This window comes from Rutilus rutilus, assembly GCF_951802725.1.
Source record: "Rutilus rutilus genome assembly, chromosome: 2".
Lineage (NCBI taxonomy): Eukaryota > Metazoa > Chordata > Actinopteri > Cypriniformes > Leuciscidae > Rutilus > Rutilus rutilus.
The window spans coordinates 59,878,828-59,939,775 of record NC_140210.1 but is presented as its reverse complement, the minus strand read 5'-3'; the positions used below and the strand labels follow the sequence as shown (position 1 = coordinate 59,939,775).

The following is a 60,948-nucleotide window of genomic DNA, read 5'->3' as shown; positions in this document are numbered from 1 at the left end:
TCCTCTTCTCTGATAAGAGTCATTTGAAGATCATTCTCCAGACGAGTCTTGACCCTGAAGAAGTTTGGGGGAGTTTCTCTTGTGAGTGTGATCCCTTCTTTGGGATGGATAGTGGAGGCACCAGGAACATCAAGAATGTGTGGCGTGTTCATCCGAATTGGCCTGCCAGGTCTGGGATAATCTATTGGGTCATATGACTTTTCTTTCTTCTCAACCTTTTCTTTTGCATGATCATCAACTGGAAACAAGTAGAGATGTAGAATGAGAGGATCTTTAGAACGCATGTAGAGAAGAAGATCGCAGTGTTCATACAATCCCATTATCCAACTTATTATTAATGTTTTCAGAGAGAAGGATGGTTGGACAATCTTAGCATGGAATCGGGTCAACTGCACAGGTTCTGTGGTTATTCCCTCGTCTTTTACGGTGAGGACTTTCACAGCATCTTTGAGAGAGGGGTCAGACTCTCCTAAACAGGCGTAATGGGGCAGATGAACTTCCTCCAGTTTCCCTGAGATCACCGTCACGTCAATCACTGGACCGATCCGGTTGCACTGCAGCCTCTCCAGCTCTGCGTTGAGGAAGAGTCCGTCTACGGTACGGTACTGAAGGGTGACGACACAGTCACAGACCCATCGCATTCTGGTCCTGACACACTCGTAACGGCCTGGGTCAGTGCTGACCCTGAACTTTGACCCTCCTTCATCTGTACAGGCCGACGGCTCAATCTGAAGCCACTGATCAGAATCAGCTATATGGACACAAGACTGACAGTTCAGCAGCGGGTGAATATCGAGCCCAGAAGGTTTGGGCTGAGAGAACCTGTGAAGAACCAGAAGAAGGCAGAAGCAAAGAGTCAGCTGCTTTTATTCATCTCAGTTAATGTTATTTTCAATGTTTATTAATACATTATTAAAATCAAAAGTTGTATCTGTCAATATTACTAAATGGACCTGAACTAACATGAACTAACAATGAACAGTTGACTAACTAACGTTAACAAATACAGTTAATGCAATAACGAATGTTATCTAATGGGACCTTATTGTAAAGTATTACCAACAATTCAAAACCAACAACATACAAACAGTTTACTATAAAAACTATTTGACAGGCAGTTTGACAGAGAGAAAATATAAAGCTAGTATATAATGCTGCGACTGACACCTGTGATGTCACTCACTAATAACAAACAATCTAATATGGCAAACACATATATACTATAATGAGAGTTTAATTCACACATAATTGTCCAGTTATGTTTATGTTTAACTAGCCAACATGAACTCTATATTCTCCATCAATAAGCTCAAGCTGAATAATGTGTCCAGTCTTCTATAAATCAGTGTTTTTAACTGTGGATATTTTCACAGAGGTGGACAGATAAAGACCATCAGCAGTCTGGGGTGGACAGAAATGTGCATTATCAAACATAATAAATGAGTTTGACTATAAAGAACTGGACTGTTTTACTGCTTACAACACAACTGTCTACAGTTAATTGTGCTTGATTGTAATTGAGGGAGTGCTGGAATAGATCAAATAATACTGAGTGAATTTGACTATTTCTGTCTTATTCCTCGTCTGCAGGAATATTAACTATATTAACTAAACCCGTATGTATTAATTCTAGGAAAATTCCCTTTACCTCCCTTTTTTAATCGCTACAGAGAAAGCATTGTCGGGATGATTCCAGTTCGAGTGGCTACGTGGAAGCGATACAAAATTCTGTATTATAAATTTTAAGGCCAGACAAGTAGTATGTTGAGGGTTGATTTGTAGGGAAGAACTACACGCACATACTTGTTCTCCCCACTGTATATTCAAACGTGCATACCTATCGATGGAACTCATAATATGTATGTGCACGCCATCAGCATTCTCACAGGTTTGCAATTTTGAAGTGTGCGCAGAAAGAACTCAAGAGTTTTCTGTTAGAACGGTGTTGTGTTAGCGGCCCCTAAGTTAACCCCCTGAGGTCGGCGGTATTGCCGGCGATAACAGCCCGCTTTTTTTTATCAGTGTAAAAGAAACTCATAAAAACTGTTGACTTTGATTTTTGCTAAATAAAGAAAAATAAACATGAGTTCTGCCTTCTCTCTGTCAGTGTAGTGCATTCTGAAACGCGCCCGAAAATGAACAATAACTCAGCGAATACTCAGTCAAACAGACATACAGACACACAGGCATGAAGCTTGAATTCTCTTCTTTTAAATGAAGTAATTTATATAAAAAACAAATATTCTCATCTTGTAAAATCTATATTAAAAGAGAGCGATTCCAGTCGAGCTCATTACAGCTGATTCAAATGTAATGTGACACGCCCCGGAGAGCGCGCGCTATTCAAACGCAAATGATTGAGGCTATCCACAGTGCAATCCTGTGAACGCCCCCATATCAGCTCGAGAAAACATAAGTTTATTCAGATCATTACTTGTTTACACCGTCTCGCAGCGCTGTGAGGAATAATAATAATGGAAAATGTCCCTCAGAAGTGCGGGTATATCGAGGAGTGAGCTGAGGAATACAGTAGTAAGTTTTTTTCCCTTCTCACGTGAATCGGGTTTCTGTTTATGAATGAATGAACGGCAAAGAAGCGCGCTGTTTACCACAGCTTGCAAAAGACAGTTTCAATTTAAATCGCGTGTGTGAATGAATGATGATGTTTTAGCAAACTGTATTGCTATACTGAGATGAGTAAAAATCGACTGAAATATGTTGAAATAAAATGTAGGCTATTTGTATAAGCAACGTATTAAACTGCAAATTAACATTTATATGCCCTAATATTACATAAAAACAACGTTACAGTCAGGCGAAATATGAAAGACAACATTTTGTTGACTAGATTTGGGTACAGTTTTTACTGTAGAATATACTGTAAGATTACACTTGAATTGTTGTTGTAATTGTAATCTTTTTAATAAAAAAATATATTTACAAGGTAGATGTAAACAAACTATTAAAATGTAAATATAATTTTTTTCTTTAAATAATTTGTATTGTGTTTTATTAGTAACAAATTTGGGGAGAGGATAAATATTCCAAAACTGAAAATACAGTATGAGAATTAACTGCACAATTACTAGACATGTTTACCTTGGATATTATACAATCTGCTAGCACAATTTGTGGAAAAAAAAGAAAAAAAAATGTATATAAAAATATTTGTGTATAAATATATACACACACACACACACACACACACATATATATATATGTGTGTGTGTGTGTGTGTGTGTGCATATATATGTGTGTATGTGTATATATATATATATATATATATATATATATATATGTGTGTGTGTGTGTGTGTGTGTGTGTGTGTGTGTATGAAGAGTTCAGATGCAAAAGCCTCTAAATGCCATCTGAAGTTTTCTTCTAGAATGATCATTTTTATGAAGCATTGTATATTTAAGTTAGCTATAGGTGGCACACCTGAATGAATGGCTCATTAAGTATGCAGGGGCATTGTCTCATGATCGTTTACGCCCCATCCACATATTGCTTTTCCAAACTAAAAGTGTTTCGCAAAACTTAAATCAATGTATCGTTTTATGTGAATGATTAGGCAGGATGATTTTCACATCATTTTGAAGAAAAAACTCTAGGCGACGACATCAATTAGTCAAAAGTCTTATTGACATATATTTAGTATGTGTTTTGTGGCCTTATTTCAGAAACTTTCATTTTTAGTTTTTTTCAATAACCATGCATAAACATTATTCTCTCAAAAATGAAAACATGTACATACATGTGGCTCACATATCATGTTAGTCCTGTTTGTGCTAAATATGTCATGATCCTGCCATCTAGTCTTTAATTTTCCATGGTCTTGAGGCAGGATCATGGCAGACCCATGTTTTATGTGTAAGCACATGGCCATTTGTTTGGGCTGTGTGCTTGCGTTGTCTCGTTCTCTGCCCCGCCCCCCTTGTTATCCTTGTTTAGTCATTATTGCTTCCCCTGTGTCACCTGTTTCCCTCATTAGTTTCTCCCTATTTAATCCCCTTGTGATTGCTGTCCTGTGCCGGTTCATTGCCAATCTTTATGTGAAGATTCATTCGTGAGTAACCTGTTGAGAAGTCTTGTGAAGTGTTTGATCCTGTCTTAGGTGTTAGTTTATTGTTCAGTTTTCTGTCAGTCTTAGTCTAGTCTTGTTAGTCAATCTTGTCTTGTTTTGCCCCCTCGTGGGTTTTGTTTTCCCTGTTTTTCTGTAATAAACCCTTGAGATGTCTGCAAATGGTCTGCGATTGGGTTCTCTCCTTCTAAACCATAACAGAATGAACCGGCCAATATTGAACCCAGCAGACAGTATGTCCTTTCCTGCCAAGCGACAATCTTTTGAAGGGAGCCGGTTGGTCGTGTTTCGCGGGATCCGTGGAGGCCGCAGTAGAGGAGGTGATCGAGAGGGTTCTACAAGGTCTTCTCCCGCTTCACTTCCTGTGATCCCTGAGGGTCATCTGCTAGCCGTCGCTACACATGGGGACCAACCCAGTCCCTCCGCGACTCCTGAGACACCGTCCATCAGTCTTCATGGTAAGCGTGGAAGGCACCCGTCATGGGAGTCAGCATCGGAGTCTTCCTGCCCGGAGTCCTCCTCGCCTGCGCTGAGCTCCACAGTTCCTGTAATGGTTCCTGCTTCACCTCCCTCTCCTGTCACCAGTCCGTCCATGGCATCTGCTCCGCGGCCAAGGAGAAAGAAGAAGAGGAGGAAGGGAGCCTCTCGTCCTTCATCTCTGGCTGTCCCAAGCGCTGTCCCAGAGCCCGCTACTGCAGACGCTGTCCCAGAGCCCGCTACTGCAGACGCTGTCCCAGAGCCCGCTACTGCAAGCGCTGTCCCAGGCGCTGTTCCAGAGCCCACTACTGCAAGCGCTGTCCCAGAGCCCGCTACTGCAAGCGCCATCCCAGGTGCTGTCCCAGACCCCGCTACTGCAAGCGCCGTCCCAGGCGCTGTTCCGGAGTCTGCTACTTCAAGCGCTGTCCCAGAGCCCACTACTGCAAGCGCTGTCCCAGTGCCCGCTACTGCAAGCGCTGTCCCAGGCGCTGTCCCAGAGTCCCCTACTGCATGCGCTGTTTCCCAGTCGGCGTTGGGAGGATCCATTCCAGAGACTTGTACTGTGAATGTCGTCTCTGAGTCTTCAGTCGTGTCTGCTGAAGAGAAAGCAGCGGCCGATTCCGCTGCAAAGGCCGTGATAGAGTCTGTATCAGCTCGCCAGGAGATGCCAGTCATCATCGCTGCCAGAACCCTGTCTGAATATTTATCCCGTCTTGTCAGAATTCTTGATGTCCCAGTCAGTCCTGTCTTGTCCCCAGTCCCTGTTCCTAATGCTCCGGAGAGCACAGATCTCAAGTCTACTGCAGAGAGTCATGATCGCAGTTCAGCTGCCGTGAGCGCCGTACCCCAGTCTGCTGCTGTGAGCGCCGTACCCCAGTCTGCTGCTGTGAGCGCCGTACCCCAGTCTGCTGCTGTGAGCGCCGTACCCCAGTCTGCTGCTGTGAGCGCCGTACCCCAGTCAGCTGCTGTGAGCGCCGTACCCCAGTCTGCTGCCTTCGACGCCTCAACTGAATTTGAAGTGAGAAGCGTCGATTCCGGATCGTCTTCCGAGATCCTTGTTCCAGCTCCTTTATCGTCTGTTTCACCCCCTGTCTTGTGTCCTGCGCCTTCGCCTGCCTTGTCCCCCGTCAAGAGTCCTGTTTCGTCTTCCTCTGTTTCCTCTGTGCCTGAGTCTGTTGCTGCTGCTACTTATGCAGTATTCCAGTCTGTTTTCCCGGTCTCCCTTGTCACCACTAGTCCCCAGACTGTTTCCCCGGTCACCCCTGTCTCCACTAAACCCCGGACTGTTTCCCCTAAGACTTTTCCTCATGTGTCCCCATCCAAGTCTGCCCGGACCCCTCGCCATCAGCCATCGTCCCGTCAACCCAAGACCCCTAGTCCACCTGTTCACCCTGGACTGCCCCCTAAGAACTTTGTGTTTCCTCCTCCTCCCTTGCCTTGTTTATTGTATTTGATATGTCACCCCAACCCTGTTATTGTTTTTTCATGTCTGCCTTTATTGTTATTTGTCATGTTTTGTTGGTTTGTGTCCTTGTCTCAGTCCGTCATGTCCCGTGTTTAGTGTCCCCTTGGGGAGCGTCTGGAAGCCGCTCCTTAAGGTGGGGGTTCTGTCATGATCCTGCCATCTAGTCTTTAATTTTCCATGGTCTTGAGGCAGGATCATGGCAGACCCATGTTTTATGTGTAAGCACATGGCCATTTGTTTGGGCTGTGTGCTTGCGTTGTCTCGTTCTCTGCCCCGCCCCCCTTCTTATCCTTGTTTAGTCATTATTGCTTCCCCTGTGTCACCTGTTTCCCTCATTAGTTTCTCCCTATTTAATCCCCTTGTGATTGCTGTCCTGTGCCGATTCATTGCCAATCTTTATGTGAAGATTCATTCGTGAGTAACCTGTTGAGAAGTCTTGTGAAGTGTTTGATCCTGTCTTAGCTGTTAGTTTATTGTTCAGTTTTCTGTCAGTCTTAGTCTAGTCTTGTTAGTCAATCTTGTCTTGTTTTGCCCCCTCGTGGGTTTTGTTTTCCCTGTTTTTCTGTAATAAACCCTTGAGATGTCTGCAAATGGTCTGCGATTGGGTTCTCTCCTTCTAAACCATAACAAAATAGGGTGTAATTTTTTTTTGCCATTGATATGTTTATAAGCAACTGAAAAAAGCACAAATGTCAGGGCATGTCAGAACATCTCAAGGACCCCAAAAACACCTTAGACTCCAGAGGTTTAATAACTAATGATTGTTGCGATGGAAGTGAATCAAACTAACTTTAGCTGGACAATAACTTATTCTAGAGCTGCTATAAAGCCAAAACACTTTACTTTAGTTTCCTATTATCACTGTAAAGCTGCTAAAATCTACATTGTTAAAAGCGCTATATAAATGAAGATGACGACTATTATTTAGTCTGGAAAAATCCTTCACTAAGACACAGTATATTTCACTCACCCGGTTGTGTGTGTATCACTTTTGTTTCTCTCAGGACGCTGTTTAATGTCACACAGAGACACTGAGGAGTAATCATAAACCCTAAATCCAACATAGAGGGGTTCAGTGAATGTGGTGTTGAGTGTGTGTAAGTGTGTGAGTGTGTGTGTGTCAGAGACGCTGTAGAAGGACAGAGTGCCGGCTGACACGTCCACATACACTCCTGCTCTCTTAGAGGATGAAGAGACGTCAGGAATAACAGTGAAGTTATTATTGTGATGGACAGAGAATCTGTTATCAGAGCAGAACAGACTCCAGGATTTGTCATTCCATCCAAACTCACAGTCGTCCCTCTCTCCTTTCCTGCTGATTCCTTTATATGACACTGATATACCAGCATAATCTCCGCTCCATTCAGCCTCCCAGTAACAGCGTCCAGTCAGACTCTCTACACACAGAACCTGAAGAACATCATCAAATCTCTCTGGATGATCAGGATACGGCTGATCCTCAGACACAAAGGTCACTGTCCTGTTCTCATCAGACAGAATGAGTCGAGTGTCTGCTGTGTTTGGATCCAGTGTGAGATCACAGGCATCTGAACACAAGAAGAGAAACATTTCACTAAATGACACAAATCAACAATAAATCACTAAATGATTGTGTGTGTGTAGACCTACATTTGTGTAATCCTGCTGTCATTCTGAACTCTCCACAATGATCCACACTATAAAACACAAACATCACATTCATTTCTAAAGGAAACACAAGAAAGTGTGTGTGTGTGAGTGTGTGTGTGTGCATCATCCTCCTTTTGAACGCAAGAGTATGTGTGTGTGTGTGTGTGTGTGTGTGTGTGTGTGTGAGTATCATCCTCCCTTTGAACACAAGAGTGTGTGAGTGTGTGTGTGTATCATCCTCCCTATGAACGCAAGAGTGTGTGAGTGTGTGTGTGTGTGTGTGCATCATCCTCCCTTTGAATGCAAGAGTATGTGTGTGTGCGCATCATCCTCCCTTTTAACGCATGTGTGTGTGTGTGTGTGTGTGCGCGCATCATCCTCCCTTTGAACGCAAAAGTGTGTGCGTGTGTGTGTGTGCATCATCCTCCCTTTGAACGCAAGTGTGTGTGTGTGTGTGTGCGCATCATCCTCCCTTTGAACGCAAGTGTGTGTGTGCATCATCCTCCCTTTGAACGCAAGTGTGTGTGTGTGTATGTGTGCGCATCATCCTCCCTTTGAACGCAAGTGTGTGTGTGTGTGTGTGCATCATCCTCCCTTTGAACGCAAGTGTGTGAGTGTGTGTGTGCATCATTCTCCCTTTGAACGCAAGATTGTGTGTGTGTGTGAGTGTGTGAGTGTGTGTGTGTGTGTGCGTGTGTGTGCATCATCCTCCCTATGAACGCAAGAGTGTGAGTGTGTGCATCATCCTCCTTATGAACGCAAGAGTGTGTGTGTGTGTGAGTGTGTGTGAGTGTGTGTGCGCATCATTCTCCCTATGAACGCAAGAGTGTGTGTGTGTGCGCGCGCATCATCCTCCCTATGAACGCAAGAGTGTGTGTGTGTGTGTATCATCCTCCCTATGAACGCAAGAGTGTGTGTGCGCATCATCCTCCCTATGAACGCAAGAGTGTGTGTGTGTGTGTGTGTGCGCATCATCCTCCCTTTGAACACAAGACTGTGTGTGTGTGTATCATCCTCCCTATGAACGCAAGAGTGTGTGTGTGTGTGTGCATCATCCTCCCTTTGAACGCGAGTGTTTGTGTGTGTATGTGCGCATCATCCTCCCTTTGAACGCAAGTGTGTGTGAGTGTGTGTGTGTGCATCATCCTCCCTTTGAACGCAAGAGTGTGTGTGTGTGCGCATCATCCTCCCTTTGAACCCAAGATTGTGTGTGTGTGTGTGTGTGTGTGTGCGCATCATCCTCCCTTTGAACCCAAGATTGTGTGTGTGTGTGTGTGTGTGTGACCCAAATCCGGCCCTGGTAGACAATAGATAATCCTGACACGGAGGCGCCGGCGCGTGAACTGGAGCTCATCTCATAAATGAACCGAAACTCAGCATATACGGTGGCCTACTTGCCTCACAGACCTGAGACATATATAGAAAGCCTGAAATGTCTACTTTTAAACAGAACAATTCAAAACGAAAGAAAAAAGACTGCTCTGCTCTCTGCTTATGTAATCTGTATGAAATGTGCATTTCTCTCTGGCGCGTTCACTACGACGAATATCAGGAGTCAGTATCGTCAACTTCATCTTTGCAGCTGACACTGACACAGAAAACACTTGTTTATTAATAAACAATTAAAATGTCTCCTTGCTATATTTGACATATTCATAATCATTACTTTTGCTGGTTCTTTGTGACAGCTTTTAGGAGCTTCATTGGCAGCGCCACCCTGACATGTTACATGAATGCGTCACCACCGCATCAGCACTGAAAACATGGAGATTTTATTATTTTTGGGGGCATTTTGTTTGTGTTCAGTCTTTCTCAGTTGTCTTTAGGTTAATGTTTCAGTTAACAGTTTTTCAGTTGTTTTCAGTAATTTTTTCAGGGCTAGGCTACAGGAGCAGCATCTGTACTCTCGCGGCTGTAGACGGTAATGTTTTCTCTAGGTTCATGTCAGTCAGTATGAATTAATTTTGATATACAAGTCACACCTGACTATAAGTCAGAAGACCAGCCAAACTATTAAAAAAAGTGTGACTTATAGTCCGGAAAATACGGTATATCGCAAAGCTAGCATCAAGCATATTTCATGTTTGTCCATCTGTGCAAGAACCCCCTTCAAGCATGCGCAACGTTTCAGATAGTATGTCAAATGTAAACACATGAATCGGATATGGGGCAAGAACGTGTAAATAGACGGTCAAAAAAAAAATCGGATATAGGCAACAAATCAGAATTGGGCATCAAGACCTGCAGTGTAAACTAGGCTTGCTTGTCCCACATACTTGAGTATCTGCAGTGAGCAGTTTGGATCCTTCAGTTTGCCAGAGAGCAGCTTGACTCCTGGTTGATTGTAGCTCAGGTCCAGCTCTCTCAGGTGTGAGGGGTTTAAACTCAGAGCTGAAGACAAATGACCACAGCCTTCCTCTGTCACCATACAGCCAGACAACCTACAGACACAGTCAGATCATCTACAAAAAGACACATGACTGGCAGACTGTAAATAATCTCTTATATGTTCTTTTTTCAATTTCAGCGGACAAATATATACATTTATCAAGGCAGAAATGCTTCTTTACAATAAAACAAAAACATATACGTCAATACAGAGACAGCATTATAAATATATATACATATATACATATATATATATATATATATATATATATATATATATATATATATATATATACATACATATTAGGGCTGGGCAAGATAATGCGTTATTTTCGCGTTAACGCATTTATTAATTAACGCCGTCAATTTTTTTATCGCACGTTAACGCAGTTTTTTTATATTTTGTTTTATTTTGAAAGTCTGTTGCTCACCGGCTCTGAATACACATAGGACAGTCAAACCATGGGTCACAGGATGGGTGGGATGTTGGTCAGCCAGCAAATAACCCTACCAAACCAGCAGTGGAGGGAGGCTTCGGCAGGTTCTCTCAGGTGAACAGAAAGGGAGACAGCGCTCTGCAAGTGAACGGCAAGCGCTCTATGGATAGTAACCGCATGGCAACAGTTTCAGTGCACAGCTACAGCCTTTTTAACTTAAATTAAAATTATACATAACTTTACCTGATAGGCCTGCGTTTAGTTTAGTGGGGATGCTCTGCCATGTGAATTCCCTCCTGTTGATGTCCTGATAACTATTTAGATTCTGGAAACTCACAAACAATCAGTCTCTCTTCCAATGATTTGTGCTGCACGTCGTGTACAAAAAGTTCAAGACAATTCATCTTCGGTAGCGGGCGGGCGTGTGTGCAAAACCGTGACAGTTTCACGGGAACGCACCCGCTTATCGCTGCACCTTGTGCTCGAGCACTTCACCTCACTCTATGGTGCGTTCACATCAAACGCGAATAGAGCGTCTGCCGCGAGTGATTTCAATGTTAAGTCAATGCAAAGGCACGTTTATGCGCGTCTGGAGGTCCTGCGGCTCGAATGAGACGTTTAGTGTGGCGCGGTGGACGCGAATTCACCTCATTCCCGCGTCCAGTTCGCTTCAAACTTTTGCTCGATAAAACGTAATGTCCTGGCAGTGGCAAATAGCTTTGGTTTAATATTTGATTTGATTACATTAATGTTTAAGTTAAGATTTACAAGAAAAAAATTATTGCTACTGTGTAAAGGGAATACTGCTGGTAAAAAGCACATTAGGCTATTTGTTTAAAGTTTTTGCAAACCACATGTTATTGCACTTGTGTGTATATAGCAGTACATTTAGATCAAAAGTGTGCAATACACTACTTTAGAATTCATTATTAAATTTTGCGCGTAATAATGCGATTAATTGCAAGAAAATCATGTGATTAATCGCGATAAATAATTTTAATCGTTGCCCAGCACTAATATATTGATATATATATATCAATCAAATCATCAACTGTAAGTGGCTCTGGATTTAGCCATTTATTTGTAATTACTTTTTTACTAGCTGCCAGAAGAATCAGTTTCTTATCGATGTTATTCCACCCATCAAAAGAAATATTAGCCAGATGTAAACATTCACTATTACAAGGAATCGTCACCTCAAAAACAGCTGCCAAATTTCCTTTAATCCCTTGACAAAACTGGGTTAATTATGACCGCCGCTAGCGTAGCTAGCGAAAGCGGTCATATAGGGATTGTCAAAGTTTTTTTTTTTTTTTTCGTCACCTTACTGAATTTTTCGTCAACGATACCAGGGACACCGAAGCACCGGGGAACATGAAATTTGGTGGGCATGTAGCCCCACTAGACTTCTAAGGAAAAATTTCGTTTGGTCCCCGGGGGCCACTCCCCCCCCGCGCTGGGCCCCCCCAAACCCCAAAAAATGCAGTTTTTCCTAAATAACTACCTGAACCGTGGCACCGAGGATGAAGAAATTTTTATGGTATGTTGGTCTACTAGACTTTTACGGAAAAATTTCGTTTGGTCCCCGGGGGCCACTCCCCCCCCCCCCCCGCGCTGGGGCCCCCTTAAATTTTTCGTCAACGATACCAGGGACACCGAAACACCGGGGAACATGAAATTTGGTGGGCATGTAGCCCCACTAGACTTCTAAGGAAAAATTTCGTTTGGTCCCCGGGGGCCACTCCCCCCCCGCGCTGGGCCCCCCCGAACCCAAAAAAATGCAGTTTTTCCTAAATAACTACCTGAACCGTGGCACCGAGGATGAAGTAATTTTTATGGTATGTTGGTCTACTAGACTTTTACGGAAAAATTTCGTTTGGTCCCCGGGGGCCACTTCCCCCCCCGCGCTGGGGCCCCCGTAAATTTTTCGTCAACGATACCAGGGACACCGAAGCACCGGGGAACATGAAATTTGGTGGGCATGTAGCCCCACTACACTTCTACGGAAAAATTTCATTTGGTCCCCGGGGGCCACTCCCCCCCCCCCCCCCCCCCCCCCGCGCTGGGCCCCCCCAAACCCCCAAAAATGCAGTTTTTCCTAAATAACTACCTGAACCGTGGCAGAGGTTGAAGAAATTTTTATGGTATGTTGCTCTTAAGGGCCCACATCAACCTAGCCCATAATCACTCATTTGTGATTTGCACCCCTCCCATAAAAAATGAAAATGCAATATTATTCTGCTTTAATCGCCCCTATCTTCAGTGGAGATGTTCAGAACTGCACCATATTTCATGTGTATGATTAACTTGACATCCTCTGGGGGTATCCTCTGCTAAGTTTTGTAGAATTTCATCCATGGGGGGGTATAAAATAAATTCATTTATGTGCACATTTAGTGACTGTACACTCATCGGCCTGTAGATGGTGCTGTTGAGCGAAGGGTTGCTGGTTTAGGATGATACTGTCACACAAACACATGCAGGAATACAAACAAACGCAAGCATGCACACACACTGACATCCACACGCACAGACACACACCCATACACACACATACAAATCCACATGCACAGACACACACACACAAACACACACGCGCACACATGTACGCACACATACATACACGCACAGACACACACACACACACACACAGAGACACACACATACACAAACACACACACATACACAGACACACACACACACACACACACAGACAGACATGCACATACTATTACTTTTTTTAGGTATATACATAAACACGCAATACAGCCAAATTACTCCACGTCATTTATTTTTGTGGAAAGCCAGTGCAGGCCTGAGCGGCGGTCATATTTTGTACCGCGATGCGGTACATCTAGTTTCTGACACTCCCCAAAAATATTTTAATGGTTAGATTCCCTTTTCCCTTTGTATCTTTTCTGTGTTGGTGTGGTAAATCTCTTATATATTCTTAAATACCTCAGTATCTGCAGCTGACAGTGTGGGCTCTTCAGTCCTTCAGAAATAATCTTCACTCCTGAATCTTGCAGGTCATTGTTACTCAGGTCCAGCTCTCTCAGGTGTGAGGGGTTTGAACTCAGAGCTGAAGACACATAGCCACAGCCTTCCTCTGTCACCATACAGAGAGACAACCTACAGACACACACAGTCAGACCATCTACAAACACACATCGACATTATGACCGGCAGACTGTAAATTATATCTTATATGTTCTTAAATACCTCAGTATCTGCAGCTGACAGTGTGGGCTTTTCAGACCTTCAGCAATAATCTTCACTCCTGAATCCTGCAGGTCATTGTTACTCAGGTCCAGCTCTCTCAGGTGTGAGGGGTTTGAACTCAGAGCTGAAGACACATAACCACAGCCTTCCTCTGTCACCTTACAGCCAGACAACCTACAGACACACAATCAGACCATCTACAAACACACATCGACATTATGACCGGCAGACTGTAAATAATCTCTTATATGTTCTTAAATACCTCAGTATCTGCAGCTGACAGTGTGGGCTCTTCAGTCCTTCAGAAATAATCTTCACTCCTGAATCCTGCAGGGCATTGTTACTCAGGTCCAGCTCTCTCAGGTGTGAGGGGTTTGAACTCAGAGCTGAACACACATAACCACAGCCTTCCTCTGTCACCATACAGCCAGACAACCTACAGACAACACACACACACATCAACATTATAAACGGCAGACTGTAAATTATCTCTCATAGACAATCTTATCTCAGATTAGATTGGAACAATCAGAATAATATCCAGTTCCATCTGACTTCTGACCTATAATGCTGCCTGAATCATAATCATACACTGTTCGTTCGCTGGCTGGAGGAGAACTGCCCCCCCGACTGAGCCTGGTTTCTCTCAAGGTTGTTTTCTCCATTTGGCCCTGATGGAGTTTTGGTTTCTTGCCACTGTCGCCTTTTTTCACCTTTGTTGCCATTGGCTTTTGGCTTGCTTATTTGGGGACTAGTGTTGTCACGGTACCAAAATTTCAGTATTCGGTACCAATACCAGTGAAAATCCACGGTTCTCGGTACCAATTTCAGTACCAAAGCTTAATTTAGATTAAATTTACATATATTAACCCTCTGAGGTCTGAGCTGTTTTCTGGGCCCTGGAGGTGTTCTGACATGCTCTGACATTTCTGGTTATTTCTGTTTCTTGTGACATTTTCATGGCTAAAGTCTAATTACACTGTATTCAGCACAAACTCTGCTACAATAATATATCAACAGTATGTATGTAAAAGTTTGTAGTTTTGAGATAATGACATTTATGCGTGGTTTGTGAAAATACAAAAAAAAATTCTCACTGAAATAAGGCCATGAAACCCATACTGATTATTTCTTCACAAGACTTTTGAAAATTGTATCACGTAGCCTAGAATATTTGCTCTAAAACCATGTGAAAATCACCCTGACTGCTCATTCAGATAAGACAATATATTGATTTAAAAATTTTACGACGTGTTTTGTGTAAGAAAGCTCTATGCGAGAGCTCATTAATATGTAAGCTTTTCTCACCTGAGAAAGACAAAGAACCTCCCCTAACGGCCCTATTAGGAGCTATCAGGCCCTGTCATTCTGGGCAACCTTGCACAATACTGTAAATGAGGAGATTTAAAAAATAATGGCTTTTAAATTGTTTGGATTTATTTACAACACAGCATCGTCCAAAGATACACAACAAGTGCCAAAAAGCTCTTATTGAAAACAATGATCCAAAGACAGAGACCTTTGTGCCATTCCTAAAAACATTGGACATACCTTTAATTTCCAAGGTGTTTGATTTTCACTTTACCATGTACAGAGACTCATGTGAATGTTGAATTCAGCAGTCTTCAGTGTCATCTGGGCCCTGGAAAAAAAAAGTGAACATACTGATATCAAGAGAAAGGCCTGCACGATTTTGGGAATAAATTTTAGATTTTTCTGGTTAAAATTGTTTTTTAAAATTCACAGAATACACACACACACACACACACACACACCCACACACACAAATGTTTCCAACAAGATATAATGAACAGTGAACACCAGGTTTGTTGTGCCTTGTAGGCATAAGCTATGCGCAGTGCTGGATAAAATAATAATAACCTATAACAGTATAAATCTTCCAAAAGATTTCAGAAACAACTAAGCTAGAGAAAAATATATTGATTATCATGTTACTTAAAATGTTTCCATTCGTGTTCCATATGAAATGAGATAATAGTAAAAACATGAAGCTGTTTGTTTTTCAAACGCGATCGCGATCCAAAATATGATACATTCAAATGCGATCACGATCCAAAATATGATACATTCAAATGCGATCACGATCAAAAATATGATACATTCAAATGCGATCAAGATCCAAAATATGATACATTTAAACGCGATCGCGCTGCAAAATATGATACATTCAAATGCGATCACGATCCAAAATATGATACATTCAAATGCGATCACGATCCAAAATATGATACATTCAAACGTGATCACGATCCAAAATAAGATACATTCAAACGCGATCGCGCTCAAATATAAAACATTATGGTTACCATATACATATCTACGTTTGAGCAGATATCCACAAACACAGTAACAGTAAACACGGGTCTAAATATTATAATATTCACCATCTAGCAACAGTTCAACTGCAATGTGAAATTTATGCAACAATAGCAAACTAATATGTAAGAATTTCTTACCTTATCTTTCTTGTCTTCAAATCGCGTTCTTCTTCTCCTGATGTAAATCCAATGTAAGCTCAGGCACGTCTTTCAAACTCGACGAAAAGTGAAGTGAAGTGTTTTGTTGTTGAGGTAATGAGGGCGATCGCGTTCCATGTGGAGATTTGCATGTGAATATCTTTTGCGCGAGTGGGCGTGGTAAATTAAAAAATAATTAGGAAGCGTTTGAGAAGCTGGACATCTTGTTGGTTTTATACAAATTACTTAAACAGAGAATATTTGTTTTCGTTTTGAATCCGATAATTTAAAAGTACACACTTATATGTTTATAAGGTTTATTTACTCATAACTTATAAGGTTTATGGCTCATAAATGTGTGACAAGTATTCGCTGAGTTTTGTTTCAGTTTATAGACGTGCTCAAGAAAAAAAAGTTCACCGCGACAGAGAGGCAAAACGCACACCCTGTTTATTTTCTTTATTTTACAAAAGCACAATGTTTTGATTTGATTGTAACTGGACACATACAAAAGTAGAAATATCACAGATTCTTTTTTTATATTTCTTTTTTCTGTATGACCATAAATGACGGAGAAATTTAAGTTTATAGTGCTACAATGTGGAGAAAATCCAGCAAAACGCGCCGGCGCGTTTGTCGACCTCAGAGGGTTAAAGTGTATATCATGGTTACAAAGATGGAAACTGTAGTATTAAAAACACTTTACAATAAGAATCCATTTGTTAGATAGCATTAGATAAAATGACCTAAAAATAAACAAGTTATATACTGTCGCAATTATTCTCCTATAAAGATCCAAGATGGCGGCGCGAGTACATCGCGAGGCTCGCGGTCTCTCCAGATTCTGTAATTTAGCAGTATTTTTCTTGCTCATTTCGGGTCTGTTCGTCCAGAACAGTTGTGCCTTAACATCGTACACCCAAGGTGAGCTTTTGGATATTGGTTTGCGAATTTCCGACAGTTTTATGGACAACCTTCGACTCCTTCCTGAGATCGCCAGATCACCCGAGGCTATGCACTCTGCCCGGCCGGGCGGAAGTGCTCGCAGGCACCGGCGAGATCGTAAACAAAGGCGGGGGAAGCGCGGAGGACTAAGAGCTAAGCTAAAGCTAACACCACACCGGCTCTCTTTACCCAGCATTTTCCTTGCCAATGTACGGTCGCTGTTGAACAAAATGGAGGAGATTCGACTCAACATCACATACAGCAAGAGACTTTTGAACTGTAATGTTCTAATTTTCACGGAAACATGGTTAAACAGCGGAATACCGGACAACGCTATTGAGCTAGCGGGACGCCATACATTCCGGGCGGATAGAACATTACATGGCTCCGGTAAGACCAGAGGTGGTGGATTGTGCATTTACATTAACAAAGCTTGGTGCACAAACTCTGCTATTGTTGGGAGACATTGTTCAGCTAACCTTGAGTTTCTCATGGTTAAATGTAGACCGTTTTATCTACCGCGGGAGTTCACTTCCACTATTATAACTGCAGCCTATATTCCCCCGGATGCTGATGCCAAGTTTGCTATGAAAGAACTTCACGCAGCCATCAGTAAACAACAGACCGTTCACCCGGAAGCTGCGTTTATTGTTGCGGGTGATTTTAATCATTCAAACTTAAAGTCAGTGCTACCGAAATTTCACCAGCATGTTTCCTGTCACACCAGAGGAAACAAAACCTTAGACCATGTTTACACAAACATGGCTGAAGCTTACGTCGCGACACCCCTCCCCCACTTGGGACAGTCAGATCACCTTTCTTTGTTCCTCACCCCCAAATATGCACCTCTGATCAATCGCGTGAAGCCATCAGTGAAGACCATCAAGGTGTGGCCTGCGGGGGCAGATTTCTCACTCCAGGAAAGGTTTCTACACACAGACTGGAGTATGTTTGCTTCTCAAGCCACCAGTGGCTCTCACACGGACATTGACTGCTACACCTCCTCTGTACTGGATTATATTAATACCACCATTGACAGTGTTACAACCCAGAAGCAGATCACCACATACCCAAATCAGAAGCCATGGATGAACAGGGAAGTGCGACTCCTATTGAAGACACGCAATACTGCCTTCAGATCAGGAGATGCACAAGCCTATAGCACATCCAGAGCAAATCTGAAAAGGGGCATCAAAGAGGCCAAGCACTGCTACAAGCTTAAGATAGAGGGACACTTTTCCAACGCTGACCCTCGGCGCATGTGGCAGGGCATTCAGGCCATCAGTGACTACAAACCCTCTCACTCCACCCCCGCAGCCACTGATGTCAACTTCCTGAACGAGCTAAATGACTTTTATGCTCGCTTTGAAAGAGACAACAGAGAAACTGCCACCAAGCTCAAATCCTCAGCTGACCACCCACCGATCACACTCTCCTCCACAGATGTCTGCAATGCACTGAGCAGGATCAGCGCGCACAAGGCTGCTGGACCAGACAACATCCCTGGACGCGTACTCAGGGCATGTGCGGAGCAGCTCGCTGGGGTTTTTACAGACATTTTCAACCTGTCTCTTGCCCAAGCAACTGTACCAACATGCTTTAAATGCACTTCCATTGTGCCAGTGCCAAAACACTCCAGCCCGAAGTGCCTTAATGACTACCGCCCTGTAGCACTCACACCCATCGTAATGAAGTGCTTTGAGCGGCTGGTCCTGGCACACCTAAAAGACTCTCTACCATCCACATTGGACTCACACCAGTTTGCCTACCGTAGCAATAGGAGCACAGAGGATGCAGTCTCCATGGCACTGCACTCTGTGCTCACACATCTGGACAATAAGAACACTTATGCACGCATGCTGTTTGTTGACTTCAGCTCAGCATTCAACACTGTCATCCCAACTAAGTTAATAGCCAAACTTGGAGACCTGGGCTTCAACACCTCCATGTGCAACTGGATTTTGGACTTCTTGACCAACAGACCCCAGAATGTTCGATCAGGCTCCAACTGCTCCACATCCATCACACTCAACACTGGTGTACCACAGGGCTGTGTGCTAAGCCCGTTCCTCTACTCCCTCTTCACCTCCGACTGCAAGCCTGTGTACGGATCTAATTCCATCGTCAAGTTTGCGGACGACACTACGGTGATTGGTCTCATCAGCAACAACGATGAGACTGCCTATAGGGAGGAGATCAAGCACCTGGCCACATGGTGCACCGAAAATAACCAGCTCCTCAACACCACCAAAACGAAGGAGCTCATCGTGGACTTCAGGAAAGTGTCAAGAGGCACACACGACACCATCCACATCAATGGAATGGCTGTTGAGCGTGTCTCCAGTTTCAAGTTCCTGGGGACCCACATCTCGGCGGACATGACCTGGACAACCAACACCTCCAGCCTGGTCAAGAAGGCTCACCAGCGCCTCTTCTTCCTGAGGACACTGAGGAAGAATCAGCTTTCCTCCACTATCCTGGTGAACTTCTATCGCTGTGCAATAGAAAGCATCCTGACCAACTGTGCTACAGTGTGGTATGGGAGCTGTTCTGTTGCAGAGCGCAAGGCACTGCAGCGGGTGGTGAAAACCGCCCAGCGCATCACTGGGACTCCACTACCTGCCATCGAGCACATCCAGAGGAAACGCTGTCTGCATCGAGCTCGCAGCATCCTTAAGGACTCCTCTCACCCAGCCCACAGACTGTTTTCTCTCCTGCCTTCCGGCAGGCGTTTCAGGTGCCTCCGGACCAGGACCAGCAGACTAAAGAACAGTTTTTTCCCCAGAGCTGTCTCTTTATTAAACTCTAACCCTCATTGATCCCACTCCCCTTATATACTGATTGACTCTCCTCTCCCTCCTCACACCTGCCTCCATTTTGTTATTTGCAAAACTATAATGTTCATTTGCACTGCTGACTGTTATTACAGTAACAACTGTTTACATATGCATCTTGCACTACTACCTTGACTGGAATATGCTCATTTGCACTGCCGACTGTTTATTTACAGTACCGACTGTTATATATACATTGCAATATCGTACCTTAACTGTAATATGCAATTACTTTCCACTGCACTCACTCGGATAGCTTCTGTCCAAACTTTATTTGCACTACTTTAAATCCATTGTTATACTGCTCATTAGCCTAACTTATACATATATCTATTTGTAAAATTCTGTTTATAGTAATATCCATCTGTATATTATGCTCACATTCTGTTTATAGTAACAGCCATCTGTATATATATTCATAGTACATATCTATCTGTAAAATTATGTTTATAGTAACAGCCATCTGTATATTATATTCAGTACATATCTATCTGTAAACATTCTGTTTATAGTAATAGCCATCTGTATATTATTATATTCAGTACATATCTAGCTGTAAATTCTGTTCACAGTAATAGTTATCTGTATATTATATTCATAGGACAATCTATCTGTAAATTTTTGTTTATAATAGTATTCAACTCTATATTTATTCAGTACATATCCATGTTCTGCACTTATGAACCACTGTATATCCTGCACTTGCTGCTATTGCACTTCTGGTTAGACCTAAACTGCATTTCGTTGCCTTGTACCTGTACTTGTGTAATGACAATAAAGTTGAATCTAATCTAATCTAATCTAATAAATACATTTTTAAAATCAAAAACATTATTTCTGTTAACATTATTTAATGCACATTATAAAACGGTTAGTTCCAATCCTTGATTCTGATTGGTCAATAGCTGTGCTTTATTCACGATAAAACACGGCTATGACCGCTTCACCCAATGGTTCTATGTATCACTACAACACCCCTAGCAACCACTCTTAGCAACTTAAACTCATGTGTAATCTCACTGATATTGTTCATTGAAGCTATAGTGGAGTATTGTGAGAGATCGAGAAAGCGGGTGTAAAGTTAACTGCATTCACAGTAGACATAATAAAATAATCCGTTTGAATGTCCGCTGCGATATCTTGTCCTTTTAACAGTTAGGCCTAACCATTAAGGGGTTTTCCCGTGCCTATAACGTTAACGTTAGTCATCTGTCAGTTGCGTCTTCCTTCTCCGTGTTTGAGTCTTTTCAATATAAAAGTCTTCTCTACCGACTGACTCACTCATAAGACAGTCTTTGCGGCCATCTATTGGCGAAATAATGTATGTAACTTCTCTTGCTGTTTACGGTCAGGGACTATTTTTTCCAGCGGAAGGAATGCTTTTAGTGATTTTACTTCATGAAAGTTGCATAGATAAATATTTTTCGGCTTTAATATTTGTATTGTGTGGCAACCATTTTATAAAAGCAATAAGGTACTCGAGGCAAGTGCTGTATCGTGAATAAGTAACGGCTGAAGGGGTGACTCCGCGTCGTGCCTAACAACGCCCTTCAGCCGTTACTTATTCACGATAAAGCACAGCCTCGAGTACCTTATTGCTCACATGAATGAAGTGAACAAACATGACCAATCAAGTGTTGTAAAAATATATTGTTCACTCAATGTGTTGATGTTAGATAACGCATTAAGTAATGTTAAAGGGGGGGTGAAATGCTCATTTTCACTCAATCTCCTGTTAATCTTGAGTACCTATAGAGTAGTATTGCATCCTTCATATCTCCAAAAAGTATTTAGTTTTATTATATTTATAAAAGACAGATAGGCTGTACCGAGTCTTTCCGGAAAAAAACGAGCGGCTGGGGGCGGGCGAAGCTAGCTGTGTGCTAACGCGCCACACTAACAACACAGAGACATTTGAAGCAGTTTTACCAGTTTTACTCACCGCCCTGTTCCATTCACGACCGCAAACCTTTATCATTGCGACTGCTCGACCCTTAAGCATTAGCCGATCTGCAAATCCGTCGATCTGGGCTTTGTTTATAAAACAATCATCGTCGAAATGCAGGGAACAAAGTCTTACACAGCTCCGTTGTTGATGCTCTGAAAAAACAAACTCCATCCACTGGTCCCTTAGCGCTGGGTTCTTTGGGAATATGTGCAGGGTTGTCTTGCCCTGACAACCAAAAACACACTTCTTTGGTGACATTGACTTCCAAAAGCCGAGCAGAGCGGTTTGATGGCGAACTGCTTTCGCTATCTTGCTCTGGTCTATGAGTGCACGCGCGCCAACGGTTCTTCCGGCAGAAGTGCCCTTAGGGCCCATATAAGGAAATTCCGCCCCATCTTACGTGACACAGTAGCCTGGTTCTACCAGACTCTCGTACATTTCATTTGTACAGAGAGTCTGGCCTCGCTCCATTGAGAAACGTTTACTTCCTTGAAGGCGGGTTCTCTGTTAAAGTTCAAAACTATTGGATCTGCCCAGAGTCACTCAGGATCTGCCATAACCAATCGCTAATGTGTGGTCGTCCGAATGATCAGAGGATTATGTTTAGAATAAGATGTCTGTCTTTTATAAAGTTTATAAAGCGACGAGAATACTTTTTGTGCTTTATTCCACTATTCATTTCCTTCTCTCTGTTCCTCGAGTCTTGATAAAGCAGCGCGTCTGTGTGTTGTACGTCACACGTAGGCTCACTATTGGCCGACGCTAGTCATGTGTGTGATCACATCAACATCATCGTTGTGTTCTCAGCCACTCCCTCTATTCGCTGATTGGTCCTACAAAAAATTTGGTTCTGGAAACCTAAGAATATACAGCAGTCCCAGACGTAGTACTGAAGGAAAATGAAATTGAGCGGAAGTACGTAGGAGGGCGGAGCCAGGCTAGTGACACAGACCCATACTGGAAAAAAACTTTCTGAAACTTGTGACAAACCGGAGGGACAATTTTTGGCACAGAAATACTCCTTCAAACGTACAATTTAATTTTTGAAACTTTGTCCATGTTTAGCATTGGAATCCAACTCTTTAAGCCTAGTTCACACTACATGACTTTAAAACGTCAGGCTGAACTGTGTGGTTCACACTACATGACTTGCTCTCTGTGAAATCAGGAGTGTTCAAGTTGTTGAGCTGTTCACACCACACAACACAATGTGATTGATCCGCAACAGGAGGTAACGCACTACACGAGTTGACAACAACTCTTGTCACCCAACCATAGGCGTAATCAAGTATAACAATAGTAACATTGACTCATCTTGGAGAGTTTCATCATGTTGACTGCCGTAACCGAACGCGGCGCGCTGTTTGTGTGCTGAATGGAGAATGACTGACAGCCGCAGCGGAGGGAAGCGCTTACTTGAATTTAACGACTTCAATATTAATCATTAAATCACTTTATCCCATTAAAATATGGAGTGGCTTTAGAACACTTAAAATATAGTGCACGAAAAGTTGATGTTCTTTATAATGTTTTTGTAGCTAGAACACCCAGAACACCCTAGCAACCGCCTAGCAACCACCCAAAACACTCTACCAACCACCGAGAACACCCTAGCAACCAACCAGAATACCCTAGCAACCAACTAGCAACAGCATAGCAACCACCCAGAACACCCTAGCAACCACCGAGAACACCCTAGCAACCAACCAGAATACCCTAGCAACCACCTAGCAACAGCATAGCAACCACCCAGAACACCCTAGCAACCGCCTAGCAACACCCTAGCAACCGCCTAGCTATGTTTTTGTAGCTTTTGTGAGGCTTAACAATAACACAGATTAGTATACGCACAATATGGGATTTGGATGCCGAAAGTGAGTATCAGATCGGTGCATCTCTATTCGAAACTGCTATGTTTTTAAATTAATTTGTGTACACTCATAATAGACCAGAACACTGTGGCTTTGTAAAATAAATAAACAGGATGTGCTTTCTGTCGTCTCGGTTTCCTTCCCGTCAACTAGTTTGTGGAGCGAAAAAATAAATCAAACTCAGCAGAATACTGTCACACAGTTTTTTCTTTTCTTTTGTTAATCTGTTAATTATTTAAGTCAAATATATTTAGCATATTAATTCCTTTTATACAGGCCTATAGACTATGACTTTATGAAAACAAATGATTATTTTAATTTTATTTTAAATGTAACTCCATTTTCCTTAAATCATCCTGGCGACCCAGGGTTTGAACACCTGTGCTCTAGGGAACTGAGTTTGGCTCCCCTAGTATAAGTGAACCTCAGGGAATATAATAAATAATGTAAAAACTCCATGTCATGACCCCTGTAAAGATGTAAGATGCATTATTAAAAAAGGATTCTTTAGCTATTAATGATTAAACACTCACAGAGCTTTCCTGCAGTTGACCACAGCTGGTACCAGTCTTCTTCTCCCCTCAGCTGATGTGTTGTATTTCATGGTGTTCAGCTCATCCAGCGCCTCCTCTGAGATCTGAAGCATGTAGGAGATTGTAGAGCAGTGAGACGGAGAGAGTTCCTCGTCTGAGAGTTTGTCTGATTTCACAAACTCCTGAATCTCTCTGGACAGAGTCTGATCTTTCAATTCCAGCAGACAGAGGAACAGATTGATGGATTGATCCGCTGAGAGACGATTAATATTCCGCTTATCTTTGATCTTGTCTTTAATGTCCTGTGTGGTTCTCCTGATGCTCTCTGAGCTGTTCTCTGTGTGTGTCAGTAGATCCTGTAAGAGTCTCTGATTGGACTCCAGTGAGACGCCCAGCAGGAACCGCAGGAACAGATCCAGCCGTCCATTCTTATTCTCAAGGGCTTTATTTACTGCTGATCTTAGTAGATCATACAGAGAAACTTCATCAGACCTGAATTTACCCAGAAGCTTCAGTGGTTCCTTGTTCTTGATTAAATAGCAGTAAAACACATAGAAAGCAGCGAGAAACTCCTGAACGCTCAGATGAATGAAGCTGTAGACTTTCCTCTGATGAATCACAGATTCCTCCTTAAAGATCTCAGTGCAAATCCCAGAATGCACTGCGGCGTCAGTGACGTCTATGCCGCTCTCAATCAGGTCCTCCTCATAGAACATCACATTGCCCTTCATCAGCTGATGGAAAGCCACTTCAGCAAGTTTCACAATCACTTCTCTGTTGGACTGCAGGAGTTTCTCTGGATCTCTCTCTTCATACTTCTGATTCCTCATGTTGATCTGAATCAGCAGGAAGTGGATGTACATTTCAGTCAGAGTTTGAGGGATTTCTGCACTCAGATCTTCTTCCAGGAGCTTCTGAAGCACAGTGGAGGAGATCCAGCAGAAGACGGGTATGTGGCACATGATGTGGAGGCTTCTTGCTCTTCTGATGTGTGAGATGATTCTGCTGGCTTGATGCTCGTCACTGATTCTCTTCCTGAAATATTCCTCCTTCTGAGGCTCATTGAATCCCTGAATCTCTGTCAGACGGTGGATGTATTTGGAGGGGATCTGATTGGCTGCTGCTGGTCTGGAGGTGATCCAGATGAGAGCCGAGGGAAGCAGATCTCCTTTCATGAGCTTTGACATCAACACTCCCACTGATGAAGTCTCAGTCACATCAGAAACTTCCTGAGCGTCTGAAAACCTCAGTGTGATTCTGCTTTCATCCAGACCATCAAAGATGAACACAACTTTACACTCCTCATAAATCTTTGAGTCCAGATCTTGAAGTTCAGGATGAAAGTCCAGCAGAAGTCTGTGAAGACTGTACTGATGATCTCGGATCAAGTTCAGCTCTCGAAATGGAAGCACAAACATGAAATCTACATCCTGATGGTCTTTTCCCTCGGCCCAGTCCAGAATGAACTTCTGCACAGAGACGGTTTTCCCGATTCCAGCGATGCCTTTAGTGAGAACAGTCTTGATCTGCTCTTTCTCCTGGCGTCCTGGTTCAGGAGAGGCTTTAAAGATGTCATTGCAGTAGATTGGAGTGTCTTGTGAGTGTTGTGTTCTGGCTGTTTTCTCCATCTGTAAAACCTCATGTTCTTCATTCACTCCTCCTCTCTCTCCCTCTATGATGTAGAGCTGTGTGTAGATCCTGTTCAGGAGGGTTTCATTCTCTTGGAGTTTCAGTCCCTCAAATAATCTCTCATACTTGTTCTTCATGCTGGCTTTGTGTCTGTGTTTGACTCTCTGTAGTTCATCATTCACTGGCTGAGGAGAATCCTGGTCTCCAGTCTGATCATCTCTATTCACACTGCTGAGAAAAAAACAGATGAAAAAATATGATAAAATAAAGGAAATAAGTACAGATGGCAGTCTTGTATTTTTCATATATTTGATGTTATTTTTTGACACAAGCATCAAAGTTTTTCATCACTGAAATTTTGTCCATTGATTTGAAGTAAAGTCAAAAATAAAAACTCATCTAACAGGGTGCATCCACTGTGTTTTTGCTCTCACATGAACTGTCATCTCCTAGTTTCACTCACTATTTATAGTTAAATCACCAACAAGCAACATGTTCACACCACTGATCTATATAATGACTGGATAGCTCATGACATTCTAAACTGGCAACAGGCAGTGAAGCCACCGGAAGTGTTCGAGCGGCCATCTTACGATTCCAGAGATTGGAAGCTCCGACGGCACTTTTAAGATGACCCGCTGTGCAGCATACAAGTGTAAAACGACATTCACAAAAGGATGTAGAAAAACAGGTTGTAATTCAAGCCCTGTAAGTAGTAATTTATATGCACAATTGTCGCTATTCCCGTGTTGTTTTCTCCGAGAAACCTCAGAGCAGCAATAATCACAATTAAGTGTCCAATAGCGACACCATTTGACAGCTTCAAAAGAGCTTCGTGCAGAGTGTGTTTACCGTTACCCCATATAATTAGTATTATGCATTTCCTGAACATGTACTTACTAACTAATCAAACACTTTATTTGAACAAACTACCAATCTATAAAACACATTCAGTCTTCCGACCTTTTACTATCATGTCAATTGATGTTGATATGCGCGAGGCCGGCCGGGAGAGAGAGCATACAGCGCTCATGTTGACTGAAGACGGTGAGGATGAGAGTGCTCTCTCTCTCTCTCTCTCTCTCTCTCTCTCTCTCTCTTTCTCTCTACTCGTTCTTATATGCGCCCTGTCTAAATAATCTAATCTAAATAAAATAAATAATTTGGCGTTACAACGACTTATTTGTTCCCTCGTTTTAATAAATCGTGGACACGTTTAACTAATTCCCTCCCTCACTTTGATTTAACGAATTACAATGTGACCACAATATAGTAAAATGAGGGAACAAATTAGTAAAACGTGCTGAGTTATTATTAATTTGTGGCCATGAAACAATATTCACCTGAATATTCATCAATTCACAAAAAAATATAGGTCTTTAGCATTCACTACTTAATCAATAGTATCAAACTGTTTTTCCTACCTGTGAAGATAGCTCTTCAGTGAAGAAATTGCCGTTTTTTAAATGTTTTAATAAGCAGGAAAGATTTCAGACTTTAAACAAATACTCATTTAAATGCTTAGGATGTTTGCGTTGTAAGAATGTACAGGGAGACTTTAGATTTAAAACGGTGTCTCGTTAGGTAGTGTTTTCTCATTCAAATCATAAAATTTCCTATTGATTCAGCAGCATGAGCTCACTAGGCAATACCAATATGGCGGCGCGGTGGCTTCACTGTTTATGACGTCATGAGCTATTCAGTCATTCTATATAGATCAGTGGTTCACACTCACATTGGGTCAGAGGTCACTGGTTCATCACTGAGGTCAGAGGTCACTGGTTTATCACTGAGGTTAGAGGTCACTGGTTTACCACTGGGGTCAGAGGTCACTGGTTCATCACTGAGGTCAGAGGTCACTGGTTTACCACTGGGGTCAGAGGTCACTGGTTCATCACTGAGGTCAGGAGGATGAGGTAAGGATTTATTGCTCTTCAGACACAAACAGCTGGGATCTGGAGATGAAGATCTCTGAGTCTCCTGCATCATTTCAGATAAAACTCTCTCTTTTCTCCGTAATTAGGAACTGACACCTGTCCTGGATATAGAAACACAGAAAACAAGACAATATATCCATAATTTCTTTTTTTTTAAATGTGCAAAAGATAATTGAACCAATTAAAAAATAATAATAAATTACCCTTTCTCTTCAACCACCATGCGAAAAGTTTAGTCAAACACTGATGGTCAGGCTTTGCTAGTTTAACTCTGAGAGAGAAAAAGAAAATAGATGAGTTTAAAGAGAGTCAGACTGCTGTAACAGTCACTGTCTGTCACATTATTTACTTGTCCCTATGGTCAATGCTATGTTCATCCCATCCACTAGGGAGCACCAGTAGCATCTATACCTTGTGTATAAAAGAGGAAGCAGAAGAGTAAGAGGTAGCTTCAGTATGAGTAACCACATGGTTAATGGCTGTTCTCTTCTTTAATCCTGACTTGAGAAATGTTTTGTTTGCTGCTCAGCTGTGAGTTTGTAGTTCTTATTTCATCTTTTGTGTATGCTTTGTTTAAGAGTTTGTAAAAATGTTAATGAGTTGTTTTGTTTTGTAGAGGATTTTGTATTACATGGAACTTGCATTGCCTTGAGTGCTGGATTGAGAGTTTGCTTGGGTGCTTAGGACAAAGCATCTGCCCAAGGATTGTATTCAAAGACTCCCTGACTACAACCAGAAGAACAAACTTCCTTTCATCAATACCTACCATTTGCAGATAAGACTGTTCATTCTAAAGACTGCTCACTTGATCAACTCCATTATTCGTCAACATCTTTTTGGGATATTTCACACTCATCCACTCACACCATTACTTTTTATGTGATTTATTTAATGTTTGAGTTTGTTTGTTTGGTGTTTATGGTGCACTGTTCATGTAAAAAATTCAATATATGCTATGAAAAGATTTTCCTTTCTTGTCTTTTGTTGATACATGTATACCCTGAACACAGAATCCAGTAGGATAGAGTGCAAAATTGATTCCCCCTCATTCTTCTGTAGCAGGCCTGGTTTAAATTAGCTGGGACAGTTATACTGCAGTAGCTTGAGTTCTTCACTTCGTCCATGCCTAGTTTTATATTGATGAGAGGACTCAGAACTGTTTCTCAGATGCCAGTCACTTTGTATTGTCCTCCTCACTCTCGTTGCACGTGACTACAACGGATGCCCAACGGCCACACAATACATACACATATATCCCCCCGCAAGAACAATTACAGTGCTTTACAACTATAGAACAAAAAGAGTTAAATAAACTTATCACTTCATCTAAAACAACAACATGTTTATTAGATCCTATACCAACTAAACTACTGAAGGAAGTGTTACCTGTAGTGGAAGAGCCTCTCCTCAATATTATTAACTCGTCTTTATCTTTAGGTCATGTTCCAAGAACATTTAAACTGGCAGTTATAAAACCTCTCATTAAGAAACCACAATTAGATCATAATAATCTAGCAAATTATAGACCCATTTCAAATCTACCTTTTATGTCTAAAATACTAGAAAAAGTTGTGTCCACTCAACTGGGCTCTTTCTTGCAAGAAAATGATATCTATGAAAAGTTTCAGTCTGGATTCAGGCCGCATCATAGCACTGAAACTGCGCTCGTTAAAATCACAAATGATTTACTCTTAGCTTCTGACCAAGGCTGTATCTCAATACTAGTTTTACTTGATCTAAGTGCTGCGTTCGATACTATAGATCATACAATACTCTTAGATTGACTACAAAATTATACTGGTGTTCAAGGTCAAGCATTAAGCTGGTTTAGATCATACTTATCTGACCGCTACCATTTTGTCTATTTAAATGGAGAAAAATCGATCATAACTCCAGTAAACTATGGAGTGCCGCAGGGATCTGTGTTGGGCCCTCTGTTATTCTCAGTATATATGATGCCACTTGGAAATATTATAAGGAAACATGGAATTAGTTTCCATTGTTATGCTGATGACACTCAAATATATATTTCATCACGGCCGGATGAAAACGCTAATTTATCCAAATTGACAGAGTGTGTTAAAGATATAAAAGATTGGATGACGCGTAATTTTCTTTTATTAAATCCAGACAAGACAGAGGTAATACTTATCGGTTAAAAAAACCGCCCACAGAACCTCTCACAATACAACTTTGACATCGTAGGATGTCCTGTTACTTTATCCTCTACAGTAAAAGACCTGGGTGTTATACTCGATTGTAACCTGTCTTTTGAAAATCATATTTCGTATGTTACAAAAACTGCCTTTTTCCACCTTAGAAACATTGCTAAGCTACGTAATATGCTATCAGTTTCTGATGCAGAAAAGTTAGTTCATGCATTCATGACCTCGAGACTAGATTACTGTAATGCTTTATTAGCCGGTTGTCCTGCATCCTCAATAAACAAGCTACAGTTAGTCCAAAATGCAGCCGCTAGAGTTCTTACTAGATCAAGAAAATATGATCATATAACACCGATTTTATCATCACTACATTGGCTACCTATAAAGTTCCGTATTAATTATAAGGTATTGCTACTGACTTATAAAGCCCTAAACGGCTTAGCTCCAGTCTATTTAACGGATCTTCTATCACCCTATAATCCATTGCGCTCTTTAAGATCAATAAATTCGAGGCTTTTGGTCATACCTAGGATATCCAGATCAACCAAAGGAGGGAGAGCATTTTCACATTTGGCTCCAAAACTCTGGAATAGCCTTCCTGATACTGTTCGTTACTCGGACTCACTCTCCCAGTTTAAAACTAGATTAAAGACGCATCTTTTCAGCCAGGCATTCATATAATATTGTTAATCTCACAGTTTCAAACTACAATCCGGCCTCTAGTTCATAAATGCCAGAGGAGAACTGGCCCCCGACTGAGCCTGGGTTCTCCCAAGGTTTTTTTTTTCTCCATTAGGTCACCTGATGGAGTTTTAGGACACCATTAGGTCACTTGATGGAGTTTTTCGGTTCCTTGCCACTGTTGCCTAGCCTGGGTTTCCCCATACTGCCTTGCTCGCAGCGCGATTCTATTCACGCTGCTAGGCAGTCTGGACACCATGGAACAAATTTTCCCCTGAAAAAGGGAACCAATCACAGAACGGGGAGGGAGCAGCAAGATGATGACGACACCGAAGCAGTTTGTTTATATCAGACTCGACGTTACCTTCTACCCTCATGTTTATCTTGCACAAACGGTAATATTCGCTAAACGCCATCGTGTACAAATAAATCTTTGACCCATCGTCTTTTTCCTCGTCGAATTTCTCTCACTCTACATACGTCATCTGGTATAATTGAAACGATTGGCTATGAGCTACATACAGGCGCATTTGATAGACATTCATAGCGCCCAATAAACGGCTCTGGGCATTCTTAAACCACGCCTCAAATACGAGAAAATGCACACGTAGTTCCCAGACCAAGTCTCAAATGAGACTTGGTCTGACGTTAGCCAGGCTAACTGTTGCCTTTGGCTTGCTCAGTTGGGGATATTTTGGGGATATTTAATTTTATTCTATCAATCAATAAATTCCACTAGAAACAAACTTTGTTGTATTATTTTATTTTAATACTGTGAAGCTGCTTTGATACAATCTGTATTGTAAAAAGCGCTATACAAATATACTTGATTTGATTTGATTTGATATATGACAGTCCACATTTACACAGAAAAGAAACAAACATTCATATGTTTGTGCGTGAGATAAATGTTTCACCATTGATTGTTTCTCATGAGGGCAGAATCTAAATCTGAAAACAATTCTTGCATAAACACCTTATAATAACTGCATGCTATTAATCATAAGTTAAGCATTAGTAAACCGTTAATCCATAATTTATAAAGTAGTAATAGACATTAATAAGCAGTTTATAAATAGTTAATACAGCAAAAAACAACTTGATGGTCTTTATAGCTTCAGGATGTGAAGGGAAACATCTCTTTAGTCTTTTACACCTTAAACTGCCCATCAAGACACATTTCTGTTTATAAGCTCATGTGCTGTTGTTCTTCTCACAACACTGGACGTGATAAAGACTATGAAGACGAGAATGAAGACGAGAAGATGAAGTTTCACTAGATATGGGCTTGTCAGGCCTGACCAACTATAATAAATCATTATGCTGAACTCATTATGTTTTACAGTGATGTGCACATATTCCTCTGTTAACTTTATAGCAATAGTAATGTTTACAGTCAGAACATCTATTTCACTTCACACACATACAATACTATACAAACTAATATATACTGACTATTTGATATATGAGTCGTGTCGTGGATTTTTCCCTAAACCTAACTATCTGGGGCGTCTGCACTCGACACCTGCCTTAATATCCGGGGCGTCTACACTCGACACCTGCCTTAATATCCGGGGCGTATACACTCGACACCTGCCTTAATATCCCTGGCGTCTGCTCTCGACACCAATACCTTAAACTCTCTGCTCTTGCGTCTTCAGTCGACAACTGGCCGAGTTTCTAACTAACTTGCTTCCCTAAACTTGTCACAGTGTCTGGTTGTGTTTCCCTGGGTTGTCACTAGAGGTCCTCGTTCTCACGGTGTCTTTCACATTTGACTTCAATTCCCAGCATTCTGTCTGTCACTAAGTGTTCATTGTGTTCAGCTGTTTCTCGTCACCTCGTTTAGCACTTGTGTATATATACCCTGTCAGTTTCAGTGTTTGTCACGGAGTCCTTGTTTAATGTCCTCACACTTCTGTTCCTGTTTGCTGCCTGTTCTTGTTCGTGTTTTATGTTCTTGGATTGACTTATTGGATTTTGACCATTTGCCTGAACTGATTGTGAGTACGGATTACCCCAATAAATGAACTGCACTTGGATCTCTCTCTTTTGTGTGTGATACGTGACAAAACTAGCTTCCTGCGCAGGAATAAATTGACAAACAGACCTGCAAATGTCCTTTAAATGCTTTAATCACGGCCAGGAGATCTTCCCGAGCAGTTCTCAGGGAATCTCTCCCAAGAAACAAGGCCGGAGGATCTCAGACAAATTCCATTGAGAATCCCCCCGAAAAACACATATACAACAGTTTTTATAGTATAGAGGTATGACATAAATTTCATGCTGCATTACATAATTTCCCCACTATTTGATTGGTTCTTCATATGCAAACCCCTCTGTTACTAGGTAAAGCAAACTCTGATCTTGTGATTACTTATCACAAGGTTCTAACGATGACTTAATTTGTTCTAACAGACTGTCTAGGTTTACTTCCCAAAACTATGTTATTTTTACCCATAGACACATACTCAAAGTCACAAGTTTTTCCTCAAAGAGTTTTGACACATTAAAAGCATATGAATGTTATTCCTGCAAGAAAAACAAATGTTAGTTAATTTTAGATTAGTTAGATTAATTTAAAGTTGATTAATTAAAATCCACCACAGTCGAAATCTGCTAAGGGTTAATAATGCAACAACAGTTTTAAAGAGTGATTTCTCTCTGTTATTTACAACAGGACCTGCATTTTCAAGGGTTTAAATTAAAAAAAAAAAGGTTTTTGTTATAAGAGACAATAAAAACAAAGTTGTACATCAAACCACTTACCTGGTAAAAAATAACTTGATTTTCAAAAGTCAATGAACTGAGCAGCTACACCCAATACACTTAATTTACATGCAAGTATAATTTTGTTCCTCACTCGCTGAAATTGAATCAGAATGATCAGTGAAATACTTCACATGCTAAAGAGAATAAACACCAATCCAACTGAAAAACTTTACTTATTTTTTTAACTTGGAAACATAATAAAATTATAATAAAAAAAGCCCATATGATGTACTTAGACACTGAAAATTATAATAAATTAATGCAGTTTGATCAAACCCACAAACCTTCATTTCATATGAAGGGTCTTTCTGACTATCTTTGTGTACTTTAGAAAGCTGTTTTTTAATTCTTTGGCAAAAGGCGACTCAAACGTAAACTAAAAACTTATTATGGTTCTCTCAAATAACTGAGATTATGTAGAATAACAGCAAGCAGACGATTAATCAATGATCACGACAGGTATAATTGTACTGTTGTAGAATACAAGCGTTTCAGTGTACAATCTCTCACTAACTTTATGCACATGACAAATAAACTTAAACATCATGAACTCATTTCGTACACATGAATAGGGAAATAAGAAATCAAGCTTTATTTCTGACATGAAACAGAAAAAAGAAAGGCGGTTTAGAGGCTATTCTGTTCTGCATAAACCGAGCCAACAAACAAGTTACAGATACATAGATCTAACGACGCACGTGTGATAATAATATGTAGACCTACACATCAAATCAGAAGCAAATAACTGACCGTAAAGTGTGACATCTCATCCATCAAGTGTTTTAACTTGTTTTCGACGATCTGTTTCCTGAAGCAGAGAGTCGTCACACCTGTTCCACCAGCTCCTGTGCATCAGAGCTCACCTGACCTGAAACATGAAAACCCTGAGGCGGATTGAAGAGTTTCTACACAGCTGCGTCCGAAACCGCATACTTCCTACTATTTAGTATGGGAAAAAGAGTAGGCGAGCGAAAAAGTATGTAGCCTTCTGTAGTGTATTGAGTAGAATGCACCCAGAGTCAACTCAGGAATAAGCATTGCTTGGCCACTCTAGATTAACTCAGGGTTAGATTCTGGTTGGCCAGTGAATTGTCTAAAGAAAGAAGAAACATGTGTTCACAAAAGTTGTTCATTCTGATATTGCACAGTAAAAAGAAAAGAAGAATTGCCCATCGTTGTCTCGACTCTAATTTGTGTTAGACAAACACAACACCTACGAATCCAAAAGAGTAGGCGAGAATTACCTGGGTGACGTACTAATTATTGCAAGATTCGGACTTAAGTGCGTTCGAATATGCCTACTTTCCTACTATATAGTAGGCGAAAACAGTACGTGAAGGAAGCAGTACGTTAGAAACATCCATAACATTCATAAAAGAGTAGGCGAGAAGTTCCCGGATGGCTTACTGCTTCCGGCCAGATTTTTGAGTGCTCAACCCATAGATCATATATAAACACATCTAGGGCCCTATTTTAACGATCTGAAACGCAAGTGGCAAAGCGCAAGTAACTTTGTGGGCGGGTCTCGGCGCTGTTGCTATTTTCCCGGCGGGATAAATGACTCTTGCGCCAGGCGCAAATCTAAAATGGGTTGGTCTGAAGAGCTTCATTATTCATAGGTGTGGTTTGGGCGTAACGTGAAATAAACCAATCAGAGCGTCATCTCACATTCCCTTTAAGAGCAGGCGCGCTTGTTCTAAAGCGGATTCCTATCATAACGGCGGATTTGCCAGGCGCGCACCAGGAGCGGTTCACAGCCGAGGAGAGCAACGCTCTCGTCAGGGACGTTGGGGATTAAAGAAACCCACCCAAATTAACTTCGGTTAAAAAGGCGTATGATAATGATAATTTGGGTAAATGTGTAAGCTAGATGTATGCTTTTATAATAAATTGTCTATCTATCTATCTATCTATCTATCTATCTATCTATCTATCTATCTATCTATCTATCTATCGTAATAATGTATGATTTGCAAAAATGAAAACTGCTGCTTCTGTGTAGATGAGAGAATCAAAGTGCGCGTTGTGCACACGCTTCATTGATTATGGCCAAGCATGCGCCCTTAAAATAGCTTATGAATAACATCCGCAAGGCGCCACTGACTTTAAACTATTTTTTCCTGGTTAGTGGCGCAATTGTTTTCTAAACCTGCAAAATAGCATGAAGGAACGTTTGCGCCGGAACACACCTCCTTTTTTGCGCTGAACCGCCCAGGGAGCGCAAGTTCATTCCCTAGTTTAGCGACGTGCTTCTGTGGAGGGAAAAGCGCGCTTTGCGCGGGTGAAAAATAGGAATGATACATGCGTCGGTGTACAAAGTCAATTGCGCTGGGTGCAAGATAGGGCCCCTAGCCTTTATATATGATAGTCATAGAACGTCTCTGAAAAGGTTCACACCCACTTTTAGGGGAAAACCCTGACCGGCGAGCGCCATACACAGTATCGGATTGAGGACGTGTACTAACCTTCTTATACTGTCTATGGTACTAACCCTTACAATGTAATTTGTATTTAAAAATTTTTTTGCACACAGGATATACCCCTATTATGTATTTGTATTTAATCAAATTTTCCCACACAGTATTTTGTATTTTTATTTTATATTAAATACATTTCCATGTATTTATGCGTTTACATGGACACTTATAATCGGATTGACGGCTCAATCGGACTAAAAACCTGCATGTAAACACCTTAATCGATCTGATTGAGCTCGATCCTAGTTTATTAATAAAATCAATGCACGCGTCACTAATTTCCAAATGCACATTTGGCTTGTTGCACGCACACATACGTCGAAATAACGAGATATGATGTTGAAATAACGGCTTAATATCTCGACATAACGAGATATTATGTTGAAATAACGGCTTATATCTCGAAATAACAAGATACGTTTTTTTTTCTTCACCAAGCGCTTCTGTAGTATTCTAATTAATAAATAAGAAAATAATTTAAGACAACAATGAAATAGTGGTATTTTTCTCATCACGCGTGCGGTGTGCGTAACTTATATGCGACGTCTGACGTGGCATTTAACGTGAACTGTAACTACGCTGCAGCGCTTTTCATTCGTGATCAGAGAATGTCTATGTAATCAAATGTTATTAAGAAAAGATGGAGCGGTTCCTTCTGCCAAGTAAGCGATCTGGTAATTCTGGTTTAGTTAGTGAAAATGAGAACATGAGTTTAGCTCAGCCCGAGGTTGCCGACGGTTCAGAGTCGGATGGTAAGTAAGTAAGTAAAATTTATTTATATAGCACTTTTCACAGATAGACATCACAAAGTGCTTCACAGTAAAATGTAATACAAAAACAATTTAAATACATTCCACAAAATACAACCAGCAAACACAACAAACAACCATAAAAAACCCTCGACTAACCAAAAGCCTGCTTGAAGAGCAAAGTCTTCAGTTGTTTTTTAAAAGAATCAACTGAGTTCGCGCAACGTAGAACAAGAGGCAAAGCATTCCATAGCCTGGGAGCGACAGCCTGGAATGACTGGTCCCCTCTGGTTTTAAAATGAGTGCGGGGAACAACTAATAGCATCTGATCTAAAGACCTGAGACTCCGGGTAGGAGTGTGAAGCTGTATCAGGTCAGTGATGTAGGTAGGGACTTGGCCATGCAAGGCTCTAAAGGTAAGAACCAGGATTTTAAAATGAATTCTATACTGGACTGGTAACCAGTGGAGTGATGCTAAAACAGGTGTGATGTGTTCTCTTGCAGCAGAGTTCTGAACAGCCTGGAGACGATGAAGTTCCTTCTTACTCAAACACGTAAAAAGACTGTTACAGTAGTCTAAACGGGAGGAGATGAACGCGTGAATAATCATCTCTAACTCACCTTTAGTCACAAATGAACTTAATTTGGAAATGTTCCTCAGTTGAAAGTAGCAGTTTCTAACTAATTGTTTAGAATGAAGCTCCAAGGACATAGCTGACTCGAAGACAACACCTAAGCTCCTGAGGTTTGGTTGGACAGATGAGCCTAAGTCACCAATATATTGTATTATTTTTGTATTATTTTTGAAATTATTTTAATTTCAGGTGGCGATGATTAGTGTTTCTGTTTTGTCAGAATTCAGAAGCAAAAAGTTGTCACATAACCACTGTTTAATGCTAGTCAGACAGTAAATTAGAGAAGACAATTTAAACAACTCAGTTTCCTTAACGGAGCAATACAGTTGGATATCATCCGCATATAGGTGGTAAAATATGTCGCTAAACTGACTAATAATCTGACCGAGAGGAAATATATACAAGAGGAACAAGATAGGACCCAAGACAGAACCCTGAGGTACCCCACACGACAACTCAGCAGTTTCAGACATGATCTGATTCACATTAACACTAAAACTTCTACCAGACAGGTAGGATGAAAACCATTTTAAAACTGATCCCGACATACCAACCAGATCACGAAGTCTATTAATCATAATATTATGATCAATTGTGTCAAAAGCTGATGAAAGGTCCAATAAGACCAGCACTGTATATTTTTTAGAGTCAGCTGACATCATAATATCGTTTGAAACTTTAAGTAACGCCGTTTCTGTGGAATGTTTTTTGCGAAAACCAGACTGGAATTTGTCAAATAACTCACGTTTCTCTAGAAAAAGGGTGAGTTTTTCTGCTACAACTTTTTCTAGAATTTTAGACATGAAAGGAAGCTTCAAAATTGGTCTATCGTTTTTCGGTTGTAGCGGATCCAAATTTGTTTTTTTAAGTACTGGTTTAACAACAGCATGTTTAAAAAAGACAGGAACTACACCATTTATGAGTGAAGAATTAAGCATCTCAACAATACAGGGGCCAATGGAGTCAAAAACTTGTAAAAATAGCACAGTCGGGACAACATCCATAGGACAAAATGATGATTTCATAGAATGTAACAGAGAGGTGATGTCATGTAACGTCACAGGTGTAAAAGTGGACCAACAATGGGCAGGAGACAAGTCACAGGCAAAGTTCTGAGCCAATGATGGGCCAATGTTAGCCCTAACATCTCTGATCTTATTAACAAAAAAGTAGAGGAATTCATTACAGTCAGATCTAGATAACACAGTTGTTTGAGAGCTAGTTGGAGAAACTATTGTATTAATGGTGTCAAATAAGATTTTGGGATTGTGCTTATTCGAGGAAATAAGTTGAGAAAAAAAGCACATTCTCGCCTTTTTCAACATCTCATTCAAGGTGACCATTAGATCTTTAAGGTGGAGCCTGTGAACCTCGAGTTTAGAAGATTTCCAAAGACGCTCCACTTTTCTACAATTTCTCCTAATACTTAAGATAGCTTCATTAATCCATGGACAGGCTTTTTTGTGGGAGACTGTGCTCAATTTAATTGGTGCTACTTTATCTAAAATCGATAAGCACTGACCATTAAAAGATCGGATAAATTCATCAACATCAGTGCATTCCATCAGAGAACTTGGGTCAAACAAGGCAGAGAACCTCTCTGCAGTGTCTTGATTAATAATCCGCCTTTGTGTCATAATTCTCTGGGGCGGAGGATCTTGAGGAAAGTTAATAATAAAAAACACACAGCTATGGTCACTCACATGTACATCTTCCACATGAGTATTTACTATGTCTAGACCAAGAGAAAAAACAAGGTCCAGGGTGTGACCCTTAATGTGCGTGGGTCCAGTAACATGCTGAATGAAATTAAAAGAGTCTGTAATAAAAAGGAGATTAGCAGCTGTGTTGCATGTAAAATCATCAATATGCAAGTTAAAGTCCCCAATAATTAAAACCTTCTCAAGTTTGATGATAGATGATAAAAAGTCAGTAAAGTCAGTAAGAAAGACACCTGCCAGGCCAGGAGGGCGGTAAATTAACACACTGTAAAAAGCATTAGAAGAGCCTACTTTAAGCATTTGAGATTCAAAAGAGGAAAAATTTTCTGAGTTAATCACTCTACATATGAAACTGTCACGCTGCACAACAGCAAGCCCACCACCACCACGTGCCAATCGGGGTATCCCAGTAACAGAACAGCCAGCAGGACAGAGCTCGTTTAGGTGAATAAACTCATCTTCCCTTTGCCACGTTTCCGTAAGAAACATAAAATCAATATTCTTGCTCATAAAATGCTCGTTAAGAATAAACGTTTTATTAGAGATGGAACAGGCATTAAGCAAGGCAAAGTGGAGTAATGTAACGTTCGGCAGGCCGGCATCAAAAACAGCTGATTGAGATGGAACTGACCGTAAACAGCTGACACAGTCACGGGGTCTCCAGTTGCGGCGAATTGTCAGTCGCTGGTTAGACAGCACAGTAAACATCGGTAACGGCAAGTCCACCACGATCCCATCAACAAATTGCTGGTGCACGCGAGGTTCACATCCAACCGGTAGAGGTATCGCGGGGTGTTGGTGCTGAGGAGCATTTTCACCCGTATTTAGAGGGAAAACTGGTCGCAGCCACCGGAATCGTTCACCGCGATATGGCCCGAGCACCCCCGTCCAGGATTGGCGTCTTCTCTTAACTTGAACGCCAGCTCTGCAGCCCCTTCTCTTCGGTCTCTTCTTAGGATTCCCAGGTCCCCTGGTTGTAAACAGGAGCCGGTACTCAGGTGATGAGGGAGGACGCACGAACGGGGGTGGAAAGGTTTGTCTGAAACTTTCCCAACTTTCAAATAGTCGTTCCATAGACACTCTGATGTCCAACAACGTGCGTCGATCATAAGTCCGAGCAGCAGAGACACAATAGTCAGACGATAGGGCTGATATGGCAACATATAGGGTGAGTACAAACGTAAAGAGTTTACACAAATGCGATGCAGCAACGGCCAAGCCAAACACAGGCGCCATCTTGAGGTTAACTGCACTGGTCTGACACAGTCCGCTGATGCGCTGGCCGCGGATGCAGAGACGGCTGCTAGCACAACTGCAAGATCCACTCACATTAGCATCACAAGCACAAGTGTGAACGGGCCTATGGATTTAAGCCAGAAACCAGATGAAGGACCAAGAACCCTCTCCACAAATACCCAGCCCTCTACATTATCCCTTACATAGCCTATTACGATATCACATGAGCAAGAGTGCCTTCTCCCAAAAAACAGCATGATTGCAAACATATTTATTTTATAAAATAACTTAAAATTGTAAGTTCCATTTTAGACACAGTATATTTTTCCCCCGTTTATTCTGGAATTTTCTAAATGAAACCAGAGCTGATTCGTTTCTCCAAGCAAGCAACACAAAGCGGCGGAGGGAATTTCTGGCTAAACTGATGTGATAGGTCCGCTTTGATCTGAAGATCTTAAAATGATAAATATGATGCACACAAGCTCTTTTTATAATGTCATTTCAATGTTATGATGCTTTAAAAAATAGTTAATGAATTAATGTGTGACGATTCAAATCTGTTGAGATGATAGATTAATTATAGCAATTAATTATAGATAGATTAATTATAGCAATTAATTATATCTACTTTCGACTATTGCCAAGACGTTGTGTCTGGGCCTCTCTCTCGTTCCCTTCTCTCTCTAATGCAGGACACTGGAGTTCTCCGGTGGAAACATCTCATCGGCCTCAGCCTTATCACAGCTGCTGTTGTGCTGGGAGAAACCCTCTAGAAGTGCAGGTGTTCTTGCAGAGTCCACATTTTATTGTGGTTTATTTGGTGGGGGATGAGGGTTTTTGGGTAACAGACGGATGTGGAGATGCAAGCATTGATCTATTCATGTACCAGAAGATCTGAACGGCTAAAACATAATAGACTCAATCATCAACAATATGGAGCTAGATACAATACCCTAGACCAGTGGTTCCCAACCTTTTTTTGTCTGAGACCCCCTTTTTCCCAAGAAAATATTTTAGGGCCCCCCTTCACATTTAATGATATTATCGCTCTTGTAAGCTTGCAGCAAGGATGACAAAATATGTTGTTTTCAAACAAACGGTGTTTACTATAACCAGATATGTTTATGCACAAATAATAGCCTATAATATTGAAAATACAATAACAAAAACATCAGTAGGCCCTTTGTAATTTAAAAACGTAAGCCTAGGAGTAGCCTATAAATTGGCCCTATTTGAAACAATAACAAAAATATTCACACTGGTGTGTAAAAAAAGAAAAGAAAAGAATATAGGCTATTACTAAATGACTGCTGTCTGGGACCTCAATACTTGCATGTTACTTGTGAGGCTTTATCAATGTGAGGCTTTATTTTTGACGCTTTTGGCGCTATAGCGAGCAATAATAAACTTGCGTTTATTAACAGAATAATGCGTCTTTCGGAAGAACATTGTAGCCGGAACTACTTCTCTCTGTGTGCGTCTATGACGAGTCACGCAGGTACTGGGCTACTCCGCAGCGGCAGCGATCCGATCTAGTGTAAAATAGTCCCAATGTAAACACTTATTATAGGTGTACCATAGTTGTTCAGGATAAGACAAAAACACAGATGGGAAAATGGATTCATGATGAACTCGCTCATTATATAAATTTTGTAAATTTTGAACAGAAAAAAGTTAAGGGCTTTTATTTAATGCTCATTGCTCAAAACTTTTCAAAATATGACGCGACCCCCCTGAGAGCTCGCTGAGGCCCCCTTGTGGGCCGCGACCCCCCTGTTGGGAACCACTGCCCTAGACTCTTTAGTGCAATCTCCCTCTTCACAGCAATGTCATTGTCCTGCATCAAGATAGTAAAACATCTAAAATGAAACTGGTTAAATGCTGAATGTTGTGCTTGTTCAATTTAATAAAATTAAAATTTTAATTGAGATAAATAAAATAATTGAATATTAAATACTGAGTGGCCAAGTTCTGCTCATTTACTAATAGTAATATTAATAGTAATATGATCTGGCGCCGGCCCTGCTTGGTGGGTTATAAACTCAAAGACAGCCTATATAGTGTGTGTGTGTGTGTGTGTGTGTGTGTGTGTGTGTGTGTGTGTGTGTGTGTGTGTGCTCCAGCAGGGTGTGGTGGGTTATTTCCAGTTTAACTCGTCTCCTCAGCCGGCCGGTTACATCAGCTTCCTGTTATCAGCTCTGCACGCGCTCAGACGAGGTACTGTCCCCATCACACACACACACACACACACACACACACACACATCACACACACACATCACTGATGCTCAACCTGACTCTGACCCGCTGCGTTCTCATTGGCCAGATCATCAGGGGACGGTGCGCTTCGCTGTGGTGACCAATCAGGCGGTGGCAGAGGGCGTGTGTGTGTGTCTGTGTGTGTGTACCTGCTGGTGTGTGAGTAAGGTGTGCAGGGCTCTGCTGGTGGGCAGGAGTGTGTGTGTGTGTGTGTGTGTGTGTGTGTGTGTGTGTGTGTGTGTGTACCTGCTGGTGTGTGAGGAAGGTGTGCAGGGCTATTGGTGGGCAAGTATGTCAGTGGAGTAGAAACCCTCAGAATAAAGCTCTCCAGATACTCAGACTGAACCGGACCTTTGTACTCGATCGGACCGAACCTCCACACACACACACACACACACACACACACTGCCACTGCCGTCTATAACCTCCTGATCCACGTGCCGGACGCACAGCTCACCGCTTTCTACACTTCTCTCTCTGCAATGCTACAGGTGACACACACACACTCACACTCACACTCACACTCACACCAACACACACTCACACACTATCACACTCTCTCATTAGTTGCAGCCCTAGTTTTGATCAACTGTTTTTGGAATATCTGTGTTCTGACTGGCTGTATGTGTAGTATCTGTGTTTTGATTGGCTGTGTGTGTAGTATCTGTGTTCTGATTGGCTGTGTGTGTAGTATCTGTGTTCTGATGGGCTGTGTGTGTAGTATCTGTGTTCTGATTGGCTGTGTGTGTAGTATCTGTGTTCTGATTGGCTGTGTGTGTAGTATCTGTGTTCTGATTGGCTGTGTGTGTAGTATCTGTGTTCTGATTCAGACCCGTCAGACCGTCTCCATCCAGTGATCCCCGATTAGATCCGATGATAGAGTCCTTCAAGTGTTGACTGTTCAGTTGATGAGTGCTTCTGTTGTGTGACGTGTGTCTCAGCTGATGGAGTCGATGTCTCCAGTGGAGGTCAGCAGTCTCCTGAACCGCCCGAACGCTGTGGACGATGTCACCAGAATCTGCCAGTTCTTCACCATCTACCCAAAGACGCCCCAGTACTTGCAGACGGTACAGACATCTTACACTCCCTCGTTTAACAGCTTATGATTGACTGTGAAATGGCCGGTTCGCTGCAGTGCATGAGTCTGTGTGTGTCCGTGTCCCGCAGGCGCCGCTGGGGTCGCTGGCTTTGGCCCGGCAGGTGTTGTCCTGCGTGTGGCCTCAGGTTCTGAAGGTGGAGGTCCGGTCTGAGGTGGACCAGTGGTTCGAGTCTCGACTCGTTCAGTACCTGCCGCTGCTCACCTCACAGTTCATCGGCCCAGACGTCATGCGATATTCCTCCTGTCTCTCCTTCAAGAAGTTGTGAGTAGCACGTTTTCAACATTATAATAATAAGGGACAGTGTTGTGGAGCAGACACAAGCCTAAAGGTGTGGTCGTCACATAAGGGGGATTTCGGTGAGATTTCAGTGACATTTTCTGTTGTCAATCATGTAGCAAAGATGAAGCACTGCTCACAGCAAAGTCACTTTCAAACCATGCAGATTTTTTGTTGTTGAACATGACAAGTTCACGTGAACACAAGCCAGATCTGCTCTCAAACTCCCGTTGAAATGACTGGATTCCACCCATGAGACTTCACAAGCAACTCTAAATGTGACGGCGGCTCAACTTCGTGCGTCAGTAGCGTAACGCTCTCATTAAGTTATGAAAACGTCTCAGGTTACGTATGTAACCCTGGTTCCCTGAGAGGGAACGAGACGCTGCGTCGAGACGCGGTGGGAACGCCCTGCGTGATTGCGTCGTGAAGCACGTGTATAATCAGTCCAATGGAAAGACGAGACGTCATAGGCGGGTGACGTCATCGACCAGGAAGCTATAAAGCACCCCTGAAAACAGACCGCGACAGCTTCTGAAAAGCCGAAGCAAGTCGATCACAGGCATGCAGGGAGTATGGCAAGGCGACGCAGCATCTCGTTCCCTCTCAGGGAACCAGGGTTACATACGTAACCTGAGACGTTCCCTTTCAAGGGAACTCGAGCTGCATCGAGACGCGGTGGGAACCCTATACCCACGACGCCATATGACAAATGCCTGTTCTGTATGAAGACCATGCGCACACTAGGAAACAAGCACCCTAGACCCTGGAGTGGAGCCTAGGTCCAAGTTATAAATCTAACAAATGTATGCGGTGAGGACCAGCCTGCCGCATTACAGATGTCATAGAGTGAAACTCCTGATAATAAAGCCTTAGAGGCCGCCATACTCCTGGTAGAATGGGCCGGGACAGCCAAAGGTGAAGGCTGTCCGGCCGCTTCATAAGCAAGTGAGATAGCCTCAACTACTCACTTGCTCATTATCTGTTTAGATGCAGGGCAACCCAACTAGGTAACCCGAAGCAGACAAATAATTGCTCTTATACATACGCCACAGGGAGCTCTGTGGACATAAGCATCCAAAGCCCGGACAGGGCATAACAGATTAAGTTTTTCCTGATCTGGGGTATTATGGTGGAAGACAGAAGGCCCTCAGCACAAAAGACCCGCAAATTTAACAGGGACCTAGGAATACAACCCGGCAAGGGGTGAGGAAAGACTACCACCATACCAGGTGCAAATCCAAGTACGTGCAGGCCTCAGCCTCATGTACCACGGAGAAGATGAAATAAGGACCTCTCCTCAGAGATAACCCAGCAAAGAAACATTCATTGCAGAAATCAAGTACTGTACCATAGGGCAGATAGCAAGATTCAGAAGGCGTTCTCCGCACCAGGCAGAGAACAGTTTCCATTTCAATGCATATTCAGTCTTCTCGTGGAGGGAGCTCTAGACTGGAGTATGGTCTCCACGACCTCAGTCGAGAGACCTGAATCTATGAGCTGGGCCCCCTCAGAGACCGAGCCCACAGTATCCATAACTCCAGATGAGTGTAACTCCCGGGAGCAAAGATATCGGGAAATGCGTACAGGTGAAGCCTCAACCACACCTAATACGTTGCATCCAGTTCAAGCAGAGCTGGACGCGTCAGGGAGAACCACATAGAGCAATGCGTTGTATAAAACGATGCGAAAGGTAGACTTGAGTCTTGACCGAAGTTCTCCCAAAGGAGCTCCACCACCTCGGGGTGAAGTCTCCATTCCCCGGGCCTCAGCCCCTGCCTCAACAGGATATCTGCTCTGATATACGAAACCATCAGTGCGTTGTCCAGAAGAACAAGCACATGGTGACCTCTCAGGTCTGGCAGGAAGTATTTGAGTGCTCGAAATACTGCCATCATTTCTAGCCAATTTATGTGCCAAGAACGTTGATGGTCCCAAAGACCTTTCGCCGAGCGGCCACTCATGACCGCCCCCCATCCCGTGAGGGAAGCATCCGTCGAAAGCATACGCGTCGATAAGAAGCCCCCAGCACTGGGCCCTGGGTGAGGAACCAAGGTTTCTTCCACATGACCAAGGCACGAAGGCATTGCCGCGTGACCTTGATCATGTGAAACGGATTTCCCCGCGGAGAAAACCCCTTGGTCCTGAGCCACCACTGCAGAGGTCTCATGTACAGAAGGCCAAAAGAGATACGTTGGACGCAGCTGCCATGAGCCCCAACAGTCTCTGAAACTGTTTCACAGTGAGTGACTGGCCTAGTTTTACCCCCTTTATGGCTGTGAGATAAAACACCTGGAAAAGTGGTCCTCTGAGCTGGGAGGAGCACACTCTTCTTGGCGTTGAGCCACAACCCCAACCTCTTTAATAGAGACAGAACGACATCTCGATGCCGAACTGCCATCTGCTCGGACTGAGCTAAAATCAACCAATTGTCGAGATAATTCAATACGTGAATGCCCTGGAGTCTCAGAGGAGCCAGAGCTGCATCCACACATTTTGTAAAAGGTGCGGGGTGATAAACCTAGGCCGAAGGGAAGAACCTGATACTGGTATGCTTCGCCCCCGAAAGCAAACCTCAGGAACCTCCTGTGATGAGGATGGATAGATACATGGAAGTACACGTCCTTCAAGTCTATTGTGACAAACAAGTCCTCGGACTGAGACTGTGACACAATCATATATAGCGTAAGCATACTTTGAACTTGAGATTCTGAAGCCTGTTGTTTAATTGACGCAGGTCTAGAATAGGACGCAACCCCTCATCCTCTTTCGGAACAATGAAGTAATGGCTGTAAAACCCTGACTGTCTGATGGGAGGAGGAACCCCTTCTATAGCTCCTTTTGCAGAAGTGTCAGTACTTCCTGCTCCATAACCAGAGCCTGCTCGGGGTCCACCACTGTGGGGAGGACCTCTAGAAATCTGGGCGGACGAGAACCAAACTGAATTCTGAAGCCCTTTTCTATAGTGTGCAGGACCCACTGAGAAATATGTGGCAGTAGTTTCCACGCTGCCAGAAATTCTAATAGGGGAACCAGTCTCTCGAGACTGGCCTCTGGATTTGGTTGAACAGTCACTTTGGTGCCCTGAAGCGGCGAACCGGCAGGGAACAACCGAACTGACCGCTCTAAGCCCCTCCTCGGAGGATCGTATGGGGACGCTGACACCTCGGTGCCCTGAACGGAGAACCGGCAGGGAACAACCGAACTGGCAGCGCTGTGACCCTCCTCAGAGAGTCGCACCCCAGAGGGTGCCGAGGAGAAACGATTTCTCAAAACCGTCCCTGCCCCGGAGGAACCTTCAGAAGCCTGATAGCCTCAGCGTCACGACTTCTTGTCTAAGTTTTATTAGAGATAACGACAGTCCTCAGATCTTGCCTACCTCTAACTAGCTTTGTTCCTACGACCCTCCTCGGAGGATCGTTGGAAAAAGCAGGTACCTCAGTGCCCTGAAACGGCGAACCGACAGGGAAACCGAACTGACTGCTCTACGACCCTCCTCGGAGGATCGTTTGGGGACGCTGACACCTCGGTATCCTGAAACGGCGAACTGGCAGGAAAACCGAACTGGCAGCGCTGCGACCCTCCTCAGAGAGTCGCACCCCTGAGGGCGCCGAGGAGAAACGATTTCTCAAAACCGTCCCTACCCCGGAGGGGACCACCCTCAGAAGCCTGCAGCCTCGGCTTCAGGGCTTCTTCTTCCAAGATATTTTAGAGATAAAACAGTCCTCAGATCTTGCATATCTCTAACTGGCTAGACTGCGACCGCCACCCAAGTCACCTTCGATTGTGGATGAACCCGAATGGCGAATCTCTGTTTTGCCGCACTCTATGCTGCGAGGAGCTTAGTAGGCTGAGACTGCTCCCGCCCAGCAGTCTCAGGAACATTAGATCGGTGAGGAAGAAACCTCTGGAACGCCGCTGAAGAGTTATTTCTTCGTTTTTTTGAAAGCGGAGCGTCCAGAAGAACAGACATATTTTAATTTCTCTTTACATCAGAAAAAAACTATACATATACATATAAATATAAATATATATCACTCCGTGGCCACCAGCAGGAAACAACCGAACTGACAGCGCTGCAACCCTCCTCAGAGAGTCGCCACCCAGAGGACGCCGAGAAGAAACGATTTCTCAAAACCGTCCCTCCCCGGTATAGTTTATCTGTTGCACGACGCAATTCTCGAATAGCGTCAGTGCTGTTACATCCTCGCATTCATCCATGTCCTTATATACTTTACCTACCAGTGCTACCTAATAATAGTTATCTAATATTTATGATGGCTGGTGGGTAACATCGGGGTTATGATGACGACCCGGGAGAGAGATAGCTCGCAAGCGTCTCTTTAACCCGAAGCACTGTCATACCATGATACTTTATACCCATAACATTACTATAGTAGAAGTTTAGGGATAAACACAAATAGAAACCGGTTTATTCCACGATCTCGACACCTCAGTGTGGAGATAGGGAAAAAACGGCACTCCCTGATGAGGAGGATGAGATGTACTGTTTTCCTTATATTTTCACTCTCATATATGTTTGGCTGGCCAGAAATATTTAACTTAGCAACAGCACAGGATAAAACCTCCTTTATAAGCTCCTCTTTATTCAACAGAGTTATGAGCTCACTTATTTATTTATTTATTATGAAAACTCAAAAACATCTGCCTTATTTATTTTTTTTTTTCTTTTTTTTTTTTTTTAAACACACTAACGATACCAATTCCTCGGAACTGGAAATCGCAGGATGAATGCCTCATCCCGGGGAGGAGAAACCGCAGAGCGTGCTTCTCCCCGAGATAAAACACTGGATCTAACAGGTGTTTGTAAGAACCATTTGCGATCCCCAAGATGCGCGTCGACGCCGTACCTCGGCAGCAGCGGGACCCGCGCCTCGGGGCGCGCGCACCGAACCGTCCTCCTCGAAGAACGGCCGGCGGGAGCGGAGCGTCCTCACGGACAGCTTCTCGCAATGCTCACAGTCAGCCCCCTCGAGAACTGATTGTTGGCATGCTCCACTCCCAAACAAGCAACACAAAGCTTTTACTCTGGAGTGTGTCCCCACCCGTGATATAACGCGGGAAGGGAACAACACAATGCTTGCTTGCTCTCTTTTGCCATAATATATAAATATTGCAACTTGACAGACAACAATAAATATGACAAGGACAGAATACACAGATCGCTTGCTGAAGGCACAGAAGCTGTCGCGGTCTGTTTTCAGGGGTGCTTTATAGCTTCCTGGTCGATGACGTCACCCGCCTATGACGTCTCGTCTTTCCATTGGACTGATTATACACGTGCTTCACGACGCAATCACGCAGGGCGTTCCCACCGCGTCTCGACGCAGCGTCTCGTTCCCTTGAAAGGGAACATTATTTCTGAATGTAATCTGAACACTCAAAATGTTCAGTTTTTTTAATTATTAAAAAAAGTTTTTTTCTTGGTTATGTGAACGTTAAGGGAACATTCAATCGTATCATTCCAGTCAAACATTATGGGAACGTTACTTTTGAATGTTCTCTGAACGTTCTGAAACAAGTAGTTACATAAAAATAATAATAATATACGTTTCAGAAAAAAACGTTCCAAGAACAATGTATAAATTGTGTTTTTGTGCTAACGTTTTGAGAACATTATTAAAGACCAGATAACTTTGTACAAACGTTCTATTAATGTTAGTGGAAGAACATTTGTTCATAACTTTGGGAGAACTTTTCCAGAACGTTCCCTGTTCATGGGTTTGCTTTGCCAATGAAGGAAAGATCTTTTTACCCCTAGACTAATTTCCCCCTAAATAAATAAATCTGCTGATGATGGATTTCGTGTGTTTCTCTGTTCAGTGTTTCAGTGATGGCTAAATATAACTTCAGTGCAGCAGAGTTCACTCAGAGAGACGTCTACAACACCATCCCAGTCTACCTGAACACCTGTGAGTTACGGCTGATGGATTCATTTCATTTCATTTCATTTTCATTTTATTGTCCACAATGTGGAATTTTGCTTTCGGTCTTATAAAAACAACAATCAAACCAACAACAACAAGAACAACAAGACTAACACACAGACATCTTCAGGGCAAAATGCAGCACAGCAATAGCAATTACATTACAATACATCAACGGGACGTGTTGTTCAACGTCCGAATTGCATTAGGAATAAAATAATTTTTAAAAATATTACGATTTGCCCTAGGTACTTTGTAACGTCTGCCAGAGGGAAGAAGTTCAAACTCCCTGTTGAGTGGATGAGAGGGATCGTTTGCTATTTTAAAAGCTTTTGTCCTGAGAACTTCCTCATACGTGAAACTTAATTGTTTCTGACTTCTCCCTATGATTTTTGAGGCGAGGTTTACTATTCTCTGCAGCTTGCTTCTCCCTTTTACGTTTAAATGACCATACCACATCACCATGTTAAAAGTTAGAATACTCTCTATTCTTATAGACTGTTTCCATAATGTGCTTGCTCACTCTGAAGGAGTTGAGCTTGCGCAGTAGATGGAGACGTTGGTTACAGGTTTTAAAAATGTAGTCACCGAAATTTAGATTAAAATCAATATATGTACCGAGGTATTTGAACTTTTCTACTACCTCTACAATTTGTCCCCTAATTATAAGGGGCTGCACAGGGTCCTTTTCAAGAAAGACAAGTTCCTGTGTTTTTGTTACATTTATCTCTAAGGAACTTTTATCGCACCATTTCTGGAGAGATGACATATGTGCTCTATATACTTCCTCTCCGACTATGTCCCCCCTCTTTAATAAAGCAACCAGGGCCATATCATCTGCATACTTGAACAAACGAAAATTTTCCAGATCTAATTGGAATTCATTTGTATAAATGGAGAAGAGTAATGGGGATAGAATAGTCCCTTGCGGGGCGCCAGTGTTAAGCACAAGGATGTCAGACCGAGTATTATTAACCAGAACCTGTTGAGGGCGGTCAGAGAGGAAGTCCCTTACAAGGTGGATAATACCACCATTTACTCCTATATCGATAAGTCTTTGCAGCAGGGTGTGGATCTGCATGCTGTTAAAGGCAGATGTAAAATCGATAAACAAGGCCCTAGCAAGGTGGGAAGGGGCTTGAAGGTGCTTTGCCAGGGTGTGAAACATACTGACAGTTGCGTCATCGGTTCCCCTCAGACTTTTGTAAGCAAACTGGAGATGATCTAAGCTGTTAGAAACTGATGCTGTAATATGTTTGCTTATAACTCTCTCAAAACATTTTCCTAAGATGGAAGTAAGAGCAATGGGCCTGAAATCTTTTAGTTCAGTAGCTCCAGTTTTTTTAGGGATAGGCACAATATAGGACATTTTCCATAATTTGGGCATTGTTAAAGAATTAAGCAAGTACTGGAATAACTCCAGCACAATACCTTTTAGTTCATGGACAGTTTCTTTTAAAACTCTCCCTCTCAGGCCATCTGGCCCCGGGGCTGAGTTGGGCTTAATACTGGACAGGCTGGCTATAATATCATGTTCATTCAGTGTAATAGGGACATATCCCGAAATGGACCTACACACACTATCACGTTCAGCACTGAAATCATTTTTGTCAAAACGACTGAAAAAGACATTTAGATCATTTGCAAAAGATGGAGAGGAGTGTGACAGGGGGGGGTACGGTTTTGCTTAGTTTCCCATCATCACATTTAAACCTTCCCATGCTTTCTTGGCATTTTCTGAGAAATAATGACATTCAATTTTATCCTTATATTCTATTTTTGCTTTACTCAGTTTCAATCTTAGTTTGTTTCTTTTTTTCTTGAGTAACTCAATATTACCATTTTTAAAAGCATGTTTTTTCTCACGAATACATTCCTTAAGATCACTAGACATCCATAAATTGTTATTAGGAAATATTCTTACAATTTTAGTTTGAATGATTTTACTTTCATTAAACAACAGATAGGATGTAAAAGTGTCAATTAGTTCATGAGGTGTGTCACATGAGTTAAGAAATAACCAGTCAGTAGTCTCCAGCTCGCATTTCCTTCTCCTCCATACAGTCCTCAGTCCAGATCTTAATTTCCTTAATCACAGTCTTTTCCCGTCTCAGCTTAGCCCTGTAACGTGGAAGTAGGTGGACGACATTATGGTCAGATTTCCCCAAGGCAGGCCTGCAGATGGATTTATAGGCGTCTAGTATGTTGCCATAGCACTTATCTAGGGTACGTGTCAGGCGGGTGGGACAGTCCACATATTGATGTAAAGTGGGTAGATGATCAGACAGGTCACAGGAATTAAAGTCCCCGAGTAACAGGACGGGTTGACTGACTGCACGGGACAGGGCGGTGTTATAGCTCTCTGCTATCCTGGCTGCAGCTCCCACAAAGTCCGGCCCAGGTACATAGGCCAATATGATAGTGATCTGTCCAAACTCCCTCGGGAGATAAAAGAGGCGAAATGAGACAACCAGGATTTCGTAGTCATGTGTGCACACACGTTCCCGGACGGTGTACTGGGTAGCCCAGCGTGTGTCCATATAGACACACAAACCACCGCCAATAGATTTCCGAGACGAATTAATGTCTCTATCAGCCCGAATAATTGTATAACTTGGCAAGTTGGGGTCTGATGTCTCCTCTTTCAACCAGCTTTCCGTAAAACAGATGAGATTACTCTGTCGGAACTCATTATCATATTGAACTTTAGCGATCAGTTCATTCATCTTGTTGCTCAAAGAGCGAACATTAGAGAAAGTTATTACCGGTAGGGGATGTCTGCTGCCGCACCTCCTCAGTCTTTCTCTCACTCCACCTCTTGATCCTCTTTTCTTTATTTTAGTCCCTTTTCGCGTTCCGATGTTTTTGATTTGCGGAGACTTGACCAGCGGCTCCAGACCAGAGTCCTCCGGTTTGATTGAGTGTCTAAGTGACACCAGCTGGTCCCACGTGTAGGTAAGGATTCCGGCGTTTCCATATGAACTCCATACTTCGGCGATTAAACCACAGAGAAGGCACACAGCCAGCCAAAGTAACATGCCAACGCTGAACTTCATTTTGCCACAAAGAGAATGCGGGCTCAATCACTTAAAAAAAAAAAAAAAAAGAAATCACAGGACACGAGACAGACAGGTCAGACACTGGGTCAGCAGCAGAGCCGCGCCCCTTATAATCCCTTATAATTGCATGATTGATTCTGCTGTCTAATGATAATGAAGATTCGTCGGTGAGCCGTGTTTGTCATGTGTTCTCAGCGTCAGCTCCTAGATGTTATAACGCCTCGAACCCCGATCTGAACTCCACCGCCTGGTTCGCCGACTACATCTCCGTCTTCTTGAGCTTCGTCACGCTGGATGACCTGCTCCTCTTCGCCCCCATTCAGGTGTGACAACGGTTTGAAGAACTCGACCAAAAAGTAAGATGATAACTTTGTTCTCATTTATTCACTCTCATGTTGTTCCAAACCGGTTTGACTGTTTTCTTTTTTGTGACTCAAAAACGTGTTTGTTTTTCAGCCGTTCCTGGAGAACCTGGAGAACCTGCAGCTCTTCGGTCAGATCGGCGTTCCAGGCGACGTCATGGAGGAATACACGAGTCAGCTGTTCGAGCAGAATCCGTTCTTCAGCGCCTACTAGTGAGAGACATCAACAATAACCATCCTTAATCGCATCTCACTAAACTACACTTCGGTTTCTAAAGGGGGTTTTCATAGCAATGTCATAGAAGAACCATTTCGGGTTCCTCAAATATCATTTCAGCGATCAGTTCTTAAAAGAATCTTTTTTTTCTTTGAGTGAAGAACATTTCAATAATCTATACAACCTTTTCTCCACTCTAAAGATCATTTTGTGCAATGGAAAGATTCTGTGGATGTTAAAGTGTCTTCAGGGATCCATCAATACCCATCAAGAACCTTTTTTTTAACAGTGTACCATTTGAAAAGACTGCTCTGGTTTGATGGTTTTAGGGAAGTGTTGGCCACTTGACTGTGAAACCAACGAAGACTGGTTGAAGCTGTTGTTTCAACAGAACTGTGACACTGTCATTAGTTTGAAGCCAGGGTGTTTGTAGAAGACGCCCTGATGAGCTTTAACAGCTTTATCGTGATGTTTGTGTGTTTACAGTCTGCCTATGACGTTACGCTGCTCGGCTCCTGCGAGCTCCTTCCTTCAGTTGAGTGCGGAGCAGCTGAAGAACATCTCTTCCAGCATCCATCAGAACTGCTCCAACATCCAACCCGACGTACGTATAAGAGCGTGTGTGTGTTTATGTCATCAGAAACAAGCTCTATACAAGCTAAATGCATGTGTGTGTGTGTGTGCTCAGGTGTCGGTGGCTCTGGCAACAATGCGGCCGTTCTGACGGTGGACTCTATCCAGGCTCTGGGTCAGTCGAGCACGGGTTTGAGCACGGCTCAGATCAGCGGCGCCGGAGGGAATGTTCTGTTCAACGCTCTGTCTGTGCTCACACTCGTACAGGGCTGGAACCTCGATCAGGCCATGATGATCATACAAACCCTGCTGTCGTCTGGACTCTACCAGGTACATCCCCCAGTGACGCTTCAGAGCCAACGCTGAATCAACCGCTTGCGTCTCCGAGGAACTCCTGAATGGATCAGTGTTGTTGAACAAATCGTCATATCAGTGATTTATTGAGTAGGCACTCTTTTGAGTAGGCACTTATTCTGAATAAGTACTACTTTGTGACCGCCAAAAAGTATGTTCTATATAGTATTAATGTAATCCGGATGTAACACATTTAGCATGTTGTCATTATCATGTGATCTACCAGCGTCTCTTCACTGCCATTCATTAATCCTCTCCCGTGGCCTCATGGGACAGTAAAGTGTCCATCGTATGCACACTTCAGAATCTCACCGGAAGTAGTAGGTCATCCGATTACTGTGATTTCGGACATGCTGGTTTTCTTTTTTGCCTATTATATAGTAGGGAAGTATGCGATTTCAGATGCAGCCTCAGTGTTATTGAGTCGATGATTCAGTGACTCACTCATGCAGATTCTTTGGCCTTCCTCAATCTACTCAGCCTCCGTTACAGATGCTTCAAAATTCAGCAGCCAGGTTATTAACAGGGACTAAGAATGGATCATATCTCCCATGTCCTTGCCTCAGTGCATTGGCTCCCTATAAAGTTTAGAGTCTACTTTAAGATTCTTCTTCTCGCATTCAAGGCACTGCACAGTTCGGCCCCGGATTATATTTGTGGACTTGTTAGTTTGTATTGTGTTGTAAAGCACACTGGATCACCTACAGTTGTGTTAAACTGGAGCTGTATAAATGAATAAACGTGACTAGATGTACCAATACACATCTGTGTCTCTGTCCACGGCAGATTGACAGTGCGGACGGACTGGTGGGATTGGGTTCGCTGATCATTGGTGTACAAACATCAGTCATCTACGGTTTCTCAGGAAATGTGTTGCTTCTGGCCATGAAATCTCAATCATTCTTGGCCAATGTCATCGGCGCACCCATTATTCTCCAACAGACCATCGTCAGCCAGGTAACTAACACACACACACACACACACACACACACACGAGTACGTCTCAGGTTTGTCTCGTGACGTCTCTCTCTGTCTCTCTCTAGATCATCTCTGTGAACAGCTCGTCTGACGGCGTCATCACAAACGTTCCTGACCTGATGGCGACGGAGATCCCGCGCAACTTCCTGCTAAGCGTGTCGTCCTCCTCCGCGGTGGTGCAGATGGTCAATCAGAAGACGTGGAAACACGAGCAGGTACGTCAGGCTCGTCACCAATCTGAGAAGAAAGACCCTTCATCTGTTGGACCTTTCAGAGTTTCCCATCAACAGATCAGTTTATGGATTTAGTTTTAATTAAAAAATATCTATATTTATGAATTAGACAGCTAGTAAACATACTTCGTATCATGAGAAAACAATTATTTATCCCATTAAATAGGAAAGTATGTCATTATTTAAACAAGACCTATAATGCCCTTTTACAAAGTCTTGATGTTGTTTTTAGAGAACACAAGCACAGGTTTTCATGCTTGAATGTTCAAAAACACGTTCATTTCCCCACATTTATCATTAGCTTTGATTCCATTCACCTATTTATATGCACGTTTTTGGATATTGCATAAAAAAACGCTGAATGGAAACCCCAAGATGCGTGTAAATTCTAAAAATGTGCATAAAAGTACATTTTTTATCCATTCTGAAAACATATGCATAAACTACAATGGAAACATTTACCAAAAAAATTCCTCGATGGACATCAAAAAAGTCATGTGACTGCGATGGGACGGCATAACTGGACCAACCAGCGGACCGATCTCACTGCACAGCATCTGAAATGCCTGAGCAAACTCTGTTGTCAGAGTGGTTCAGTATAATCTCCTCCCAGAACTTACACGACTGAGTTCCCAAACAGCGGGATCTGCCTCAGAAAGCAAGATAACACGTTTATTGATTAGCCATTGTTGCGGCTCCGCTCTTTCCAGTCTGTCAGTAACGCTCTGTTTAGTTCCTGTCTCTATGAAACCCCTCCCTCTGAAAAGCACACTGTGTTCTGATTGGTCGGCTGGATCAGTGCGTTCTGATTGGTCGAGTGTGTTTGGGAAATGTCCCGCCCCTTACCATAACCACCAGTTTAACACACTACTAACTAACTCAACCAGGCCCCGCCCCTTTATTCTGTGTATGAATTATTTAAATGAGGAAGATTGTGACGTGTTCGTTCCCGAAAGAAACTCAACGGAGGTGTTTCAGGGAGTTCAGAAACACTGACTCTGATATAGAGAAGAACTCCCGCTGGAGGGACTTTGGAAACATTTTTCATGCTCAAACATCAACATTACACACTAAAGAAAGTTGAACATGTGGAGCATAATAGGGCCTCTATAAGACACTCCTCAGGAACGCTGGAGTTCGATATTGAACCTCATTGAACCTTTTTCCTAAGAGTGCATGTTCTGTCAGAAATGAAAATGACATGTTGAGATTTCTTCCTCTCAGGCCGTTTTGCTCTTCGAAACCGTTGCGGCGGAGTTCAGCGACCCGGACGCGTGAGTGAATAGAGTTATCATCATTATCATCAGTCAGACTGGATGGTGAGGCTGTAGTTCTGACCGGATGTTGGTGTTTGTGCAGCATGTCTTTCCAGGTGCTGCAGGGTTTCACCTGTTCTCGAATCCAGAGCTTCAGCATTAGCAAAACCATGAGTCTGATCCGCGGCTGCCGGCAGCGAGGCAACCAGACGCTCGTCCTGCAGGAGTCACAGGTGAACACAGACACTATCCTCAGAAATCTGCTCTGGGTGACCTCAAACCCTGTTTAAAGAAGATGTGTGTGTGTGTGTGTGTGTCCTTCAGCTGACCTGCATGTACTACTACATCAAGAGTGCTGACCTGAACGCCTTCTCTCAGTATCCCGCCGAAGTGCTCATCTACTACAAGTACGTCAGCAGCATTACTGGTGCTCATGGAGGAGCTGCTGAAGACTGGCTCATCACACGCTTGTTTGTCTGCTTGTGTTACAGTTACTCAATGATTGACAGATCTCTGTGCCGCTCGTATTTCTCGTCTCTGGGAACGGCCAACTTCTCAGTGCTGTCCAGCGCTCTGTCCTTCAAGAAGCAAGTCCTGTTCAGCAGCGCCAGGGAGTGTCTGGTGAGCGCAAACACACAGATATTGATCATATTTCAGCTTTTTGCATTCATTTTTACAGTCCAAAAATATTTAGGCCTAAATGTAAGATTGGAAATGGAAAAAGTGCTCTTTCAGGATCTCGGTGCTCTTTGGGTGTAGGGATGGTTCCACTCATGAGGACAAACAATCCAAGGCACTCAAGTAGTTTGTTTTTAGAAAAATATAAAAAGCCTTTATTCTTTCATGGCTTAGATTTTAAAAACAGGTGACAAGCAACGGCACATCTACATGTTGTGGCCAATCAGCCTTCATCAGGGTGTGTGTGACAAACACATTTAGAGTTCTTTTAAACAGCAATCAGTTAATCACACGGCAATCATGCAGCACAGGACAAACAGAAGAGAGGAAGCTCAAATATTACAAAGAAAATATATCTCAACAAAAACATGACTAAACCAAGCAACAAAAAAAAAGGTATTGATTACAAATACATTATCATAGATAAATAAATTGGAATATCTGTATCAAAATCCACAAGTCAAAAATATCATAAATGAAATAAAGTATGCAAATCAGAATCAACAAATCAATAATGTATTCTCAATCCCAAAACTTTATATTTAAGGAAAAAATCATAATTATATACAGATTCGATTTATGCGTTTGAATTGCATATAATCACTTTGTATCACACAGTTTTAACATAAACTAATAAACTTATTGTGATGCGTGTTTGTCAGTCATACATAAATTCAAATGGATTAGAATCAGCATAAATCTGTTCATTGTGAAAACAATTAAACTTATTCAAATATGGAACAATATTCCTTTAGTTGGAGTGTTCCCACTGTAAAGTGTAAGGCTGCATTAGCATTAGCTAACGTGAGCTGGTGTTTCAGGGAATCTCGGGCTTCAGCATCACTCAGGCGCAGCTGGAGGTTCTGGGCGGCATGTGCTGCTTCCTGAGCGCCGACTACATCCAGAACTCAGACCCGTACGTGCTGGAGAAACTCAAACAGTGTCAGGATTTATCGTCTCAGCAGATCTCTGGGGTCGAGACTGTCCTACTGAGAGGAAACACCACCTACGGGTACAAACTCACTCGCACACGCCACTCAAGGCCGTTCCCACCAACGACGATAACTGTACAGATAACCGTCACGATATAGTTTAAATAGGGCTGTCAAAATTAACTTGTTAACGCATGCCATTCATTTTTTCAGTTTAACGCATGCAAAATATTGAACGCAATTAATGCATCATCTGTTTTTTAGTTATAAAAAATGTTTTTCGTAGTTATTGTTACAGTTATCATTATAGCTATTGTTATAGTTATCGTTATAGTAATTGTTATAGTTATCGTTATAGCGGTTTTCTGCTGGTGTGGACACTAATATAGTTATTGTTATAGTTATAGTTATCGTTATCGTTATAGTTATCGTTATCGTTATAGCTGTCGTCTGCTGGTGACACTAATATAATTATCGTTATAGTTATCGTTATCGTTATAGTTATCGTTATAGCTGTCGTCTGCTGGTGTTGATACTAATATAGTTATTGTTATAGTTATAGTTATCGTTATAGTTATCGTTATAGCTGTCGTCTGCTGGTGTGGACACTAATATAATTATCGTTATAGTTATCGTTATCGTTATAGTTATCTTTATAGCTGTCGTCTGCTGGTGTGGACACTAATATAATTATCGTTATAGTTATCGTTATCGTTATAGCTGTTGTCTGCTGGTGTTGATACTAATATAGTTATCGTTATTGAATCGATTCTGAGCTTATTGTTTAACAGCAGATGGCGCTGTGTGCTCTAGAAACAGTCGTACCTCTGCTTGCTTCCAATGCCTTACTCAAACCACTTGAATCTTCTAAAAAATAATCATTCATAAAGTTTGAAAAGGTTGAAGCGAATTACAAGGGTGTTTGCAGTGGCTGTTTACATTAATCCCGCATCATAAAAGCATTAAAAAACTAGCCTAGAGTGCCATCTGCTGTTAAAAACTAGCCTAGAGCGCCCTCTGCTGTTAAAAACTAGCCTAGAGCGCCATCTGCTGTTAAAAACTAGCCTAGAGCGTCATCTGCTGTTAAACACTAGCCTAGAGCGTCATCTGCTGTTAAACACTAGCCTAGAGCGCCCTCTGCTGTTAAAAACTAGCCTAGAGCGCCCTCTGCTGTTAAAAACTAGCTTAGAGCGTCATCTGCTGTTAAAAACTAGTCTAGAGCGTCATCTGCTGTTAAACACTAGCCTAGAGCGCCCTCTGCTGTTAAAAACTAGCCTAGAGCGTCATCTGCTGTTAAACACTAGCCTAGAGCGCCATCTGCTGTTAAAAACTAGCCTAGAGCGCCATCTGCTGTTATAAACTAGCCTAGAGCGTCATCTGCTGTTAAACACTAGCCTAGAGCGTCATCTGCTGTTATAAACTAGCCTAGAGCGTCATCTGCTGTTATAAACTAGCCTAGAGCGTCATCTGCTGTTAAACACTAGCCTAGAGCGTCATCTGCTGTTAAACACTAGCCTAGAGCGTCATCTGCTGTTGAAAACTAGCCTAGAGCGTCATCTGCGTCATCTGCTGTTGAAACCTAGCCTAGAGCGTCATCTGCTGTTATAAACTAGCCTAGAGCGTCATCTGCTGTTGAAAACTAGCCTAGAGCGTCATCTGCTGTTATAAACTAGCCTAGAGCGCCATCTGCTGTTATAAACTAGCCTAGAGCGTCATCTGCTGTTATAAACTAGCCTAGAGCGCCATCTGCTGTTAAACACTAGCCTAGAGCGTCATCTGCTGTTATAAACTAGCCTAGAGCGTCATCTGCTGTTAAAAACTAGCCTAGAGCGCCATCTGCTGTTATAAACTAGCCTAGAGCGCCATCTGCTGTTATAAACTAGCCTAGAGCGTCATCTGCTGTTAAACACTAGCCTAGAGCGTCATCTGCTGTTATAAACTAGCCTAGAGCGTCATCTGCTGTTAAAAACTAGCCTAGAGCGTCATCTGCTGTTGAACACTAGCCTAGAGCGTCATCTGCTGTTATAAACTAGCCTAGAGCGCCATCTGCTGTTGAAAACTAGCCTAGAGCGTCATCTGCTGTTATAAACTAGCCTAGAGCGTCATCTGCTGTTAAAAACTAGCCTAGAGCGTCATCTGCTGTTAACCTGTTAAGCTGCAACCCCACTTTTGAAAAATCCCAAGAAATGACATACCCAAACTGAAACAGATACAGTTCATGAACACTTTGCATTAAAAGCACAAGTATGATCTCATTTGAAAGCTGACACCTGGCAGTTTATTGTAAATGTAGAATTAATTATTGTCATAATGACAAAAATTGTTATAAATAGCTTCAAAATTTTGTAAAATTATTAGAAATTATTTTTTATGAAATATCCTCATGAAAATAAAATTGAAGTTGGCACTGGAGCA

At 42.4% G+C, this 60,948-nt stretch overlaps 3 protein-coding genes across 3 annotated transcripts in view; 2 read left to right on the top strand and 1 right to left on the bottom strand.

Moving 5' to 3' along the window:
- Window positions 1-6,084: 6,084 nt before the first annotated feature.
- Window positions 6,085-26,161, bottom strand: LOC311286251 (NLR family CARD domain-containing protein 3-like). Its single transcript, XM_084402378.1, has 7 exons — window positions 24,308-26,161; window positions 13,962-14,135; window positions 13,700-13,873; window positions 13,436-13,609; window positions 9,929-10,093; window positions 7,653-7,699; window positions 6,085-7,570 (listed from the first exon to the last, which is right to left on the bottom strand). Exons 1-7 carry the CDS (start codon window positions 26,071-26,073, stop codon window positions 6,990-6,992), a joined length of 3,081 nt encoding a protein of 1,026 aa, XP_084258504.1. The 5' UTR covers window positions 26,074-26,161; the 3' UTR covers window positions 6,085-6,989.
- A 16,888-nt stretch (window positions 26,162-43,049) lies between these two features.
- On the top strand, window positions 43,050-48,946 carry LOC311279969 (uncharacterized protein; the record flags this gene model as incomplete). Its single annotated transcript, XM_084391818.1, has 4 exons — window positions 43,050-43,058; window positions 43,509-43,634; window positions 43,735-43,928; window positions 48,796-48,946. 4 exons carry the CDS (start codon window positions 43,050-43,052, stop codon window positions 48,944-48,946), a joined length of 480 nt encoding a protein of 159 aa, XP_084247944.1.
- A 3,804-nt stretch (window positions 48,947-52,750) lies between these two features.
- LOC311279963 (mesothelin-like) overlaps window positions 52,751-60,948 on the top strand; it is a gene marked incomplete at its 5' end in the record, with an annotated part of 17,407 nt that continues 9,209 nt past the window's right edge. The window contains 12 exons of the mRNA XM_084391807.1: window positions 52,751-52,802; window positions 53,146-53,273; window positions 53,407-53,525; window positions 54,016-54,137; window positions 54,218-54,432; window positions 55,243-55,413; window positions 55,500-55,649; window positions 56,892-56,941; window positions 57,027-57,156; window positions 57,248-57,330; window positions 57,415-57,544; window positions 58,423-58,613. Of these exons, the coding sequence (XP_084247933.1) occupies window positions 52,751-52,802; window positions 53,146-53,273; window positions 53,407-53,525; window positions 54,016-54,137; window positions 54,218-54,432; window positions 55,243-55,413; window positions 55,500-55,649; window positions 56,892-56,941; window positions 57,027-57,156; window positions 57,248-57,330; window positions 57,415-57,544; window positions 58,423-58,613 (1,541 nt within the window). The remainder of the gene's footprint in view (window positions 52,803-53,145; window positions 53,274-53,406; window positions 53,526-54,015; window positions 54,138-54,217; window positions 54,433-55,242; window positions 55,414-55,499; window positions 55,650-56,891; window positions 56,942-57,026; window positions 57,157-57,247; window positions 57,331-57,414; window positions 57,545-58,422; window positions 58,614-60,948) is intronic.

Coding starts and splice junctions, on each gene's coding strand:
- LOC311286251 (XM_084402378.1), bottom strand. CDS start 26,073: ATGAAGAACAAGTATGAGAGATTATTTGAGGGACTGAAACTCCAAGAG. Junction 10,094..13,435: donor TGTCAGCTGCAGATACTGAG/GTATTTAAGAAT, acceptor CTGTGTCTGTAG/GTTGTCTGGCTGTATGGTGA. Junction 7,700..9,928: donor TGCTCACTGCAGATACTCAA/GTATGTGGGACA, acceptor TGTGTTTTATAG/TGTGGATCATTGTGGAGAGT.